At 35.7% G+C, this 72089-nt stretch overlaps 3 protein-coding genes across 12 annotated transcripts; 1 reads left to right on the top strand and 2 right to left on the bottom strand.

Annotated features, from left to right (window-relative positions):
- Positions 1-32070: 32070 nt before the first annotated feature.
- LOC116143299 (40S ribosomal protein S9-2) lies at positions 32071-34127 on the bottom strand. Its single transcript, XM_031428758.1, has 3 exons — positions 33989-34127; positions 33061-33442; positions 32071-32454 (listed from the first exon to the last, which is right to left on the bottom strand). Exons 1-3 carry the CDS (start codon positions 34014-34016, stop codon positions 32271-32273), a joined length of 594 nt encoding a protein of 197 aa, XP_031284618.1. The 5' UTR covers positions 34017-34127; the 3' UTR covers positions 32071-32270.
- Positions 34128-44355: 10228 nt separating this feature from the next.
- LOC116143301 lies at positions 44356-46188 on the top strand. Its single transcript, XM_031428760.1, has 3 exons — positions 44356-45010; positions 45424-45613; positions 45826-46188. The coding sequence occupies exons 1-3, from the start codon at positions 44502-44504 to the stop codon at positions 46027-46029; spliced, it is 903 nt and encodes a 300-aa protein (XP_031284620.1). The 5' UTR covers positions 44356-44501; the 3' UTR covers positions 46030-46188.
- Positions 46189-48912: 2724 nt separating this feature from the next.
- Positions 48913-54081, bottom strand: LOC116143300. Of its 10 annotated transcripts, XR_004130110.1 has the most exons (11): positions 53655-54076; positions 53026-53109; positions 52608-52717; positions 51924-52021; positions 51704-51813; positions 51343-51437; positions 51125-51217; positions 50963-51035; positions 50675-50780; positions 49745-49891; positions 48913-49530 (listed from the first exon to the last, which is right to left on the bottom strand). XR_004130110.1 is itself a non-coding variant. In XM_031428759.1 (6 exons), exons 1-5 carry the CDS (start codon positions 53715-53717, stop codon positions 51157-51159), a joined length of 438 nt encoding a protein of 145 aa, XP_031284619.1. In that variant the 5' UTR covers positions 53718-54080; the 3' UTR covers positions 50646-51035; positions 51125-51156. The 10 variants fall into 10 exon arrangements, 1 of the variants encoding a protein (XP_031284619.1); XR_004130109.1 differs by having other exon boundaries at positions 50675-51035; positions 53687-54077; XR_004130105.1 differs by having other exon boundaries at positions 50675-51035.
- Between the last annotated feature and the right edge of the window lie 18008 nt (positions 54082-72089).

Here is a 72089-nt window from a genome sequence, read left to right as displayed (position 1 = left end):
AGGTGTCTATGGAACAAATCCTCTAGCGAGTGGTGGTGCATGTGATCCTTAGACTTGAGATCACCGAAGCGCCTTGTGCACCGATTGGTGTAGTTTGACACTAGCCCAATGCAGTTCTATTCAAAGCTGTCAATACGGTAGTGATTGGCTTCATCGAGGAGTGTATCAAGACTATGGTGGATCGACAAAGGATTCATCACTCCTGGGTACAGGAGAAGTTATCTCAAGGCGCAATTCAGTTAATGACAATGACAATAAATCTGTGATCACAGTGGGATTGAGTTGTTGCTCAATCCAATTCATTATTCCGGCCATTGGTCCAATAACTGAATACATATATATCGAGTGTAACTGAGGTTGACATTATTTTTGTACCTCAGTCTCGATGAGATAACAGATGATGAAAGGATTAGATTGTACGGTAACCATATCATTGACAGATAGCTACTTCGCTGCATCCGAATCTATCGGGTGGCCATGATGCCTTGCTAGGGGCCAATCTTGGTCTGTGTGTAGTGAGATGATTAATTGGTGTTAATCGGGATACTACTCACTGCCGGTATGATGAGGAGCCTACAGGTCACACGCATAGAAGATGATTTAAGAACCAGTTTGTGCAAGGGGGGTTTTCGTCTTTTAGGATGAAAGAGTATTTTGGTAATCTCACAGTGCAATTAAATTGCTGAGGTTGTTGCCTATATTTAATTTGATATTAAAATTAAATATGTAAGATTATATTTAAATATATGTACACATATATTTAAATGGATTATTATTATTATTAAATGTTAATGTATTTCTATAAATACGTTAATTGAGTTTAATTGAAAATAATGATAATTATAATAAAATATCATGATTGGGAGTGTTTGGGTATAAAGGCTGTTTGGGTTGAAGCCCATGCCTATTCCTTAATGGAATAGGGTTTTATGTGCAGTATATAAGTGCAAGGTTTTGTGATTTTCATAAGACAAGGGAAGAGATTCATTCCTTCAATCTTATTCATTGAAAGAAAAGCAAACAACCATTTTCTCTTTATCTCACGCCACCTTTCTTCATTGAATCAAAGTTTCTTTGATTCTTGATTTGGAAAGTTTCTTTGATTCTTGATTTGGTTCTTGAAGGTAAAGAGGATCTAGCAAATCCATCTTTAGCTATTTGGGTTATCTTTGTGTGGATTACCGCTGGTTTGATCCTACTCTTGGAAATCCTACTCTTGGATCGGTAGTGAACCCAGTCAGAGACAAGTTTGAAGGGGCCTCCAAACGTGCGTATGAACTATAAAATTTACTCTGATTGTTCATATTACTGCAGCTTTTGATTTAACATATAAACTGTGTAATTTGTACCCTGATCTTGGCTTTAATGGGAACGATCAATGCTCTAAAAATTTTGTTTTCCGCTGCCATGAGTTAGATCGTTTCCTAACAATGGCTTCACATCAATTGACTATGCAACAACTGCATTTACAATTCCATCAATGATATTTATCTTTGCTGGTCCCAAGACATGATCTTCTATCAGTTTCAAAAGTGAGCGATTAAAGCGCTGAATTGAAATCCTAATACTACTAAAACATGAGGTGAATTCCTAATATTTTTTAATTAAAACATGAATTATAAAATAAGAAACCAAAACAATAGTTTTTATAATTATCGCTCTATTAAGTTATAACCTCCTCATAGTAATAAAATTAGTTGGTTTTACCATTATGATTATAGAGAGGTTTTACTGTATAAAAGAAATCATATTAATAAAAATTTGATCATCAATAATATTTAACAAAAAAATAAATAATATCATGTAGGCCTTATTTCAAATGAATTAAATACATATTTTTCTTAATTCATTGAAAAAAGTAAATTAAATTTAAGAAATTCCTAAGTATATATTTCTAATGACGCCTTAGACTCAAGGGGAGGCTTAAGACAATTGCCTTAGTTGTCTGGCCCTTGATCGACATTTTTTACACTTCACTTGGGGTTATTTATTTATTTTTAAACTTAAGAATGAACTGTTAACTTGAGTCATCAGACTCTTAATTTGATGACAATAAACTAATATACCTTTAAACGTTTGCTAATAACTCTTGCTCAAGTGTATATTGAGATGGCAGGAAAGTTTCCCAATGCATTCAAAAGATTATCAAGAATGGAAAAGACAGAGTTTAGATAAAAAATTTGAAAGCTTTCAAGAAAGATTAGTCTAGGTGTTATGCCTAAAAAATCAGGGCTGACGCGAGCTTATGTCAGCAAGCGCCAATCAAAGTTCAGGAAGATTTTGTGCTGTCCAAGAGCTGCCACGTCATCCAAAGACAGAAAGATTATGGTTGTCATCAACTTGGCAGACTCAGGTTTCATCTATGAGTGGATGTGAGTCACCCACCTGTCCAAACCCTACGCGATTTGAGGATATCTCCTATGTAATTAGCCAATGGGAAGCGCGGAAGGAATTGTATCACACCTGCCCACTTGCGGATTTGTAATCATTACCTTGAAATCTTCTACTGTAAATAGAGGGCTCCCCCTCTCATTTTCGGGATTCTGATAAGAAACCCGCATTCTGATTGTAACATTTTATTCTCAGAACATAGATAACCTGCGAGAAAGAGACTGACTTGATATTTTCTCTGAATAATTATTCATTTGTACCTTTGTTCGCTGTTCGCTATATGTGTAATAACTCCTTTTTACTCATATACTCATAAAATATACACAATGAAAATACACGTAAGATAACATAAATAGTTGGGCCCAATTTTTTTCTTCTATTAAATATATACATTCTTTATACAAAGTGAAGTATCTTAGACAAAAGTCATCAAAAATGTGGTGGACAGTGTAGCTATTTCTCCTCGCTTGCCGACGTCCATCCGACCGCGTCCTCACCTAGATCCTGCAAAACATAGAAAACAACAGGGTGAGCACAAAAAGGCTCAGTAAGTAAATCCTCTACTCGTCTATCCCCGTAACTCTTTCTCTTAATTCTTTCCTTACACTCTTCTCTTCTCATTCATTTTCTCTTTCTCATAGTTCTTTTCTATTAACTGTCTGATGTGTGTCACGGCCTCATCTTACCGGAGGCACGGCTGGGTACTCATCCCACTATTCGTGACTCTATTCATTCCTTCTCTTGGTTCTTTCTCATGTTTTCTCATTCTTTCTCACGTGAATGTCACGACCTCATCTCACCGGAGGCACGACCGGGTAGAGTTCACAAAGCACCAACCCACTCTTCATGACTTCTACTCATTCTCTACCGATCGGACTCGGTTATGCACGGATTCAGAACCCTTGGCCACGTGAGTGTATATTCTCTCTCTCTCTCGAGTGTCACGGCCTCATCTTACCAGAGGCACGACTGGGAGATCACATAGCACCCACTACTCGTGACGATTCTACTAATCACTCACGGGTTCCCCATCGCACAACCTACTATATTTTCTTGTTTAGCACTGCTCTCTCATTTATTCTCTAGTGCTAAACCTCTCTTTCTCTTCACTCTTAGAGTTTTTCTCATTCTCTTTACTGTTAGAGTGTTCTCATTCTTTTTACTCTTAAAGTAGCTTATTCTCAAAATTCTCTACTCTTTCTCAAGCTACTTCTCAATGCACAATTAATGCATATGGATGGTTCATGCTCATTAATGCACTCATGAGATGCCAATATGCAATGTTGCAAGAATTAAGGTTTACTACTCATGCTCATACTTCTCTTAGGCATTTCATCAAACAACTAATGTGCATACACAAACTCTAATTTATCTATAACTCTACTCCTCTTTTTCACCATCCAAAAATGGAAGGAAACTCCCTCACATAGCTATAATTCCTGTTATAAAGAACACTCCCAAGGAAATTACTCAATCTCCTCCAACTTCATCTCAAACTACATCATCATGCAATCTCAACATCATGCAATCTCAACACTTCTCAAAATTCAATTATATTCAATAACAACATAGATAAATACTCATAACATCTCAATCTGTCAACAAGCATAATACATACATGCATAAAGAAATCTCTACTCCTAAGATTTCTTGAATCCCAACTTGGTTGGATTTACTTACCTTGTGAATGAATGACTCCACTAGCATTTCTCTTTCCTTTGGTAGATGGTCTTTTCTCTACAACTTTAAACAACACACTATAAGACTTCAACACATCTATGGATAAATTTCACCTCTAAAGCAAGAAGCCTTACCTTAGGATGCTGTAAATTAATTCTCTACCAAGATCCAACTAAAAGCCCTCAAAGATTCTTGAAAGGTTGAAGGAAGAGTTGAGAGGAAATGGTGAAAGGGTATGGCGGTGGAAGAAGAATGAATGAAGGGTTTACTAAGCTTAACCCCTTTTTAGCTCAAAATATCTACATGCATTCCCATTTTGCCCTTGCTCTTTCTTAGAATTCCATCCTTATCCTTTGATTCATTACAATCACACCCCCACACTAACATATTTTCCATGAAATTTCCTTACATTTCACTCCCCACTTTTTCTGCTAATTAGGGGTAGAATGGTCATTGTGCCCTTAGGGAAAAATATCTAGAAACTTCAACAAAAATCTCAGCCGGCTCTTCGCCGCGGCAAAGCAAGTTTCTTCGCCCCAGCGAAGAAATCTAGGGCATACATCGCCACGGCGAAGACCATAACCTCAAAATTCGCCAAGTCTCAACCAATTTCAGGGCAAACACTCAACACATCACTTCAACCAAGGACCAACCAAACAATATTAACACTATAACAACTCAAATAAGGGCAAAAATAAAGAACATTCAAACAATACACCATAAATTAGCTACGTACCTCAAATGGGGCGTTACAATATGCGACCTCCTGTAACCTCATATATATAAAAGAACAATGGATGTAGGATTCGTTTTAAGCATCTGAACCACTTTAAAAATCATTTTCCATTTACTTCATTGTATTTTTCATTCATGTGTAATTTCTAAGTTAGCTTAGCAGTTTGCACGTGCGAATCGTAGGTGGCAAAATCCAGCATCAACGCCAGGTATAATTTCCTTGTATCATTTCACTTTTAAAATCATGAGTCTTGGTTAGAGTTGGTCATTCACCTGTCAAAACTCATGACCTGTTTTACATGCTTTAATGTAGTCTAAGGCATGAAAAATAGATTTTTGAAATGGGTAAAAATTTAGGGACTAAATATCCCAGCTTTTGTTCTTCATATTTTTATATGACTACATGAATTTTTTCATCTCCATATAACTTTGCTTGCTTAGTCAACGATTATACTTAATTTTTATCTGCCAACTGGAAAAGCGATTTTGAACTAAAATTGAAAAATTTCTTTTCTGATTCATTTGGGTTTTTATTTTTAAGAAATTTTTATTGAATCAAAATAAGTGGTTGTTTGTTTATTTACATTTAACTAAAATAATGTAAATGAACCAGTTGATTTGGTGGCTATTCTCGGTTCACAGAACACTTTCTATGTTGTTGTTCAATTTTAAGCTAAATTGTCACATTTCAAAGTTAAAGGGTTAAATTGTATTTTCCAAGCTTTAAATCTTTGCAATTTAACCCATCAAGTCTGCCAGATTAGCTGTCAATTTGTCTTCCGAATTGGGGTCAAAGTATTCTAAAAAAATGCTTTGGCAATCCGGTCAACTAGATTTCAAATTTGGTTGATTGGATGTAGTTAGGCTTTAAAACGATTAGTGCCACATAGATGTCATGTTAAATTTGGTCGACAAGATTAGCAAAGGGTCTTGCAATATGTTATGAGATTTTTAAGCAAAACGACTATATTTTTGAGTTCTTTTATATAAACCCAACTAAACCCATTCCAAAACAACTTTTGACACTCTTAAACTTGCATATACACCAACCAAAAGTGCTTCAATCATTTTAAAGAGCTTTCGGTTATTATTTTTCTTACTCTATATCAAACCCTTGCTACACTTAAAACTTGTATTTTTGAAGATTGTGTTTCTTTGGGCTATACACTTTCTTATCCACAGCTGAGAGGGTTTTATTGTAAAAATCATTCAATTCTCATATTTTAAAAGAGTGTGGTTCACTCTTGGGGTTTTTGCTTTCTAGTGAGAGAAAGTAAGTCCTAGTGTGTTTAAGAGGTGTAATTGCGCCTTGTAAATTAATTGTGTGTAAAAGTTCAACAGCTCCTAGAGGAAAGCTATTTGTTTTGAATTTTCTTGGTTGGGTGATCAACAAAAGGTAGTTAGTGGAATACTCTAAGGGGGGGTAGCTTGGAGGAGCGGACGTAAGTCGGGTTATGGCTGAACTATTATATATCGCTTGAGTTTGATTCTCTCATCCCCTCTCTCTTTACTTTATATATATTTAATTTATATTTGTTATATATTTGTTTATGCATATTTGCTTGAACTCACAAATTGAAATACAAGAGATCATAGGTCACAAAGAGTTCAAAGTAGCTTATGTTGTTTAAAAAGTGACCCTTGTGCCTTAAAGGCTTAATTCACCCCCCCTCTTACAGCCATTTTGATCCTTCATGAACATGACTTAATTTGTACCTTTCAATGTTTATAGTGTGTTTCTTAAGGGTCTATTTGATCTGTGATCTAAAATAATTTTCAAAAACTAAAATATGAGCCAAAATTTTTAATGTATCTTGATGTTTTATATATTTCAAAATGTGTTTGAAACAATGCTCAAAACAACATTTAATCGTTTTCTAACTTTTTGCTAGTTATAACGGTTGCACTTGAAAAGTGCTTTTGAAATCATATCAACTCATTTATACCAAACATATTTTCATAAGATTTGTTGTACACTTTGCTCTTTTTTTTTTTTAAACAAAATTAAATAGGCCCTAACTTAACTCACATTTTTCATTATTTTTGTGAATTGAAAACACTATTTTTGTGAATTAATTAAGAAAATTGAAAATCTATATTTCGATATACTTTAAATTTATATTTCTCAACTTATTAGCTCTTGCATTTTTTAAACTAATAAAAATTAACATTACTAAAAGTAATGAGTAAAAATCAATTTACCCCCCTAACGTTTGGAAAATTCTTGGTTTTCGGGCATTACAACAAATTTAATCAAGTTACTCCCAACAGTTTCATAAATCAATCAAGTTCCCCCCAAAACTGTGACGATGTTAATTGAACGTAAGGTCAAGAAGGGTAGAATTGTTAGAATGGTGAATATTCCTTAAAGCTGAATATAAGTCTTTTCTAACCTTAGTGGCGACTGGTCAAACTCAAAAAATTAAATAGCAGCCAACCCACTAAACAACATACAGCCCAGAAAAACTCTTTTGTTCTGTTGTTGCAAGAGAAGTTGTGTAAAAATGGAGTTCGTTGAATCTTTAATAGGGGCAACTAAATAATTTCGCATTTAATTTTCCACCCATTAATGTAAATACAAAACAAGTGTTAGGGTATTTCGGATATTTCACTTTAAAATAATAATATTCAAGGCCCGTTTGTTTTACTTTTTTTGCCCTATTCTATTCTTATCATACCCAAAATACATATTTGTTTCCCTATTCTCAAAATCTAATCCTATTATATTCAACTATTTTTAAACCTCCGTAGGTTTGTTAATTTAACTAAACACTCTCAATAAAAAAAGTTTATAAATTGACAAAAATACCTCCATCCACCCACATTTGCCAGATTCTAGCTACCATCGTCGGAAAGTGGCTGAAATTTGGCGTAATGGCATACTATTGACTGGATCTGGTCGGTAGTGTGTCAATCTAGCCTTTTCCGGCTAGATCCACCGTGGATCTGGCCAGATCTACAGCCAAAGATTTGGCCGTTCTTTGTAGACCTGGCAAAATGGGATCAGACTCGTGGGTCGACCCGTACCCTGGTAAAAAATATAGGGTACGGGTCTAATGCATTAGACCCATTTTTTCTGGACCTATACCCAGGTCGGCCCGTATTATTAACGGGTTATACGGCTAAACCCGCGGGTGCTCGCGAGTGCCCATTTATTATTAGAAAAAAAAAAAAAAAAGGGATTTGAAATCCCTAAATCAGTAAATCCTAATCCTAAAATATATCAGTTCAACTCTCAACTCTCAACTCTCATCCCAATTCCCACCCAGTACAGACGCAACGCATTCTCTCACCGTCGCCATCTCCTTTCTCTCATCATCGCCACTAACCATCTCCTCTCTCTCACCATCGAAACTTGCCATCTCCTCTCTCTCACTATCGCCATCTCTTCTCTCTCACAGTTGCCACTCGCCATCTCCTCTCACTCACCATCTCCTCTCTCTCACTGTCGCCATCTCCTCTCTCTCACAGTTGCCACTCGCCATCTCCTCTCTCTCACCGTTGCAGCTCTCCTCTCTCACTGTCTCATATCATCACCGTCACCGTCACCGTCGCCGTCAACATCTCCTCTCTCACACTGTCACCGTCGTCATCGCCATCTCCACTCTTCATTCCTTTTCATTTTGAGTCCATCACACCTCCACCATTGCAGATCGGTGAGTTTTTACCAAAGATTGTATTTTTATTCATTTTTGACATCTGGGTTTTGCTTATGTCGTAAATTGCTATATGGGTTTTGCTTGCTTTGTCCACACTCACTCATTGTCGATTTGTCGTCTATGTTTTCAGGATAAGAGCTTCACGGAGATTATCCAAAGAGTGAAGACCCTTCCTGCTTGAATTTAGAGTAGTTGATTTTGGGGGTGTAAATGTAAAAAATTAAAACTGTAAGAATTTTGGGGGTGTAACTGTCATAATTGAAAACTATTGGGAGTGAAACAAAAAACTAAAACTTGGAGAGAGAAAAAAGGACACCCGCAGGTCCACCTGTACTTGCATAGGGTAGGGTACGGGCCCAATATTTTGGACCCATATAACTTGATCCGTATTAGGCCCATACCCGTGGCTACCTGACCCTAACCTGGCCCACCCGGCCGTTTTGCCAAGTCTAGTTCTTTGGCCACACCTTCGTCATTGATGGCTAGATTTAGCCATAGATTTGGCCTTTTTTGGCACACAATCGGCTAGATCCAGTCTATCGTGCGCCATTATACTAGATTTCGGCCACCTTCCGGCAGTGATGGCCGAAATCTAGCAAATGTGGGGGTGTTTTTATCAATTTATAAACTTTTTATTGTTGGGGTTGTTTAGCTAAATTAACAAACCTAGGGGGTGTTTTTGTTAATTTTTAAATTCTATCTCGTAATAACAACCCAACTCTACTTTTTCAAAAATATTACTCTAAATAATAAAATAAACATAGATTTTCATCAAACTTGCAAAAAGGAAAAAAAAGGGCATTATAGAGTTTTACTACATTCTTGCCTCAATTGTTTACATAACAAAATGTAGTCAAAATTGTTGGGGCAACTTGATTGATTTATGAAACGGTTGGGGGTAACTTGATTAAATTTGTCATAATTGATTGAAAATTTGCATTTTCCAAACTTTAGGGGGATAAATGATTTTTACTCCTTTAGTAATATATTATTTAATATCAAAGGGGCTTATATGTCAAAATGATAATTTTAAGTATTTTTTTGTGAAAAAAAAAATCTTAACACTTGTAATCGGACTATAAAAGTTAAATAAACAAACATATCATTCAAATTCAACTATTCAAATTTGTTCAATTTATAATAATTCAATTTTATTCAGTTTTCAATTATAAAACAAATGCGACTTTAATGTATTTCACGTAAATTAGCTTTAAATCAAGGATTTGAATGACAAATAGTTAGAACTTTTGTACGAACAAGTGTAGCAAAAACTATCAATTGGAACCCTTAAACCCAATTACTCCATGCCCCTTACAAATTGGTTCTTACAATTAAATAAATAGGAAACTGAATTTCAGACAGAACTAGAAATTGAGACAGACTAGTTAACTATCTCGGCGCAAGAAACCAAACGAGATTAAATAGTAAGACTTAAATAATACGTTAAGTAAATTAAAAGCGGAACCAGATACATGATGCAAAATTGATCAACCGTGTGCAAGAAATAAACTCCCCCACAAAGACTGAATTCGGTTATAAAGTAGAGAAGATGAAGCTAGAGCGTGCAATGATCAACACTGGCTTAAAGACCAATCCACCATTACAAGGATGATTTTGGTGCAGAAGGGTTATGATGTTTCAACTTTCAAGCTTTAATGGTGGATTCTGGTTGAGTGCACTCTTAAGCGGTATAAGAACGACAAACAAAGGAACTATGTTTTGTCATCTTTAACGGAAAATAAATTAAATGGAAAGGCATAATCTAATTAACACAAGAGAAAGAGCTCTGGTTTTTATGTTTACTATGTGAACGAAATAGAGACAACAACAGGAACAAAATATAATAGTAAAACAAATCAAACAGTAAACAAAGAAAATAACATGCGCAATTTACCATAGTTCACCCAATGTGGGTTACGTCCAGCTGAATCAATATTATTGCAATATGCCTCACCTCTCTCGTTTACAATGAATGAATTGCCATATGATTTGCTATCACATCCATAACAAGAGAAAAGTATGTTTATATACGTACTAGGTTTAAGAGACTAAACCTAGTTTTACAAGGATTCATATTCCTAAGCCCAACCCAATAAGGAATTAGTAACTTAAAAGAAATCTTACAACGGGACCTCCGAGTGCATCTCCGTTACCCAATAATGCTGAAGTATTCGACAACTCCAACATTCTCCCACTTGGCGAATACTTCACACAATAAAGGCCTACCTCATCAACACACCATGTAAACTTTGCTAAGCTCATAGCCTTGGTAAGAAAATCTGTAGCATTAACAAGTGTATCAACCTTCTCTAACAACACCAATTTTTCCTCTACCTTTTGCCTGATGAAATGGTATTATATGTCAATGTGTTTTGATCGCGAATGAAAGGTAGGGTTCTTGGCTAAGTAAATAGTGTTGGCGAGTGCGTCTCTGTTACCCAATAATGCTGAAGTAGTCGACAACTCAAACACTATATATATTCCTCAACAATGAATAATTGCTCTTTGCAACACTTAATTTATAGGCATTGGCAAACAATAATGCTATAGACATCGAAAACTTGCACCAAAATTTTACATCAAATGACATGTTAGCTAAGTAGATGCAGCCATGTAGCATATTAACAAATATTTAGCGAATGAACGACCGTCTATTAAATATGGATCGTCGTCCATGATTATTGGATGACCATTCATTTTAAATGGACTCTCATCCATGAGAAAATAATAACGGACGGACGTTTACCTAGAATGGACGTCCATTCATAGTTTAAATTAAAAAAAATTTGAAAATGAAAATCATGGACGCCCGTCCATCCATTATGGACGGGCGTCTCTACTCAATGGACGGGCGTCCCTATTAGATGGATGCCCGTCCATTGTTTAATTTAAAAAATTTGACACACAAAAATAATGGACGGGCGTCCCTATTAGATGGATGCCTATCCATTGCCATACGAGAATTTAAAAAAAAAAAAAATAGGTCTAAACATTTTGGTCCCAAAAAATTTTTAAACAACAAAAGGACCTAATCTGCTGCTCGTCTTCTTTGTCAAAGCCATCTGTCATTTTTGTTGTAAGTTATTGAGTTAATTTGGTTTCTGTTCATCATGTTTTATTTGTTTTGATTGATGATTGAGGTTAATTGAGCTGTAAAGAACTCAATCAGATGCTAGGAAAAAGTGAAATTTAAACCGTAGATTGTTGCCATAATTCTAAACTTTCATACGAAGGAATTGATTCAATGCCAACGTCTGGATATGGTTTTTTTTTTTCTTTATCTTTACAATTAGTGATATGCCCACTTTTAATCACTGTATAACGCACGTGAACCTTCATATCTAGAAAGATGTTATAACATATAGGCAATTTTTATACTGTAGTTATCTTTGTTTGCCCTTAATTTTTTTGCTCAGTGAATGAAAGGCTTTTCTCAATATATGCTCAATTTTGTTTGTTATGATAACTGTGTTATCTTGTCTCATATCTGTGAGTCTTTTTCTTGAAGATCATTGTCCTCCACTTCATTTTTGTACTAACTTTAGCTCTAGTAAGTGATTCTCCAGCAAAACAGATTCAAGGCTCCTTTCTAGTACTGTTATCATAGATTCCTTGACTTTGTTCTCCCACATATGGAATTTTATGATCATGCAGATCAGTTTGGTACAATGTTTAAGAGCCATATTAGTCTCCACGTTAAGAGGATGCTCCACTTCATCAAGTCCTTTTCATAGTTGCCATGTTTAGATGATCAGGAATTGCAGGTAACACTAACCTCTCTACTCCTAATGCAACCAGAAGCCTTTCAAGCACATTCATTAGAGGACGACACATACCATTTTTCCGATATTTAAGCCTTGTAGCTACAATTGTATAGTAGAAGTTGGTAATTGGAGGTCTTCCTTGCTGTGGAAGTTGGGAATTTGTGTTCAAAATATCTTCCTATCAGTACGCAGGTCACATGAAAGAAAGGGGACGGTCATTTGTTTGGGCAGTCAAATTTGCATTTTGTCACGTTTATATTTAAAAGGAGAATCCATCTTTGACCAGAATGTTGAGTTTTCATGCTAATAAATGCACCTTTAAGTTCTTTTGCTACTGTGATGAGCACGGTCTACCACTGACCTGTGAGGAATTTGGGTTGTCCTGAATGATTTTTATAAAGAGTCTCACTGAAAATGATCCAAAATAAAAGTTGACTCTTATCTTTTAATGGATCACGTTAGAGACCGAATAGTTTGTAGTCCTGGTTGTTGAAGTACACTATTGTTGATCAGTAGACCCCATTAGTAAGTACCCTCACTCTAAGTGAAGCAGAAATAGGAATAGTTAAATAGGTTTTCCAGGTCAATCATAGGTTTGGTGCCATAATATTTGCGATTAATTGCCTACATGTTTTAAAGGTTATTTTAGCATTTAGCAATTTACACTTGGTGCACTGACAAAGTAACTGCCTCTCTTGTTGGAGTGGAGTAAGTTTAAAATCCTAGCTCAAGTGACTAGGCTATTATCCAATGTTGTTGCCTCATGGAGTTGCACTTTGCTGTGCTGTATTGGCAAAATTGATAGTTTAACATCACATTTTTCCTCACTTTGGTATTGAACTGTAGAATTGGTCGTCTGTGAGGTACAACCTGATTGTGACCGATGGATAATTCGAGGGAGATTTTTTGTTGAGGACTTATCTGCATTGTTCTTTATTTTCAATCGTAATTCTATAGTGCTTAATCTTTCTTTTCACCATCTATTGAAGCTAACTAATGCATAATCTTTTCTATCTTTTTTATTTTTATTTCCTTATTGTGTATACTAAAAGTTAAGCAGGGCATGTTGTCTACTAATATCTGTACTTTATTGTTTTGCTAGTTCCTAGATTGACTTGGAGGATATATATGTTCTCTTCAATTTATAAATTGTTTGTTCTTTATGTTTCACAGCTTGGATGCCATGCCTTGTCATAGGGAACTTATTTCATGAACTTCTTACATTTATTTAGATTTTATATGGGTAACATTATGTAAACACTAAAAATGGGCATTGTGATGCTTACAATTCTCCTAACCCGTCTATAGAATGTTTATAGTTTGTCCAAATTAAGTGACCAAATTTTAGTTCTATTGAGAACGTTGCTCAAGTGTTTTAGAATTTTTTATATATACAGGTTTTAGAAGAAATCAGAAAATGGTAAGAGTAAAAAATACAACAATTCCTTATGAAGGCACATCGTCATCTGGAGTCCAATTTTAAGACTTGTGACATAAAAAACAATATGAGGAGTTGTTGAAAAGAGATATTTGCCTTACAAGAAGTTTGGATTTAGGATTTATAACAAGTTTAGGTTTATTTGATGAAGTTAATGGTTGGATCCATAATTTGAAATGGGACCAGTTGGTGAGTATTAGATATGATGGATATAAGCATTTGATCTATGCATTTTTTGGTAGTTTGGAAGTTGTGGAGGCAGATACTGATGAGTTTCTAGCATATACAATGTTTTTTAGATTAAAGAATCAGAACTTTGTAATGAGACCACAAGATTTAGCAACCTGGATAGGATTTGATTTTGAAGGTTTGGATAACGTATCCAGAACGTGAGATTCTAAACAAGCTTGGATGGATGTTTATGGAATAGGGATTTACCATCCACATAGGTGTAAATCTACAAAGTTAAAGAATCCTCCTATGAGAGTATTTCACAGATATTTGACTTACACATTTAATGGTAGGAAAGAGACAAATGGAAATGTGGCAGTTAAGGATTTATTGTTTATGGAAGTACATAGCAATAGCAGGGAGACAAGTAAATTTAGCAAAGTTATTGATTAAGCAGTTGGGAGAGGTTCAAGCAGAAAAATGAGAAATATATTAGGGGATGCTTGTTACGTTAATATGTGAGAAGTTGGGTATTTAGATCACCCCTAGTGGTGAAGCAAATAAGATTAAGTTTTCTGCAAATAATTTGTTAGGGGATGTGACGTTGTGTAAAATGGGTTTGATTAAAAAGAATACGGCAGGAGAATGGTTTGTGATTAGGGATGAAATGGAGAGAGATGCAACGGTTCAAGAAGGTGTCAGTGTTCTAGAAGGGGTAAATGAAGGACAACTCTAGTGCGCAAAAGAAGAAGAACAAGTATTGAACCTGGATTATCTCAGAATGTACAAGATATATCTTCTCATACTTTAGACGAGATAGTAAGCAGATTTGAGCGAATTGAAAAGTTTCAAGAGGAGCGTTTTCACGTATTGAGAGGAAAATACAAGAACAATAGGATCAGTTGCCAAGTGATTTCAACTCGTTCGCATCAAGAATAAAGGAAGCGGTTGACATCCTTGGGGAACGCATGACAAAAATTTTCAGCATGATGAATAACTTCTCAATAGCCTCCTCTTCCTCCAATCAACCTCCACCCCCTCCACCATGATGAAGAATTTCTCAGCAGCCTCCTTCTTCTCAACATCCTTGGGGAACGCACTATGAATGTTAATTGTCAGTATGTGTGGTTCAAATACTAAGCTTTATATACGAATATTATATTTGCCTTTTGTTTATAAATATGTTAATTGTTAAAGATTGATTTCAGAAGATGTTCTTGATAAAGATTGCTTTTTGTTTATAAATATATTTGCCTTTTGTTTATACATATCTCAACTATTCTTTTGAATGCATATGTATATATAATACTAGACATACCAAAAGACATCAAAATTCAAAATTCAAATGAAATGCATATCCAAAATTTCATCTACAACCGCTTAACAAATAGTCTACAATGTGACGATAATATATACTGAAAACATTCATAATAAGTTACATTAAGGTCATTATCATGAATTCACAACCCTACAACAGAAAACCTACTCATACACAACCAACGACCAAAATAATAAAAACAAAACAACTAAATCAGCATTCAACTCAACTGCATTCGTTAGAAATTAACCAAAGTGTGAATAATTCCTACCAAATACAACTCTATATGCTTCAACCTGTCAACAACATCAAATCTCTCTCAACGAAACATGTTCATCATTTACAGACTCTTGCCCAGTACAGAAATTACTTTTTCCTGCGAGATTCTGAACCGAACTAGTGGACAACTATCAATGTTTAACAACCACAATTTAGCACACGTTATAGAAAACTTAAGTTAGTTACAATTATACAACATACATAACACATACCTGGGTAGCAACAACATCATTCGACAACACTTGAGTTTCTGGTATACTTTCAACAATGTTGACATCGGCCACAGAAGTAGATGAAAAAAACTATTCCTTTTCTCGCTCTGCTGATGATCATTTTCCTAAAAAGTAGCATAACACATTAATAATCAAGAAGATATTATTATGAACTTCAAATAAGTAAATAATGTTTCAAAAACAAATGTCATGTAAGAATAGTTGTATAACTCATACCAATTATTTGTTTTCGTAATTGTTTATTTTTAACCCTATGTACAATTTCTTCAACCTTCGATTGCTTTCTTCTGCATGGAGGACGACCTTTGCTATGAATTACCTGTAGACTAATAATTATACTATTCCCCTTTTTCGGAGGACTATCCCCATCTTTACTACTCAAACCAGTTGTGGAAGAGATGATTACTTTTCTACCAAGCCCTCCCTCACTTTCCTTCTGCTCCAACTATTTTCTCATGTCAATTATAAATTCCATCAACATATTACAATCTTCCTCACTGTTTGATGCAATATCGGCTACTGTCAGCATTATATTAGACAACTTATCAAAAAGTTGTCCTTCAACATTGGTGCTCCACCTATTATAACTTACCTTAATTTTCGTATGGCATCTATTTACATTTTTCCTCCAACGCCGTAAAATATACTTTTCTGGAACGTGTGAAACCCTTTTATGAATCAACACAATAATGGCATGTCTGCATAAAATCCCTCTAAACTCAAACAAATGACAAGTACAACGAATATCACACGACCTTTCTTCAAAGTGTACCACAAAGGGAACACGTAGATTACTATCTCCAAACCAAACGTCTTCTAAAACTTGATACTCCTCATATGATCACACTTTTTCAAAAAAAATAATTCACAATAAATCTTCCTTGCAATCTCTTCTTGAAACTCTTTAAACTTTGCAGTTGTGTATGCACTTTGAAATTGTTTCTCAACAGGGTAATTAGTTATGCATGATATCCAAGATTTGAAAGATATGAAATCAGTCTGCCTTTCTTTTTCCACTTTATCCCGTAATACATTATCATATTGTTCCATAAATTGTTTCAATGTAGTTTTGGAATTTACATATCCATAAAAAAATGCATGCATACTTTCACTATGTTGGGTAGTAGACATATTTTCCCAAAAAGTATCTTTAAGAAATGCAGGCACCCAACATACTATTTCTTTGTACAATCCACATAACCATTCATTCTCGTGAAGGTTGTGTACATCAATGAATTGGTTCCACAATTCTTTGAACTTTTCACGTGTAAAGGAATCATACACAATATTTTGTAACTTAAACTTTATAGTTTCATATTCCTTATACCCTCTTAACTTTTCAGGTAGTTTCTTCATTATATGCTATAAACACCACCTACGTCTTGTATCAAGGAAAACAATCTCAATTGCATTTTGCATGGCCTTATCTTGATCAGTGATAATTCCATTAAGAGCAAAATTCATGCATTCAAGCCAAGAACAAAATAGCCATACAAATGTCTCAGCGTCCTCATGGGAAATTAACCCACAACCTAACAATGTCGAATGTCCATGATGATCAACCCCTACAAAAGCAGCAAATGGCATATCATATTTGTTTGTCAGATACGTTGTGTCGAAGGTCACTGGTGTGCTGTCGTAGGCAACCAAGATTAAAAACCTTCCTAACCTAACTACTGAACTGTAAATAGGGTAAGCAAGGGTCGATCCCACGAAGAGTGTCTAGCCGAATTTTCGATGATATGAATAAGGCTGGGGGGTTTTGAGTAAAACAGAAAACAATCTTAGCCAAAAACAAAAACAAAAACAATTCAATTCGAAATCAATGAATATAACGAAACTCGGTCTCCGTCAACATCCACCATCGGAATCTTACAACTAATCATTGATGCAAAATTGAATCAATTCATACTTGAATATTCACCGTTGGAACTATTTTCCTATCCCTCCTTAGTTGTAATTAATTAGGAAACAAGCGATCTTAATTAACCTTACTACTAAACAACCCTAGACAAGCGCTAAAGATTTAATCTAGCGGCAGCCTTAAGAACTAGAGAGATCGATGAAGCTAAACAACACAAACTCAAGCGGTTGCATTTAATTTAATCGATTGCTCCTCTTAAGATTACTAATTCCTGACGCAGCAAATTAATAACCCTAATTGCTTCACAAGTTAGAGGGATCAAACAATTACGGATTTGATATCTAACTTAGCAGTAGATTGTAACAAATAATAACCTAGTAGGCCTCCTAGAAATTAAATGAAACAATCATTAAAATAAGCATAGAAGAACATCCAATACTCAAAGCATAAAATTGAACACTAAAAACAGATAGATCTCACAGATTTATTGATTCCGAGGCCTCCGTTTCCTTCGACCAAGTTATAAAAATTAGCCTCTCATGGCCATAAACAAAAAACTCAAAAAGAAAGAAAAATTCCAGAGAAGAGGAGAGAGGCGTGGTGTGATATGTCTTATCCCTAATCTGATCTCCCTTTAAAAATATCTCATTCGAATTCTAATTCTACTCAATCTAAATCTCCTAAAAATATTCTAAAATCCCAAGATAACCTTTATCCTAATCTGAGTAATTGAAAATAAAATAAAGTCTTAATACAAAATAGGAAAATAGTGTGTCCAGCTGTAATTTTCGTGCAATAGGTCTTCAAATCTTCCAATAAAAATCCGCCTATTTGAATTGCATGACAAGGCAGAATGTTCCAGAACGTCCAGTGCAGATGCGTCAACTTCAAGCCCGATTAAAACCTTGATTCAGCGAGTATATCTCCAAACTCAAAACATTAAAGTTGTAGATCTATTTCTTATGGTTCCACAGCATTTTGAATCATCTCAATCGGAGCTTGGATGAGAGAGTTATGCCCAGATTACGAAACAACGTCGAAACTGTCCGAATTCACTTAATTAATTCCGTTTTGCAATTAACGCCTCCATTTGCATCCTAAATCAAAATAGAATAATAATGAGTACATTTAGGCAGCAAATAAGTATAAAAGACTAGACATTAAAGGGGGTAAATATGATATTTTTCATTTTCATCAGTCACAACATCACCGAATTCTTTATATGTGGCCCTACATCTAGCATCAACCCGTAGCATTTTTTGTAATTGACTCTCTTCATCTACATCAATCATGTACTAGAAATTTGAATTCTACTTTTGCATTTTCATAAAATACTCGAGCACTGTCGAAGCATCTCCAACTCCAAGTCGTAGCCTTCTAAATTTTTTGATGTAGTTCCTACAATCTTTTTGTAGAAATGTCAAATTATCTACACCTCCTAACTCAACTGAATATGACTGAAAATTTTTACACTGTCTTATCCCAACCACATCATTAACTTCAAGCCTCCTTTTCACATAAGGTTGTATCGTTCGGTTAACCTTGAAATATCTTCTTTTCATTAGACTTGTAAGATCATGGTTATGTTCAAGTACAATTGATTTAATTTCCCATTTGCATTCACCATTCAAAGCTACACTAATCTGACTCTTACAATCCGTTTTAGCAATAGGTTGCTTTTTCAAGGTATTTCTGGATTTACATCTCTCTTTCCCAAAACAAGAACACACCATTGTCACGTATCTCATCTCCCCATCATCTCATTTCTTTGACGTACGTATCATTGCTTCAAAACCCATTTTGTTACCATACCTTTTGTAATACTTCACTAGACTATAAACTGAATCAAACACCATTCTAATATGACGCTCCACTTCTTCCTCTGCACATCCCATATCTTCTAATTCACCACATCATAAGAAATAATACAATACAACAAATTTAAAATCATGTTAACGAAAAAGTTAAGATTTCGAACACAATTTACCTCAACATCATTGAAATGAGGCAAACTGAACTCTTCCATATTCCGTAATTTCATGCAAAACCAATACTAGTTTTTGTGTTCACGAATTTAGTTCACAACAGTCGCCAGCAAATATTGTCTATCAGTTATTTTCTATTGTAACATATATTCAATCCAAAATAGAATACAAAACTAAATAAATGCATAAATTAAATAATAAACTCTTAAATACCTCAACAAATCTTTCTAATCTCAAAAAAGTTTGATCTCTCTAACTCCCTTTCCACCCTAAACGATTCTTTCATAAAAAATTGGTGGCTTTCTTTCTTGTCACGGTAGCTGCTTGCTATAGCTGTTGAGGAAGAAATCGGTTGCGACTGTTGAGGAAGAAATCGGCAAACTCTGTAGAAGGCTAACTAGAACAGGCAGACGAGAAGGAACAATGAAGCGAAAGGTATTAGAAGTTCTTTATATATATATATATATATATATATATATATATATATATATATAATATATATATTTCGTCTAAAAATTTTGGCGCTATTTTGAAGAAGCGTATTAGACAAGCTAATCTTTTTTACAAATCGGAAAAATTATGTAAATTACAAAAAAAATTATTTGCATATGGACAGTCGTCCATATATATTGACGATCGTCCATTTAATATGGATGCCCGTCCGTATAATATGGTGGGCGTCATTATTACATTACAAAATTTAAATCCTCGTATGGCAATGGACGGGTGTCCATCAAATAGGGACACCTCTCCATTAAATATAGATGCCCGTCCATAATATATGGACGGGCATCCATGATTTTTGTGTAAAATTTTTTAATTTAAACAATGGACGGGCATCCATCTAATAGAGATGCCTATCCATTCAGTAGGGATGTTCGTCCATATAATATATGGACGAGCGTCCATAATTTTTGTTTCCAATTTTTTTTTTTTAATTTAAACTATGGACTTGTCCATTTTAAATGAACAGCAGTCCAATAATCATGGACGACCATCTATATTTGATGGACGGTCGTTCATTCGCATAATATTTATTAATATGCTACGTGGCCGCATCTACTCAGCTGATGCGTCATTTGGTGCAAAATTTCGGTGCAAGTCTTCGGTGTCAATAGCATTATTGATTGGCAAAACAACTATTTTCAAACCTAGATCACTTAATGACAACAACTCAACAAGCCTCCACAGATATGGGAAACGGGACCTTAACCCCATTGTACTAAACTCTATTACTATAAACCCATTGGATTGCGAAATCACATTGTTGCCCTTGTCAAACCTATTGAAAATCACAAACACCCCTAACAAAAAATTTTAGAACCCCCTACTTCTCAAAAGTTGTTTTCGGCACCTCCAAGAGCATTGCGGCAAGTTGGAGGCCATCAAGGCCTCGCAACAGCCACCAAAGCTATTAAGGATTTATGGCGGTAGTGATTGAGGTTGATAAGGCCTCTCGGTTACCAGCTAAGGTAAGATGATTCGGCCTTTACCAACATCGTAAAGGCTAGATCTAGCCTTTCAACACTGTAAAGACCATATTTGACTTCTATGCAGTCGATAGATATCAGATCTGGTCTAAGGGCACACCCTTGAGGTGGTTAACGATGTTGAGGAGGAAGGAAGAAGAGGGGCAAAAGAGAAAAAAGAAAGAGGAAATGGGAAAGAGTGAAAGAAAAAAAAACATAAGGGGAAAATGAAGAAAATTAATCTAGGGTTTAGTTAAATGTCAAAATTCCCCTTTTAGAAAAATGAAAATATCAAGTTTACCTAATCTTTAATTAATTTTAACAGCCAATATTAAAGGAATGGGGGTTGAGCTTGCATTTTCCATATGTGCGGGAATTTCTTGTCATCAAGCAATCCACACGAGGGGTTTTTAATAATTACAAAAAAATGTGCTTTTTGCATCTAGGTCAATAGTCGATGAAAGTTCTGATTGAGTTTTTGATTACATTTAGCGTCTATTATAAAGTAGTCGCATGTTTGTTGCAAAAACACTGTGGAAAAGATACGACAAGTAATTTGAAGTCGTTGTTGAACATTGCTTTTAGCAACTAAAATTTTAGTTACTAATTATAATTAAAATAGTTGCTACTTATCCTAAACAATTGGACACAAATAAACGCAAATGAATGCAATATGCAACTTGAATAATTAGAAGCAAATGAACGCAGTTAGCAACTATAATAATTAGATGCATATGAATGAAATTAGAAACTAAAATAATTAGACGAAAATGAACAAAATTAGCAACTTAAATAATTAGAAGCAAATGAACGCAATTAGCAATTATAAAATTAGATGCATATGAACACAATTAGCAACTAGAAACTAGAATAGTTAGACACAAATGAACGCAATTAGCAACTAAAACATTAGACACAAATGAACACATCTATGTGTTTGCTGGTGATAAGCCACGACGATCGGAGAGGGGCCATAAGCCAAATCCCAAATATTTGGGATGAGTTGGGACGTGCAGGACCATTGCATGAGCATGCATGCATGCATGCATGCAACGTAGAAAAGGGATGGACTGGGTCATGGCAGTTAATTTGCAAAAGGAAATGGTCTTCCGTAGTTGCAGGTTTTACGCAGTGCAGTAACGTACAGAAGGACATGGTCTTCAGTAGTTGCAAGTTTAACACAAGGCATCCATAGTTGCGAGTTTTACGTCATCTTAATTCCGTTTGTTATTGCTCTGTTTTATGCTCCATTTTACGTTTGTGAATTTCACTTGTTAGTTGTTAACTTTCCTCGTATTATGGTCTGTGTCTATGTGGCTTTGCTTATTTAAGTAGCCAATGTTTTCGTTAATAAGCTATCAAGTATTTGCACTCAAATTGCGGTACGTTTCTCACCCGAAGAGAAAACAAACTTTTCGTAGCATTTTTAAACTCTGCGTTTGGGACTTATCATTGTTATCAGAGCGAGGTTACTAATGGGGACTAACAAGGAGCGTATTGAGCACTTGGAGTCTGAACTTGGTGTAATTCAAGAAGGACTGCAGCGAATGGAGGAAACTCTCAATTGACTTTCGAGTGTGTTGATCACAAATCAGGAGAATCCCAACCATGGCAACCATCACCGAGAAGGCAACGATGGGGGTTGGTAGATCATCTTGGCCAAAACGGCGAAGTTGGAATTCCCACGATTTTCGGGGGATGACCCAACCAAATGGTTCAACCGTGTGCACCAATTCTTCGAATACCAGGGCATGACAGAAGCCCAGAAGGTGTCCATGGCACGGCAGAAGCCCAGAAGGTTTCCATGGCAACATACCATTTGGAAGGAGAGGCTAACCAATGGTGGCAATGGATTCGTAGAACATTTCGGGACGAAGGACAAGTGATTTCATGGGAGAAATTTGAGGAGGAACTCTAGGCTCGCATCGGGCCATCATAGCGTGAAGACTTTGACGAGGCTCTCTCCCGAGTCAAGCAACTAGGGACCTTGCGGGATTATCAGCGCGAGTTTGAGAAGCTCGGCAACAGGGTTCAAGGATGGACTCATAAAGCATTGGTGGGAACATTCATGGGAGGCTTAAAGGCTAAAATAGCGGATGGAATTCGAATGTTTAAGCCACAGTCGCTCAAAGAGGCCATTAACTTGGCACGGATAAGGGATGATCAACTCTCACGACAAAGAAGGTTCATGCGGTTACCACCTGCGAGAGCTCCATTAGCCCTTCCACAAGCTACTCATGTAGCTCCTACTGCACCTGCAAGACCCATTAAATGTTTGTCTTGGGAGGAAATGCAAAGGAAGAGAGCACAAGGTCTGTGTTTCAATTGCAATGAACGTTTTACAGAAGGCCATAGATGTCAAAAACCGCAGGTATTACTCTTGGGAGGGGCATGTGGGTAACGTGATATATGAGAACATTACTGATCAACAAATGTTGGAACATGACCACGGGGGAGATGTAGCAGAGGTGCAAGAACCTGAACTTGGACCAGAGATCAGCTTGCACGCATTAACGGGATGGACAACACCAAAAACCATGCGTGTAACAGCAAAAATGGGTCCCCACAAAGTAATGGTTTTGATTGACATCGGATCGACACACAACTTCATCAGCAACCGTTTAGCAAGCATGCTCAGGCTGCCAGTCATACCAACGGAGACATTTCCTGTCCGGGTGGCCAACGGAGAAAGATTAACTTGTCAGGGGCATTACGATAAGGTAAGGGTAGAATTACAAGGCATCGAATTTTACCTCACCCTTTTCTCTTTGCCCTTATCAGGTCTTGATCTTGTCTTGGGCGTTCAATGGCTTGAAATGCTGGGATCCGTGGTTTGTAACTGGAAACAGTTGACCATGGATTTTATTTGGGAAAATCAAGACCGTAAGCTGCAAGGAGTGGACGTGCAAACCATTCAAGCAATTTCATCAAAGGAAATATCAAAGGAGTTTCGCCGTGGACATGCGATATTTGTTGTGTGTTTCCAACCAACCATGGGGACCGTACCACCTGATGCACTAACTTAAGATAAAAAGCAGAATATGCAATGGTTGTTGAAAGAGTATGAGGACGTGTTCCAAGAGCCCTCAAGTTTACCACTTGCACGTGAAGTGGATCATTTTATTACACTAAAGGAAGGAACTGAGCCAGTTAACGTACGGCTGTACAGGTATGCCTACTTCCAGAAAGCTAAAATCGAGAAACAGGTCCAAGAAATGTTAGATTCAAGACTCATCCGTCCTAGCACCAGTCCCTTCTCGTCGCTGGTTGCCGGTGCTACTAGTGAAGAAGAAATATGGCAGTTGGCGATTCGACAGTTGACGATATGTTGGAAGAATTATATGACGCTGCTTACTTCACCAAATTGGATCTGAGAGCCGGCTATCATCAAGTAAGAGTAAATCATTTCGATGTTATTAAAACCGCTTTCCGTACTCATAACGGCCATTACGAATATCTTGTAGTGCCTTTTGGCCTTTGCAATGCACCCTTGACATTCCAGGCTATCATGAACTCAATATTTCAGCCTTACCTTCAAAAGTTCGTTTTGGTTTTTTTTTTAATGATATTTTGGTATATAGTCCCACTTGGAATGAGCATGTGGTACATGTTAGACAAACGTTGGAGATTTTTCGGCAACACCAATTCTTTACCAAGGCAAGCAAATGCGTGTTTGGCCAACAAGAATTGGAATACGTGGGGCACATTGTCACATATCAGGGAGTGAAGGTTGATAACAGTAAAATTGTAGTCATGGTCGCATGGCCACCCCCCACTAATATTTCTAAGTTACGTGGTTTTTTAGGCTTAACAGGATATTACAGGAAGTTTGTTCAAAACTACGGCATCATAGCACGACCCCTGACTAATCTGCTTAAGAAGGGAAAGTTCGGTTGGGATGAAGAAGCCGACGCAGCCTTTCTGGCTCTCAAACAAGCAATGACAACTACTTTGACATTAGCTATGCCTAATTTCAATGACTCCTTTACCATTGAAACCGATGCATCTGGGGACGGAATTGGCGCAGTTTTGTCACAGCAAGGCAAGCCTATAGCGTTCATGAGTCGAGCATTAGGGGTTACAACAAAATCTTGGTCCACTTATGCCAAGGAGATGCTTTCCATTATGGAGGCCATACGTTTATGGCGTCCTTATCTCCTGGTAAAAAAATTCTTCATTCTCACCGACCAGTGTAGCTTGAAATATTTCTTAGAGCAGCGTATGGCTACATCAGAACAGCATAAATGGGTAGTCAAGCTAATGGGCTACGATTACGAGATTATTTATCACCCAGACCGTGAAAATTCAGCAGCGAACGCCCTTTCACGCAAGTCTGGTAGTCCAGTTCTTCACCATTTGCATGTGCCAGAAGTGACCATATGGGATGAAATTAAAAAAGCTTACGAAGGAGACTCTTGTGTCCAATCTCTAGCTCGCATGGCTAAGACTCAATGAGAAGGACCGTATGCATGGCGTAACGGATTGCTGTTCTTTAAAAGGAGAGTTGTCATTCCTTCTCAGGCAGCATTACGGGCAAAACTACTTCATGAGATGCATGATACAAAAATTGGAGGACACTCTGGGGTCTTGCGGACGTTCAAGAAATTAGCCCAACAATTCTTTTGGCAAAAAATGTACCAGGCTGTGCAGGAGTATATACAAAAATGTGAAACTTGCTAGAAGGTGAAATCTGAAACAATGTCTCCCACTGGGCTCCTGCAACCGTTACCGGTTTCATGTCAAGTATGGGACGACATCACCTTAGACTTTATTGAAGGACTACCGACATCCCATGGCAAGGACACGATCTTAGTAGTTGTCGACCGTTTGAGTAAGTCTGCTCATTTCCTATCCTTAACTCATCCTTTTACTGCTAAAATCGTGGCTGAAATGTTTGTAGAAGGCATTATTAAATTGCATGGCTTACCCAAGTCCATCATCAACGATCGGGACCCCATCTTTATTAGCAAATTTTGGCAGGAGTTCTTTCACATGTCAGGAACCAAGCTACAACTCAGTTCTGCCTATCACCCACAGACGGACGGGCAAATAGAAGTTGTTAATCGCTGTGTTGAGCAATACCTCCGGAGTATGGTTCATCAATGGCCGCGCAAATGGAGCAACTACCTTCCATGGGCTGAGCTCTAGTACAATACAACTTATCATGCGTCCACGGGAATGACCCCTTTTCAGGCATTATATGGACGCTTACCTCCTTCAATTCCTATTTACCATAATGGGTTTTCTTTAGTACATGAAGTAGACCAAAGTCTAGAGGCTCGAGACAAGCTACTGCGTCAACTCAAACATAATCTGGAGACTTCCATTAATCGCATGAAGCAAATTGCGGATAAAAAATGTCGGGATGTTTCATTCGACATTGGTGATTTGGTGTTTCTTAAGCTGCACCCCTACAGACAACAGACCGCCTTCAAACGAGCCCACCAAAAGCTAGCTAGTCGCTTTTATGGCCCATATCCCTTGATACAAAAAATTGGGGTCGTCACATACAAACTTCAATTGCCGGAAGGAGCCCGCATTCATCCTATCTTCCACGTATCGCTCTTAAAATCTTGTGTAGGTGAGCTTGCGACGCCTTCAAAGGAGCTGGCGCCCGTAACTGATGACGGGGCTGTTACACTCGAACCGCAACATATACTGGACACTCGTTGGGTCAAATGGGGAAATAAATTTGAAGAAGAAACTCTGGTCCAGTGGAAGCATCTCCCAATCGAGGACGCCACATGGGAGACTAACCAATCTTTGCTTGAGCGATTTCCTTCTATGGACCTTGGGGACAAGTGTCCACTTAATGTGGGGGTGGGGTGGGGGGGTGGGGTGTGGTATTGATAAGCCACGACGATCGAAGAGGGGCCATAAGCCAAATCCCAAATATTTGGGATGAGCTGGGACGTGCAAGACCATTGCATGAGCATGCATGCATGCAACGTAGACAAGGGATGGACTGGGTCGTGGCAGTTAATTTGCAAAAGGAAATGGTCTTCCATAGTTGCAAGTTTTGCGCAACGCAGTAACGTGCAGAAGGAAATGGTCTTCAGTAGTTGCAAGTTTAACGCAACGCATCCGTAGTTGGAGTTTTACGTCATCTTAATTCCGTTTGTTATTGCTCTGTTTTATGCTCCATTTTATGTATGTGAATTTCACTTGTTAGTTGTTAACTTTCCTTGTATTACGGTCTGTATGTATGTGGCTTTGCTTATTTAAGCAGCCAATGTTTTCATTAATAGGCTATCAAGTATTTCAAATTGCGGTACGTTTCTCACCCGAAGAGAAAACAAACTTTTTGTAGCATTTTTACACTCTGCGTTTGGGACCTATCAGTTGGTATTTGGTTTTAACATTAATCCTTTTGTTTATTTCTTGTTTTTATATGTACTACAAAAAAATGATACAATGTCACAAAATTTTAAATAATATCATAATACCAAATTATGTAACAATTGTTCGGAAAATATATATTTTCATTGCTAAACAACTATATTTACACATGTCCATTACTATAGAACCAACACTTTCATCTGTGCATAACCAAAGAACCAAAACGCTCTCCCACATATTCAACCTAAGATATCTATACAACTCATATATTTCCAAAAAGAATATGTGTTCATAGCTTCTAACTAGACAACAAAAAGTTAATGTATTTATAGCTAGGCAACCAAAACCGCAAATGTAAGTGAAAGTTTTAAAAGCTAGAAATTCAAGTTCCATAAAGACCTCAATTAGAAGGAGAGTGATGAGGTTGAGATGGCGGTGCTACACCTGGTGTCAAGTTTTTCAACAAATCCATCATTTTGGTTTGTCGTTCTTCAAATTCTTTGATTTTTTGCTTTTGTTCTTGAAGTACTTTTTGCTGCCCCTCTAATTCTTTAATTTTCTCTTCTTGCTCTTCAACTTTACGTCTTAACTGTGTTGTTTCTCCTGGTAAAGCATGGGAAGCATGATGTTGAGATGGACAAAATGCAAAATTCTGGTTAAATCTTGAAGCTTTCCCAAGAACTTCCTCACAAATTTCTTCTTCACTTCTTGCAACTTCCCTAGCCATAGATTCTTTTCGCAACTCAAGCATTTTTTCCTAACATAAGAATATGCATAACCAATAGTCATCTCTTTCAATAACATATAAAACTTAAACTTAGATGTACAATTGACTATTTTGTTATATCTTTATATTCGTTTAAATATATCATTATATCATCATATCATATGGTTTCATAATGAGTTTATTATTCAACAAAAAAGTTAAATAAAAAACATAACTTACTTATAGCACTATAGCTTGATCATTAACCCACCTTTTATTGGTACTTTAATGAGTGTCATGAAACAATTGGATTGTTCCAATAGTTTGTCCAATTTACATAGCCTAATTGAAAGGAATCAGTTAAAGATGTTAGAAATGATAATATTATATGGGAAACCAAAATTATAAAGTTTATATGTGTATGGTTAATGGTTATAAATACCTTTTCCTTTTTATGTTGAACAAAGTTTTTAGATCCACCGTAATGGTTTTATCTTAACTTCATACGATTATCATAATACTTTTGTGATCGTTTCTAACACCACAAAATTGAAAAGTATATTACAATACATAACAGAAAAAAAAAAAAAAAAAAAAATCCATACCTTAAACTTTTCACTACCAAAAATATCACAAAGATATATTCAATTCAATCCTCTTTTATGTTATGGATCTCTTTATCCATGTTGAGACTGAATTTTATTTTATGTTACAGTTAATATATGAATTTGAAACTAATATTAATATAACAAGAATTTTGTAAATATTATATCGATAAGATCTTATCTAATGAATGTTCTTACGTAATTTATGTATTTATTAATTTAGAATAAAATAAATAAAGATATTTAAATTCATAGTTTAGACACTTGATTAGATTATAGGTCCTTCTTAAGTATCACATAATTTTATATATTACGTGTTTTAAACAATTTTTAATAATCTAAACTATGAAAATCAAAACAAAAAAAGGTATGTAAATTAAAATTTACGTTATTATATTGTCTGATGTAATATTTTAAAAAAATTATAAAAAATTAAAAGAAGCCGAAAAATATATAATGCACAAAAGTTTTGTTAAAATTGGAATTATATAAATTTGATAGGGCACTGTTGACAAAAAAAAATATTATTGATTAAGTTGTTTTTATATATTAGATAAAAGCTAAATATTTTAGCTTTTTTATTATTCGATATATAGATAGCAGCTAAAAACAAAATAAACCTCATCTTAATTTATTATTAATTACATTCAGATTAAAAAAAAAAAAAATCGGTCCTTATTAAATAATTTTTTTAGTTTTTAATTAATTAATTATTTTTTGTAAGTATAGATATGGTCTAGTCAAATGAAGACAAATATTATACAAAACACAAAAGGGCACTATACTTAGTCCTGAGAGATTATTAATTCAAAAGTAATGTTATTTGAGCCCATAATTTTCGTTTTTGAAGCCCCGTTAATAAATTTTTAGAATTAATATGTACATATTTTAAACTGAAAAAACCAAAAAGAAGTCAAAGACATTATGGAAGTTTGTTTAGAACTTTGTTTGCAAACAAGGATTGGTTTGATATTCTAAAAATCTTTAAAAAAATAAATTTAAATGGGCACTTGAGATAAAATTACTAGAACTTAGCGGGGTATTATTATTATCAGACTATTATTATTGCAGATTGTTGTGGTCACCAGATTCTCAAAAGTTGTTAATTTATTTACTTCTCTGAGCAAACCTATTGAAATTACAATTGTTAACTTGTTTTGTTTCCCAAATTATTTCCTTTATGATATACAACTTTATTTTCATAATCTGTGTAGTGACGGTAGCATTCTAGGTGCAAGAAGAGATCATCTATTAAAATAATATGTTACGAAGAAAAGTACAACCTGTTAATATAAATGAATTCGAAGAGGGACATTTAGGAATCATAATTAGTATAAAAAAAAAAAGGGCTTACAAAAAGTTCACCCTTAATTGTTCAGTATAATTCTTGATCTCTAACACTCTTATGGGCCAAGGCACAGACCCATAAACTCTGGATTAAGTTGGGCCACATCTGATGGGATTGTGCCAACACAAATCCTAAGCTCAATAGTACACACAAATCAAATTCATATACATGTGGAATAATCATCTCTATGTAAGCGTGCCTTCAGCATTATAATCAATAAAATAGATTGACTAACACTTCTATTGTATATGATAGACCCATTGCGAGTTAACACGTTGTATTTATAAAAAAAAATTAATAAAAAAAGTTTGTAAATATAATATTATTGGATTGTAATAGATTGGTAAACCGGCAACATGACCCACTAATCACCAGACCAGAGGCTTGTTATAAGTATAAAGGGGTCAAATTTAGATCTTCTATAATGTCAAACAGATAAAATGTATATCAAAAACGCCCAAGTTATGATAATAATGCCGTAGAAGTATTTTATTGCAACTCCATAATCCCTTACAACATCAGCTCAATAGAACAGATACTCGCAAAAATAAGTCAGAAAAGACGACAAGTAATCACAAAAATGTTAATTTCCACGGCTTATTGAATTGAAGCAAGTTTGTGAATTGTACACGCAGGTGCTTTGGATTTTTAAGTGATTTTAGATCAAACAGCAAAAGGGTCAAGTNAGTTATAAAAATTGTAAAACCAATTACATACACATAAGTTGATGAAACAACATTCTCTAAATTATTGATTAGTTACTACATACGAACCCAAATCCTTAACCATACAGGAACAATTCAATGTAATGGTTACCCCTGCATCATCCGTATTGAAATAAATTAATTCGACAATGTCGGCATGATGACCATAAATCATGTATTATTCAAAAACAGTTCCAACAAAATGATTTCGAAGGCATATACATCAACTTTCTTTATTATGAGTCCAAAATGGGTATATTTTGGAACTAAATCAAGTAAATGATTGCTGAAAATTCTCAACCAAAAATGTTTTGCTTAAGGTCTATTTCTTCATTTATGTTCAAAAACCAAAGAATTGTATCATATCTCAAATTAAATAGGCCCTAGAGCTATATTAGTAAGATTGAGGGAATTTGTATACCCAAATGCGCCTCTTCTACCAACTGTCCATTTGCCAGCAACCTTGCCAAACTGAAATTTCCCACCTGTTTCTGAGAGTGATGATACATAATAATCAATATTGGTATACGTATTCAATGTATTTCTTGGAAATTTTCAATTAATCAAAATTAAAGAAAAAATATGAATTGCAGAAAATATGGAGCTGACCTTTGGTCTAAAGTCATGGGTGAGGAGGATGTTATTAGGTCTAAAATCTCTATGAACAATGAAACATTTTAGATTTCACAGCAAAGGTCCCGAAGATTACAACTCACCTTGAATCAAATTGGATTGTCAAGACATGCATGCTAATCAACCTTCATGCGTCGATTTCCGACGAGAGAGGACTGCGTCGTTGTGATTTCAAAGACTGGAGTTGCGATCGATTTTAGCAACAAATGGTTGCGATTTCAACAAAGGATGGCTGCGATTTCAACAAGATCGAGTTTTTATTTGTGATCTTTTTCAGATTTTCGCGATTTTATTAAAAAAATTTCAAAGTTTTTGCACGTAGAGGAACTGAGGAAGAAGAGACTGCGTAGCACAACAGGAGAAAGGGAGAAATTAGGGTTTTTTTAATTTTTTAGTTAGATCGATTTTTCTTGCGGTCCGATCAGACCGACAGTCCAACACTGTTCACACGATCCATTACGGGTTAAAGCGATCTATTGCTTAATAGCGAGTTTAGGGTTGACTCGAACCAGACACATGACAAGTTCATGATCCAACCGATTGGATCGGCCAGTCCGATCCGACTTTTAAAACAGTGATTGCAACTCCATAATCCCTTACAACATCAGCTCAATAGAACAGATACTCGCAAAAACAAGTCAGAAAAGATGAGAAGTAATCACAAAAATGTTAATTTCCACGGCTTATTAAATTGAAGCAAGTTTGTGAATTGTATACGCAGGTGCTTTGGATTTTTAAGTGATTTTAGATCAAACAGCAAAAGGGTCAAGCAAGTAGATTTCACCATATATCCCATTGACAAACAAAAATACTCTGAAAAACAGTCAAGAACATACACCAAGCAAAACTTTCTATGATTGAATGTCCCCAAAGAAAAACTCCAGAAGGAGGAAAAGTCAACATGCAAAACTCGGCCCTAATTCCTAATAACAATCACTCACTATTGTGCTCATTCTTCATCCTCTTCGACTCCATCTCCACCAGCAGCCTTCTTGGCAGCAGCCTTCTGGTTCCTTCTCTTCACTCTACCTGGGCGACCACCACCAAATGGACTTGTGATTGAGAAGTCAATGTGCTTCTGTGAGTCCATTCTCACCATGAATGACGGGATATTGACAACCTGCCTCCCAACTCTGATAACCGAGATATAAATTAACATATATACAAAATAGCCATGCTCAAAACCAAAAATTAACATTACAACCCCTAAAAAGTGAAACCATATCATAAACTTGATACAACAAGCAAATTATCAGACACACCACTCATGTTAATGAGAAATACAAATAGTAGTAATGGAATGTATCTCAAACGTACATAATGAATTCCATAGGAAGGCATAACCTCTAAACCAATATCAGCTTATCAGTCTGTTTGATCAGTACAACCATCAATCTAAGAATGCACAAGGCAAAACTTCTAGAGGCTATCTTTCAATTAATTGGACAAAATTATTTTTCCTGGTAGCTAAACAACTGGAAAATATTAGATTATTCAATTCCCACAGCTATTCAACAAAAAATGATACTAATGAATTACGTTAAAAATCTTAGCCTGGCATATTCTACACCAAACAAAATCCATTATTAGTGCAGGCCAAATCCATATTTCACTCGTATTTAAAAATGAGAGCATACTAGTTACACAAATCCTAAGTAGGCAACAGTTCTTACATAACAGAATAAAATATTGAAAAATGGTATGTAACGTTATTCTGAAGAGAACAGAATGCACCATACCTAATATGCCTCTGCCTGATGAGAACTCGTGCATGGTGAATCGACTTAGCCATTCCATTCTTGAACACAAGAGTTTGGAGACGGCGCTCAAGGAAGTTCTCCACAGTAAGGGCCAACACATAATCCAGCTTATTCTGACTCTCATCAAGAAGCCCATACCTGTTCATCCTCCTGAGAAGGGCCTCACCCTCAAAAATACGACGAGGGTTCTTCTCATCAAGGGTTAGAAGCTCCCTTGCTGCATTTCGAATGCGGCTCAGTGCATACTGCACCCTCCAGAGTTCCCTCTTGCAGCGAAGGCCATATTCTCCCACAAGCCTCAGTTCAGCATCCAAACGCTCCTTCTCATAGGGACGTCTTGGCTTCTTAAAAGTTTTTCCATCTATTCCATATGTGAATTTTAATTATTCAAGCTCAAGTTCATCCATTAAACATAAAACATTAACTATCAACACATATACAAACATATCCACCATTTTGATCGAACACTGAAAATGTGAATTCATACTTCTCATCAACTTATAAAAATTACAGCTTTTTTGCATAAAACACAATCCCAGCTGCCAAAACTCTACTTTGTTTGGTCAGAAACAATAGATTTTGTAGAAAAGAAAACGTAAATCTAGCAGCTCACAAAATCTTTAAGTTTGGAACTCGAGATCAAAATAATCTTAATTAATCTAAATGACTACAAGCGAACAAACTAAAACACAAAAGAAACTTCGAATTACTTATCTATTCCGACATTTTATTAGCAGCTAAACAGTGTAGTAACTATAAACATAAATGATAATGTCAACAGAGCACTAACAAACGAAACAAGCACAATCTCAAAGTAAAACAAACAAACAAAACTAAAAACAAGAGAAAGTGAAATGACATGAAACAGATATTGTGAATACGGCGTAGTAATACAAGTAACACTCACAGTTGCGGTAAAACGAAACGTGAACCATGCTTGTGAGACGCTGGTGCTCGCTTCGCCGCTCTGACGAAAATGTAGAAGACGAGTACTCAAAAGTGGAGAGACAAAGAGTGGTTTATATGGCTCTTCATATATGTTTTCCCAAAACCCTAACCCTAACCCTAACCCTAATTTTAATTGCTTGTGGGCTTCAAGTTGTTGGGCTTTAAGAGAAGTGCCCAAATTTTACTTAAATTCATAAAATTGTAATGTTTCAAGTTTACACCCAAAACTTTCTCCAGATATTAAACCACTATTTCAAAATTGAGAAATTAAATTTGTATTCACAATTTTTTTTTTTTTTCATAATTCTGAAATAAATACATATAATTAATGTATTTAGCAGATTAACGTTTGATTGAATTAAGAAAAACTATGATAATAAAAATTGTGTCACTAGATCACTTATGGGTAGGCTTGGTAAAACGGGTGGGTGGATCGGGTCTTTACGAATACGGGTTTAATACGGGTCAAAATATACGGTTCTAAAATATTAGACTCGTACCCTGCCCTATATAAGTATGGGTGAACCCGCGGATGGACCCGTTTTTCGTCTCTCCAGGTTTAGTTTCTGCAGTTTCACCTTTTTGAGGAAACTAAACTCCTTAAACTGGTTTTCAGATACCCACACAATTCATTGGCTTCTCTCACTTATTCTCTCTCTTCCTCTGAGATTGTATAATCAAAATCAGATGACCTAGAAGACACAAAATCTGAATCTGAAGGTACAACATACATTTGCCTTTGCCGACTTGATTTTGTCTTGCTCTTTTCTCTCACAACTAGAGTATCATCAAGAAAATCACAATCTTCATCTTCATCATCATCACATATTTCTTTACTCCTCAACCCACGGGTTCTTCTTCCTTTCTTTCCTAAAGGCTTTGCTGATTCTATACGTTTTCTCTTTTTTCGACCTCTAACAGAAGCCAACTTAATTGCCATTTACAGTGACAACCTGAAAATCAATTTAGAATAATGGAAGAATTGCATCTATAGGCAGTGATGGAGTTGTACTATGTGACTGAACATAATTAACACATTGAAACTTAAACCCATGTGTTGACTTGTACCCATCTTTAGAAAATTAATTTCCTAATACAGAACCCTTTTTTCTCAGACTTTTCTACCCAACTTCTTATTCTTCCTACTGTTGTTTTTCTTCTTCGTGACCACCAATTCCTCTTCATCATCCAAACAATCATCTTCATCAAGGGTAAACTCCTCATCCTCCTCCTCTCCTTCATAATCCTCATCTTCTTCATCTCCATACAAAACCCTTTTCCTCTTTCGTGATGTTTTAGCTCCATTTCCTAAATTACTCTTTCCCGCTTTCGATCCAATAACCTTCCTCACCTCCTTCTCTTCTTCGACTTCCTCTTCCTTCTCCTCCTCTTCCACAAAACCACCGAAACTCTCTTCCGATGCACATCCAGTTGACTGATAAGAGATTGAGAGGTGGGAGAGAATGTTATGTTGAAGATTGAGAGACAAGAGAGATGAGAGGCAGGATAGAGTTGAGCTGCTGAGTTAGGGTTGGGGGTTAGGGATTTGCAAAAACGGGTATATGCGGGTTCACTCATATAACCCGTTAGTTATACGGGTCGGTCCGGGTACAGGTCAAAAAAAGGGGTTTAATATATTGGACTCATACCTTATATTTTTTATCCGGGTATGGACCGACCCGCAGGTCTAAACCCGTTTTACCAGGTCTGCTTATGGGGGGGATACTTTCTATAAATGAGTTTATTGTCAACTTTTAATAATCTTTTTGATGGTATTTTATAAATAGTTCAAGTATTAAAATTATAAATAGGCTTTTAAAAAAGCTTATAATGTGTGTAATTAGAAGGTTTATGAAGAGTAAATTTAAGGTATGTCAAATTGTAATAACACTAGACAAGTCAATGCTAAAAAAACCAGTTAGCTGATAATCATACTTATTTGTAAATTCTTTAACAGATTTTATTTAGATAATTTGGTAAGCTATGGTTTCAGTTAAAAATTTAATTAAGTGTTTAGATGGTATACTAGTTGTATGATTAATTGGTAATATAAAATGTAGATAAATTTTATAAATTAACATTATAGCATAGAATTAGAAATAAAACTTAATACAATGATAAAAAAAAAAAAAAAAAAGTTTTTGCTAAATTTTGGAGAATAAATTAAAGTTTATATTGTATACAAGTTTTAAATTGATAGCTTGACTAACTTTACCGTTTGGGTCTATTAATCAAAGAGATATAACAAAGAGAAGTAGTCGAATAATTCACAACAAAGACTGTGTCAGTTATCAACCCTACAGGCCCTATAATACAAACACGGGCATAAATCGGGTAAACACAATACCATTGTTACATATCAAACTACTTTCTCCTTAAAAGACTTTGGAGCAAAAGGTGACTAGGTCAGGTGGTCGGTTTCTAGTCTGGGCGGTCCAACCATGAGTCAGACAGGTGATATCTTCAAATATATATATATATTTCTCACATGTCAGCTCATCTTCTCTTTCTTCTTAACTTCTTCCATATTTTCTTCTGTTTTCTCACCTCCTCTTGTCTTTCTTCTTCTTCGTCTTATTTTTTTTTCTCTCTTTCTCTCCGTTCTCTTCTCTTTCTTCTTCTGCTTCTTTAGATCTTCTCTTTCTTCTTCTTTTTCTTTCATTTTCTAAGCTCGAATTGAATCAAAGATGAATAAAGGTGAAAGGGAAGATCAATGAAGTTGGATTGGAAGCCAGAGAAAGACGAAGAAAAAAAATGAAGATTAAAGAAACGAAGGCTGAAGCAAAAAAGCCATAGATTTTGCCTTTTAAAACGTCACATTTGTTGGACCGGATTTTCATCTGATCCGGTTGGACCGACGGTCTGACACTAGTTTGCCAGTCCAAAAGTAGTTAGAAACAATTTAAATACAAATACCGGGTTTCAATTCTCAATGAACCGGAGTTATTGACAAAACCCGGTCAAACCAGTTGTACCGACAGGTCTGGTCCGGGTTTCAAAACATCACTTTGGAGAAGCAGCATATATCCTAGGAATTCGCATCTATAAAGATAGAGCGAAAAGTTTAATAAGCTTATCCCAAAGAATGTATATAGAAATGATGTTGAAACTGTTTGGCATAAAAGACTCCAAAAAGGGCTTTTTGCCCTGCAATCATGAAATTCATCATTATGAAGATATGAGTCCCAAGATTAATCAGGACCACAAGCGGATGCGTGGGGTACATTATGCTTTTGTTGTGGTTAGTCTCATGTACACTATGTTGTATACTAGGCCAGATATAGCTTATGATGTAAGTGTTACAAGCGGATATCAGTCCGACCTAAGGGAGAAGCATTGGTTTGTTGTGAAAACAATCCTTAAATACTTGAGAAGAACTAAGGATTTATTACTGAGTTTATAAAGGTTCAGAATTAAAGATTCAGGGATACTTGGACTTTGATTATTAATTAGATGTGGATGACAGAAAGTCTACATCCAAATTCATTTTCACCTGTAATGGAGGAGTAGTTAGTTAAAAGAGTTCCAAACAGTCGACAATTGTCGATTCTACTACAAAAGCTAAATATATTGCCGCTTCAAAAGCAGCAAAGGAAATTGTTTGGATGCGCAAGTTCATGACTGAACTTGGTGTGGTTCCAAACATGGTTTATCCAATAACCTTGTACTGTGACAATAGTGCTGTTATTGCACATGCAAAGGAACCAAGGGTGTACCAGAAATCCAAACATATTCAACATAAATATCATATTTTGAGAGAATTCGTTGGAGCTTGAGATTTTGGTGCAGAAAACATCTTCAGCAGAAAATTTAGTTGACCCACTAACTAAAGCGATGATACAGAAGCAGTTGAACTATCATCTTCAGAAGATGGGTACAAGATACCATAATGATGGGCTCTAGTGCAAGTGAGAGTTTTGTTAGTGTATGGCCTAGGAACCAATCGTAGTATCGGTTCTTGGATATTATATCGTGTAAATATTTTATTAATAAAATGAAGTGTTCTTATTTCAAATGTTTGTTTACTGCTTCATTTATATTTTATATATGCTAAACATGTGAAATGTCCAGATGATATGGATTTTCAGAAGATCAAATCATCAAAGCATCCCCTATGTAATTAATGTTGATTGGGCAATAACATTGCATAGTATGCATGTTGAATGCCTCCATTAAATATCATGTGATGGTAATGAGTGGGTGATTATAAAATTTATATCACTAGGGCATTAGCATGGATAAACAGTTAGTGAACTATTTATCGAATATGACCGATTACAATGAATCACATAGACATTCAAAATATGGTCAATGATACATCGTAGAATCGTATAGTGTACCACTAATCTTTAGACATGAGACATCACGGTTGGATTCGACATAGGATACATATGGTTCATATGATGTATAAGCACGAGACTAATCATGTCTAATGCAAGAAGCTGATTTAGTCATATGTTATTCATGTGCAAGGACTAGTGATGGTTAAGATGGGATCCGTTGACTCGAAATAGTTTGATGTTCCCAGTCGAATGTTAATAAACATTAGAAAAGAAAATCTCTGGCCAGAGTACAAAATAGTCATATGAAAAGTAGTTTCATGACGATACATTCCATTGTATTGATTGATGATTCGATTAAAGATTAAATTATGAGTTTTGACATACCATAAACCTATTTTTAATCGGGATTGGACGACAGAAGAATTTTACTATACGGTACATACGATCAGAAAAAGGTTCATTGAAGTTTAACTTCATTGTGGCTTAGGGTGCATTTGGTTAGGGGATTGGGAAGATTACTCTTGTAATCTATCTTTTATTACGGGCATTATGTTGTTTGGTTGTCAAGTAATAAAAGATTGCGGTAATTTTTCATTGCCAATAGTTGTTACTGTTGGTAATATAGGGGGTAATCAGATTACCTTCTCAACATGTGTTATTAAAAGATTACTAATCCACTGTTCATACCAATTTTATCTTGAATTAAAAAACACTTCGGACACAAATGCCCTCATATTTCTACCAAATAACAATTAGCCTAACTGTGCAAAATGACTTCTATAACCTCATAAATTAAATTTGTGGACATAAATGCTCCTCACTATTTATATGAATACCACCTAAAATTATTTAGCCACTACAGACGACTGCCGGCCACCACTGCTTACTGTTTCTTATAGTCGCTAGACGATGCACGACCGTCCAAATTTGGCTAGCCATGCGTCGATATGGTTGTTTCTGACTTGATCGAGGGCGATAAATGACTAAATCTATTTTGGCCATTTTCTACCAGATCCACGGCCATCTGGCCGTTTTCAACCTTCGATTTGGCCAGCAACGGCCATATCGATGTACGATCGGCTAGATCAGCGACTGTCGATAGCGGTTGACATTCGTCTGTAGTAGCTTGGGGTATTTTGTTAAAATTTAAACTTTTGTTGTTGGGGGGTTTTAGCTAAATTCTCAAATGTAGGGGGTTAAAAGTAATATATGTAAATAATAATAATAATTATATTATATTATTCAAAAGGAAGGGAAATCCAGTAAAAGCCTTTGCCGATAATATTTTATTCCTCTCAACCAAACATTTTAATTACTTATACCTACTAATCTAACCAAACATATTGATATAACATTCCCCCATAATCTTCAACGTAATCTATTTCACTGGTAATCCTACATGTTCAATAATAAAACATTCCCCGAACTAAACGCACCCTTAGGGTTATGGAGAATTGCTAGATGCCTACCATGATTGGTGAGAGAGAGAGAGAGAGAGAGAGATGTCTCATTCTTTGTTATGTGGTTGTAGTTTTAAATTGAAAAAGAGTATAAACATTTATCATTATTTTCATTTTTTTATAGAAAAAAAAAAAAAAAAAAAAAAAACTGGAAAGCAGATCATGCCTAAAGTTGAGGTGTGGATTGAAGCTCACAAGAAAAAAGAATGGTGAGCCAATCAACACTAAGTTTGCATAAGCAATTGTAAGTAATTTGTTATAGCTCTCTCTCTCTCTACACACACACACACACACACACACACAGAGTAGAACCCCTCTATAGTAATACTCTATATAGGAATAACCTCTATGTAGTCATAAAAACTTCTAGTCCCAACTTGGGCCAGTTATAAATAAGAATAAATTTCACATTGTAATATATTATAATTTTTCTAGGTACTGTCTTAAGGAACTTGCCTCTATATAGTAATAATTATATGCATATTGCAAAAAATATATACTATGTTACATTAAAGGTTTAATATGAAATAAAATATTTATTTAAAGTTGTTTGGGACAATGATTTATGCTTTAGAGTTGTTACCATATCTTTTATCTTGCAGGTACATAATAAGTCATCAGCATGGACACGTTCTTGTTGAAGCCAAAATATTTCTAGCTCTCAAGCATGTTTAGAGCTTCTTGGCATGAAATTTTTGGTATTTCCATACTATCATCCTTAAGATTATCTCCTTCCTCTTCTTGTCTAATTCCAGTAATGATTTCTTTTTCAGTTAAAACATACATGACTAGTTGCTCATTTGGATTATTGAGTAAGACATTAATATCCATTTGATTAGTGTAGTGAAGTTGTCGAATCTGATCACTCAATTTTACAGTGATTCTTCGATATCCATTTCTATGCTATTCTAATGCTACTAAAACAGTGAACTGAAATCCTAATACTACTAAAACATAAATTGTAATTCTTGATGCCTCTTGATGCCATGTGTCTCACAAAAATTTGCAAAATAATGTGAGTTATATTCTCCATCCCGATCTGTGCGAAAAAATTTTATTGGGTTGCCAACCTTTTTCTCAACAAGCGCTTTAGAGCTTTTAAAGGCTACGAATGCTTCAATGTTTTCCTGCAAAAAATAGACCCAAATTTTTCGACTATAATCATCAATAAAGGTAATTATGTATCTTTTACCTCTATTGGAAGATGGTTTATTGGCCCACAAATGTCAGAAAGAACAAGCTCCAGTGCCTTCTTTGCTTTTCATAATTTTCCTTATGGAAATTGATTGCGATATTGTTTGCTAAAAATACATTCTTCACAAACTTTAGAGGGGGCTATAATTTGAGGAAGACCAATCACCATATTTTTCTATTGTAGAGTCTTCAATCCACAAAAGTTTAGGTGACCATAGCGAAAGTGCCATAGCCATGCTGCATCCTTCAATTTTTGTTGAGAAACATGAATGAGTGGTGTTATGGAGATAAAGCAGAAACATCTGATTTGCCGTCACATCTTGAATTTGACATACTCCATCTTTGATAGAAATCTCATATCCCTTCTCTTGAAGCTGACCAAAACTCAACAAGTTTGTTTTCAAATCTGGAACGAACAAGACATTAAAAATAGTTTGAATAGCACCTCCCTTGGTTTGGATTGTTTTCTTTCCTTTTCCCATTACAAAAACTTTAGAATTGTTTCCAAATTTCACATCATCTCGAAAAGATTTATCCAAAGCAAAGAATGCAGATTTGTCTTCACACATATGGTTGCTGTAGCCCATGTCTAAATACCACAAGTTCTTGTTTGTCTCCTCCTTTGCATGGCAAACCCTCAACAAAGATACCTCTTCTTCTGTTTCTACAAAATTAGATTTCTCCCCATTTCCTTTAGACAAATTAGTTTAACATTATGACTTATAATGGCCATATTCGTGGCATTTGTAACACTCAACATTGGACTTGTTTATTGACTCTGGTCGATAAGTAGTTAAGTGGTGACCTTCTCGTCTTCTGCCTCTTCCTCTTCCTTCAGAATCATGAAATTTATTATCTTGGTGTTGTAGTGGTTCAAAAGTTGCATGATCCTTATTTCCTCTGCCTCTACCTCTTCCTTTATTTGGTGCTAGAGAATGGTTGTTAGTTGAGACCTTCAATGCTTGCTCTTCTTTCTTCTGTTGGTTAATTTCCTACTCATGAACTTGCAATGAACCTTGTAATTTATCAATTGAAAGCTCTTCAACATCATTGGATTCTTCTATAACATAGACAACAAAATTGAATTTTGGTATCATGGATCAAAAAATCTTCTCAACAACGGTGACATCCTCCATCTTATCACCATGGATTCACATCTTATTGACGATTGCCATTGTCCTTGAAAAATAATTTGTCACAAATTCTCTAGATTTCATTCAAAGCATTTCGAACGAAGTGCTTGAAGTTGTTGCCTCTTTGCCCTTACTGATCCTTGGTACTTATTCTTCATGGAATCCCAAATCTGCTTGGAGATGTCCTTGCAAAGAATTTGTTTCCAAGATTGAGCGATCAATAGCTTGAAAAAGATAATTCTTTACCTTCAAATCCTCTATCCTCTCCGTCAACGTCATGCCGACTGTTGATTTTGCTACTCTAGAATCAACCATATACCAATATTGTTTGGACCTCAAGAAATTATCCATCAGCATGCTCCAATGGTTATAGTGGCCATCGAAGCATGGAATGGCTGGTTGCACAAAAGTTTTAGACGTCATCATTTTTCTCTATGACTGCTGCAAAAAAGAAACAGGTGAAATAGAAAACAGACTGCTAGTATATCACTCTATTTGACGAACTTTGTTTTTGATTGGCACTCTCAAGTCTCAACTTTATTTTTTTTCTCACACTCTCTTTTTTACCTTGCTTTGATACCAATATTGCAAAGGATAAAATATTTATAGGTGAGAAATGAAGAAGACAAAAACGAAGAAGAACTTTACTTTTATTGCTCTACTTGCATATGAAAGATTAAACTGATACTCTTTATAGAGTTAAAAACAACTGCTAATAGCTAAAAATTAGGAATCATCTAGTAAAAGCTAAAGACTAGGTAAGCAATAAACTAATCAACCAATTCCTATAGACTAGGAAACAACCAGCCACTTACAGTAACAATGAAATAATTCTTATTTGACTAATTCAGCAAATTTGAAGTTTATTTTGTGTTTTAGTTGGTTTACTTGTGGTCCTTTAATTGAGATTATTTTGATCTCGAGTGCCAAACACAAAGATTTTGTGGGATGCTAGTTTTGCGTTTTCTTTTCTACACTAACTACTGTTTGTGACCTGACAAAGATCAGACTTTTGGCAGCTGCCATAGTGTTTTATGCAACAATAATGCTATGCTTACTCACGAGCTTACTAACTGCCTTACTACCTTTGTTAAAGTTACATATGGTACCTGTACTATGCGTATAGTACCTATACTATGCGTTATATTTACAAAGGATAATAAGATGGTTAGTAAGATCGTGAGTAAGCATAGCATTACTCTTTATGCAAATATGAGATTTTTACAAATAGGAGAACGACATATTTCCACCCAAGGTTTGGCAAAATGACACTTTCCCACCCATCAAGTTTCAAAATGACACTTTCCCACTTTTCGTTAGGTTCTGTTACTGTTTTCTGTTAATATTTGACTACAAAGACGAAAATACCCTTAAATAGTTTATTTCTTAATTAGTTTTTTATAAATTAAAATTTAGTTAAGTCAAAGTCTTTAGTACTCAATTATTTATTAGTTCAAGTGTAAAAATATCTTTTTTCCTTTGTTTATTTAATTAATTAGGAATATTGATTTTCTATATTAGTTAGTAAAAATGAAAAACATTATACATTTAGTAGATTATTAAAAAATAATGATGGGATATTGATAACATTATAAATAAATAAATAAATATTAAAGGTCATTTAACTTTAAATAATTTCATAGCATTGCTCCTAACTTTTTGGATAGGGCTAACTATTTTTTCTTTTTAATATTTGACTTTTTGGCTAATTAAAAAACAATAAAAAATTTATAAAGTCAAAGGGTATTTTTATATTTTTAATAAAATATTAACGGAAAACATAACAGAATCTAACAAAAGGTGAGAACGTGTCATTTTAGAACTTGAAGAGTGGGAAATGTCGTTCTCCCTTCACAAATTGATGAGAAGTATGAATTCTACATTTATTTGTTGGATCAGAATGGTGGTTATGTTCGTATTTGGGTTGATAGTTAATGTTTTATGTTTAATGGATGAGCTTTAGCTTGAATAAAATATATTTCGGCTTAATTTAATCAATATCCCTCAATTATAGGGGTTGGTGGGTTACAGCATTAGTAATTTAGTATAAAAAAGAAGTGGGTCTAATTGTTGCTTTCGACAAACCTTAGGATATAAATTTGAGTGATGCTATGGGTATTAATGGATGGGTATTAATCTGTGTACTAACTAAAATATAATACGGATACTATACATATAATATGAATATTATACATATAATTAGTACACAGATTAGTACCCATTCATTAGTACCCAAAGTATTATTCTATAAATTTCTATCAATATTGCGCGTAGGCGGCATAGCTACTCACTTCTCTCTGTGCAGCGTGAATAGGGTTTAAGCCGACCGTGGAACTTTTCGCTTGTTATTCGACATCTACACACAGAGATTTTGATTAAACTGCGATCAATCCAGTTGAAATATGCAAAGACTTCAACGCATAGTATTAACATCAATAACAAAGACAAAACCCCTTTTGAGCCCAACTACTTTTATCAAAACCCTCTCCTTCAAAACCCCCAAAAATGGTGACGAAGAGTGGAACGACGCGTGGGAAACAGCTTGGCTCCCAGAAGACCTATCTCCGAAAAACAGAGCTCCATGGGAAACAGATGTCAACTTTGGCTCTAACGATTCCAACACCAAAAACATTGTTTTAGGTTCAGATGTTGATGCAGAGACCAAGGCCTTTGTGGAGGACATGAATGAGAATTGGGACGAGAGGCGGAGCAAGACTAAACTAAAGGAGAGTAAAGCTGATGGGAATGGAAATGATAAACTTTACAGTTTGGAGAGTATGAAGAAGGATTACAGATTGAAGAAGCAGAGGATTCATGGTGGTTTGTGGTTGAAGGAGATTGAGAAGCAAGAGGAGGCTAAGTTGGGTGGTGGTGCAGATGATATTGATAGATTGCTTGATACCTACTCCGAGTATGTTTGATTTATTTGAGTTTTTTTTTTTCCCTTTATTGTTATTATTCATTTTGCTTAGTTTAGTTTAGGTAGCAAATGATCTGGATTTTGTTTAGGTATTGATTTTTGTATAATTTGAGTACTATGCTTGGTCTAAGGGGAAGTTCAGATTTAACTCAGATTGCGCAACAGAGTTTAGGATTGAATGTAAAATCCAGCAATTATTTTCATAATTTGGGTTCCAGCTTTTCAGTTATTTATTTATTACTCATTGAAAATTATTTTGATAGGTGCATAATCACACAGAGAAGAAAGATTTTCATTCTTCAGATGATGAGAAATTAGTTGATTGCATTTTGTTCATAGCATTTCATAGAGACTTTGGGTAGGCTATTGTTGGACTTGTCTGTCTCATGGTTCAATAAATGCAGGATTTTTGACACTGCCAATGATGAATTGGATAATGCAAAGATCCCAAACACTTCTGAGTTCAAAAACAAGCCTGATGGTTGGGAAACAACCGCGAAGGAACATGATGGAAATGTGTGGGAGATGTCACAAAGAGAAGAAGATATTCTCCTCCAAGAATTTGACCGCCGAATAGCATTTTGCAAATTCCAGGTAAGATGAGCTGGAATTTTCTTTATATACTAATCATATTGTTTTGTTAATTGTCTTTTCATGACGCTCAACATCCCTGCAGACTTAATTTGCACATGTTGAAATGTAATTATAGTATTACTAACTTTTTTTTCCTGTCATACAAGTTCTTTATCTTCGATTTTGCCACTGGTTCTCTTTCTTATGCTTGGTTATTGAATTTGGTGGTGCAGATAGCTAGTTTTATTAAGACTCACATATTTAGTCGGAGGAGACCGATAGATGGGTGGAAATACATGATAGAGGAGATAGGACCGAATGCCAGGAAAGGAAAGGGTAGTGTTTCGAGGTTACCAAGTCTATCTGATCCATCAACTCAACCATTCAAGGAGGAGAAGCTAATTAACAACAGACTTACTCCCTTGAGAGGAAGATAGTTCATTTCCCGCATACTCAGATTTGTTATTATTATTATTTTAGTTTTCCGTTTAGTTATTATATTGCTGTATAGACGTTGATAGCTACATCATCTGGCAAAAGCATGGAATCAAGCTTTATCTATGTATAATGCACCTTTTTGTAAACAATAAAAATTTGAATAACTTGAAGACTAGAAGATGTGTGTGAATTCTCTCTGAAAGACCGGACTATAAACTGCGTATTATTTTCTCACTGTTTTATAACTTAAAACCAAATTAATGCTTCAGTTGATAGTGAGAGTAGTTATCGAATTCAATTTCTGTTATAAGTTGGTAGCTAGCTGGGTATTATTTTTCCTGGGTGCCTTTTCATGAAGAAGTGTGTGTTTGTGTTGCCTTTACTGTATACTCATTATCTCGTTAGAATTCAACAAGGGAATGGCGTTTTTCTCCTTCCTATGGAGAGAAGAGAAGCACGTAAGTTTTTTTATAGCCATTCATTTCCTCGTATCTTTCTCAAACTTTCTCAAACTATAAAAGTATTCGAGTACTAAATTTCATGCAATTTAAACTATATATGCTTTGCCAGTTCAAATTATACTTTATGGCTTCTGGATTTTGGTACAATTAAATATGAAGAAAATATACATAATTAATTGGATGTATTATCTGGATAAGTAATAAAATCATGTTAAATGGGTTCATTTGAATATAATTATTTGCTAAACTAGATGGAAAGCCGCCCCTTGTATGGGTATGTTTATTAGATATTTTTGAAATAGTTTGTAAACAAAATAATTATATTCAATCATAAGAATTGTTAAGCATATTTTTTTCATAGGTAATATTATGGGTTTACATTCGATGAATGTGAATGGACTAACACCAATTTTTATTTCTTTATATAATTGTTATTTATTTCAGTGAATGTGAAATGACTAACATAAATCTTTATATTTTTTTTATTTAAATCTTTGGAATGATAATGCAATGTTACTATATAATTTTTATTAATATATGCCATTAATACTTATGAATATCAAACACCAATTAAAATCCTACACATTAAAATTATCTAAATTTTATTTATTAATGAAATTACCTACAAAACTTAATAATATTATTTACTCTTGGTTTACATAAACTCTATTTCATTTGTTTTTTAACAAATCATCGCTACAATGAAGTTGGTTTATCCCTAAACAAAGAGGAAGTATTTAATTTGGCTTTAAAGTGTGAAAATGATTAAACAGAGGTCTAATAGAAACAAATATAAGGTTTGGTATGTTAATATCAATCTTAGAAATTATTTTATTCACCTCTTATATTTAAAAAAAAAAAATGAATGGGCAGTATAGAGGGGGAAAGTAAAAATGTTCATAGTGAAGTTCCATCATCCTCATCAAATTTACAATACAAGAATGCTAGGGACACCGGGATTTTTACACCGAAATGTTGTATCGGCTTACGTGTCTCTCGATTTACACTAGCAAACCAGACACGTTTTGCATTATTTTTAATTTTTTCTAGTGAACGACTGTTCATCAAATATGGACGGCCGTTCACTTACACGGACTCCCGTCCATATTATATGGACGAGGGTCCATTTACTACGGACGTGCGTCACTATTTAAAGGATGCCCGTCCATAAATAAATTTTTTTTATAAAAATTAGGGACAACCGTTCATAGGTTATGGACGGTTGTCCCTAAATATTGGACAGACGTTCATATTTTAATAGACGTCCGTCCATTAACAACTTTTTTTAAAACATTAAAAAAATTTAGGGACGGCCATTCATCAATTATGGATGGCCGTCCTTTTATTTTGGATGAATGTTCACAAATGAGGAACGCTCGTCCATTATGTTTGGAAGGGCGTCCATACAGTCCCTTATTCTGGTTTAAAAAATAAAATAAAAAATTTGGGTTTTGTGTTGTTCAAATGGGCTTTGTCTTCTTGTTGCAGTTGGTGGAACATTAAATGGAAGAATGGGTTTTGTCTTCTAATTTATCAGTACTTTCTAAATCTATCAGATTCTTCAGAGTCATCAATCTCAAGTTTTTACGAGCTCTTCTCCTCGCAATAAGATTCTCCAGACGTTGGTTCCTTTCAAGCTCTGAAGTCCCCAAATCCATGAGATTCTTCTGATCAACCTCCGTCTATTTAATTACAGATTTACTTTCATCCTCATTTTCCTCCTTTGCCGCTTCTTCTTTCTCCTCCTCCTCCTCCTCATCATCATTATCATCCTCACCTTCTCCTTCTCCTTCTCCGTCATTATCACTTTCCTTAGACTCAACGCTTTCAATATCACTCTTATGGGACATCCGCGAACCAGCATCTGATTCATCGTTAGATATATGGACAGCTAGGGGAGCTTCCAAGTCTAGAAGCGGGTGGAATTCATCAAGCATTGGGAGAATGTCAGCCATCGAAGCATCTGGTGAGGAACTTTCTGCAGTATCAAAAAACACACAAAACCCACAAGGAGTGGATGATTACAAACTGATCTATAGCAACTTCTTATTGAAAAAGCCATAACTTTCCTGATTTGAACCCCAATTTTCATTGCATCAACTCCCATTTCACTCTCCGGATAATCTTTACAAGAAGAAAATTTTTAAAAAAGCACATTATGGACGGGCGTCCATTCCTTACGGACCCCCGTCCACAAGTTAGGGACGCCCGTCCAGAAGGAATAGACGGGCGTCCAAAGTTTTTTTTTTTTAAATTTTATACTTAGATTATGGACGGACGTCCCTTATTTGTGGGCGCCTGTCCAAAATTAAGAGACGGCCGTCTATAACTGATGAACGCACGTCCCTAACTTGTGAACAGACAGACGTTCTTTAAATGAGAACACCCGTCCGTAGTAAATGAACCCCCGTGCATATAATATAGATGGAAGTCTATGTAAGTGAACAGTCGTCCATATTTGATGGACGACTGTTCACTAGAAAAATATTTAATAACGCGTCTGATTGTTGGTGTGAGTCAAGGGAAACATAGGCTCGTACATATTTTCGGTGCAAAAATGTTGATGTCCATAGCTTTATTGTTTACAATAAATTCCCATTTCATAAACTTGTAAAACAGTATTACACCAGTACAAACTTTCTGCGTCCTCTGAATCTTGACCTCTTGAATCTTGAAAACTTCAAATTTTCATTGCCAATTTCTGAATCGTAGAGTTAGTTACATCCTTTGTTGCGTTGGAATCATCCATCGTGGGGTGAATTTTACAGATGGTGTCCTTGAAATCTACACCAAGTACCAAACATAAAGAATTTAAATTGCTGAGGAGGTCCGCTACCTCTCTTCAAACAGTTTCTCTGACAATAGGAGATCGACTGCTTCTGTTGGAGTTGGGAGGGGGGTCTTGTTTATTTAGCATTACCTCTTTAGGCTTTCCACTAATTCTCTTTGCCAAGCTTCACTAATACTCATTCTTTGTATTACACTTCATCAGACCTAGCTATTTCATTGACTGTCTCCCAGAGCCTTCCTGCAAGCATACTGAACAAAGACATATAAAAAGTTTTAGTAAGGAGTCTTCCATAGAATCTGTTGTCATAAGTAACGCGAATCTATGTTGCTAAGTTCAGAATAGACACGTGCATACACATGCGAAAAGTTCACATAGAATTTTATGAGTTTGTAGTTTGTTTTTTGCCATAACAACAATAACCTATGGAAAAAGCAAAAAGAATAAGCGACTAATCAATCTTACCTTGATTTTTCTGCCAAAGTTCCTCTTTGTCTTTTTATTTCTGTATCTGGACAGCTTTTCCCTGAGGTCCTTAGTAGGGCAGGTGGTGATCATCACAGGCAGTTCGTGAGGAGAGTGGATGAAGCTCATATTGCCATTACCAAGAGTCTGTCATAAAAACTCAGTATCAATGACCCGGCCCCATCCTGTGGAATTGACCAGAAACATCTAAACATTTTTCAGTCCGTAGACTACTACGCAAAGCCAATACTTGGTGGGTCATGCCACACATATGAGCAAGGAGAATACGGAGATGCTAACAAATGAGCCACGTTGCCCACAGCAAGACCTCTAATAAGGAGTAAATGTTGTCAATAAGTGGTCTAGAATTTATAGAGGAAAAAGATTTAACCCGACTCTGTCCATGGGCCGAAAGATTAAAAAACCTATTAAACAGAAAGGTCTATCCTGTGGTAGTTTCATCTTCTTATGATACACGGTAACACCACAATCATGGACTACAGGATCTATTCAGCATTGGCTTTCAAGTAATTCATTGGCAGAGGCTTTAAATTGCTGATGTCTAACTGGATCAGTTGTTACCTTGGAGACATGATTAATATACTACAATGTTTATAGAAAAATACGCCGTCAACCATTGTTCACTCAAAGAACTAAGTGTACAACCTTGATATCAATCGTTTGAAAAGTATGTCTCGCAAAAAGACCCTCCCCAGCTTACCCATCTAAGGTGATTTAAAGAATTGTAAAAAAATAAATCCAAAAAATGCAAATGCTTTAGGAAACCCACTGCCCGAACATGTAGAGTAAATTATAGAAGCACATACAGGAAAGAGAAAAGGTTAAAAACATTGCAAAAATTAAGTCTGAACTTTATGTCTCCTTCACTGAATGCTCTCTCCATGCCATAAACAGATCCAAAATCCATACCCGGAGTCTCCAGAAAACTTGGTTTCATCATAGTAGCAAGAGAAAAGTGAGTAAGCTTTCCCACAATGTATCAAGCTACCAGCACCCAAGAAAAGACCAAAAATTGCTGCACTCCCAAAGGTAGTTTGACCAAACGAAGTATAAGAAGAGTCCCATAAATCCAAGCAGATACACCATGAAGTTATTAAATACACAAAATAAACTAAATATTAAAAATCAAGCTTGACCTTATTTTCTTTGAATCAAGAAACCCAGCTTTAATCAAAGTTTAATAGTAAATGAACTTACTCAGAGCTTTAATCAAAGTTTAACAGTAAAGGAACTCATTTGCTGATTCAGCCAGTGCTAGGGCTGCCGTAACCTATAAAACATCATAGGCACTTTTGTTAAGAAGCAGATCAAAGATTCGCAGATGAACCAAAAATATCAATAAAATAAATCTCTATTTACCTGAACTAACAGACTCCGTGCTTCATCAAAATTCAGGAGCACAAAGCTTTCAAGATCCTTACCTCCATGTTGTAAAACAAACACAACATAGCACTGAATGCAAAGTGATGACATAGAGTTAATAAAATAATAATAATAATAATAATAATAAAGGGCTTAAAATGTAAACTAAACAGGAAACATAATATTTTCTTTTGATCAATGATATCTAAAGCAACCTGATTTTTTGGAAATGCTCTAGGATGATCATTTTCAGAAACATGTTGATCATCCCAATGTTCCCAGGCTTTGATCAAAACTGGATCATAGGGACCTTAGCAAAAAGCAAGAAAAAAATAAACTAAATATTAAAAATCAAACTTGACCTTATTTTCTTTGAATCAAGAAACCTAAAAAGCTGTGCTGCAACTGGATCAGATTTCACTATCCAGATTGCAATTATTGTAATTCATTCTGATTTAGCATGGAGGGACCAACCACAACAATTAGGTCAAATCATGAAAAACCAGAGACATGCAAGAGAGTGAAATTTCTGGAAGTTAAGCCCAAAGAGAGTGAAATTTCTGGATCAGATTTCACCTCAATGTAGGATGCAGCAGCGGCAGAGTGCTTCTCATTTGCTCTAGCAATAAATATATCCCAAAAGACTGATCACCATTTAAATAAAAAGCCATCGGGTGCATCAATAGCTGGAGGACATGCAAACAGAAACACAATATCAATTAAGTTGCAAAAAGATGAATGAGACATGAATAGATAAAAATCTATCCTCCTTTGCATTTCTTTTCAGTAATCCTACCTACAGGATCTGTAGATACTTTCCCTTCAGCTTGAAATGCCTTTGCAGAAGCATGCAATTTTCTCTTCATAAGGTTATCATATATATACACATCCAACCTATTGACCAAAAGAACAAAAAATACCACCAGTAAAAAATTCAGTCTTAAAATTTTACAAAATAACTGAAAGTATAAATGCTTCATATGGTATATAATGTATGATGTAAAATCTTAAGTTGACAGAAGCCCGCTGTTCAGATGAGGAAATGCAGAGTTTAAAAAAGAGAGAGATTTTGTTATCAAAAACCTGGAGATATAAGCTGCATAAAACTACAGCCAATGCAATTGTTCAATTCAGTTCAGAGAAAACTTTTCCATATTATGGAACCAAACAACACACTACATTATATTAGAGATTTTATATGCCTATATTCCAATCAGTTTGCTCCACATTAATTAAATATAAAGTGCTAAATACCATTAGTTGGAGGTAGGCACTGAATCCTGAGTTTTCTTTTATAGAAATAGAATCAAATTCCACTTTCCAGATTGCCATTATTGTAATTCATTCTGATTTAGCCCGGAGGGACCAACCACAACAATTAGGTCAAATCATGAAACCAAAGACAGGCAGGAGAGGGATATTTCTGGAAGTTAAGCCCAAAGAAAGGAGAAAAACTCAACCCAAAATCTCAGAAACCCACCTCAATGTAGGATGCAGCAGCGTCAGAGTGCTTCTCATTTGTTCTAGCAATAAATATATCCCAAAAGACTGACCACCATTCAAATAAAAAGCCAACGGGTGCATCAATAGCTGGAGGTCATGCAAACAGAAAACACAACATCAATTAAGTTGCAAAAAGATGAATGAGACCTGAATAGATAAAAATTTATTCTCCTTTGCATTTCTTTTCAGTAATCCTACCTCTAGGATCTGTAAATAATTTCCCTTCAGCTTGAAATGCCTTCATAAGGTAATCATATACATATATATATATACACATCCAACCTATTGACCAAAAGAACAAAAAATACCACAAGTCAATTAAGTTGCAAAAAGATGAATGAGACCTGAATAGATAAAAATTTATTCTCCTTTGCATTTCTTTTCAGTAATCCTACCTCTAGGATCTGTAAATAATTTCCCTTCAGCTTGAAATGCCTTCATAAGGTAATCATATACATATATATATATACACATCCAACCTATTGACCAAAAGAACAAAAAATACCACAAGTCAATTAAGTTGCAAAAAGATGAAGTGCTTCTCCAACATGATCCAAGAAAACGCTTGAATTCAAAATGGGTGCTTCACAATCACCTAATTCATTTTCTACGATATTATCGTCGTCTCCGTTTCTCTCCATCGACAAAAAAATGACTTAAATAAACATAAAATTTTCGCATAATTAAATTAAAAAAAAAAAAAACAACTTTTAAGAAAGAAGCATCTGCTTGAATTCAAGATTAATGATGCTGCGATTTATTTCAACTTTACCCAATTTAAATTTCAATTGGGTTTTCGTCAAAAATAAAGTTTGAGAACTTATTTCATCTGTGGAGAAATAAAAATCTTCTGAATCATTGAAATGAGGAAATATCTCTTCTAAGCTATTAAAAAAAAAAAAAAATCCCGGGAAAAGAGAAGAAAATATGATACAACCAAAACACAAACATCTCGTCTTTTATAGAGCTATGAATTTAAATGTCTACAAAACTAAACTTAGTCATAAAGTTTACAATTTTATACCGCTTTGTGACAAATTTCGGATATAGCTTTACCAAGGCAAGCCGGAGAGATTACGATAAGCATCAAGCACCGAAATCAGAGTTCGAACAGAATGAATCGACTCTTCACCGGCGCCAATCACTCTGTCGCCGAAGTTAACGACGGCCGGTGGCATCGGCACCGAGTAAGCGATGGATACGTTTGGGTGAAGCAGTGGATACGTTTAATCGACTCTTGTTAATGAAGCAGTGGATACGTGTTTAATCGATTGGGTGAGTTTAATTTGATAGATGAGACAGAGAATCGCTTAATCAAGAAAAACTTTTGGAATGGCAATGCATTAATATCTTACATCGGGTTTGTTTAATTTGATAGATGAGACAGAGAATGGCTTAATCAAGAAACGTTTTGGTTGAAACTTTTGGAATGACAATGCAATGCGTTAATATATCTTATTAAACCAAATAGGCCAAACCAATAACCTGCAAACATGTACACTAGATTGTTTAGTGACATACAGACACTTGTAAGAATTGTTGAGAGATCTTATTGAAATCCTACGTGTAATTTAAGAGATCTGATTAGAAATCTTACATGGAGTCGGCGCTTAGATCTCTAATAATATTCTTTATTTTAAAAAACATTTTTTATATAAATAAAAAATATCTTTATTAATTTTTAAATATAAATAACAAAATTTTTATTCAATTCTAATATATTATTTAAATTTTAGGAGACAAAATATGTTTTTTCAAGAATGAAACTTAATAGGAGAGTGTAGATGCGAAAATCTACCTTTATGAAAATAGGGACTGATCCCGTGAGATTGAATCCACTAGCAATCTGATATACCTACACACGTAAGAAAACAAGTGTGAAGCAGACAGAAAACACCGGGGTAGTGTTCGTCGTAGGCACTCCGACGCTCAGGTCAGTAAGACTGAGTGAGACTAATTTAGTGAGGGTTAGAGAGAGAAAATATTACCAATAGTCTAGTCGGAGACGTCGGAGACTATGATTGTAAACCCCCGTGTAATCGTTCCGATGCTATGAGGTATATAATTCTACCCTTAAAAGGATTTTTATCAATAAAAGGGTAAAATTATCATTTTGCATGCATTATGAGACGTGAATGTTATAAAGTGTTAGGAATTGATGATACTGATAAGAAATATGGTTAAAGGGTCATGAAGGAAGTTAGTAGGGTTAAACGGCATAAACAGTTCCCAAAGGGTATAATGATCTTTTCACAATAATTTATAGGAATCAAGTATCCTTAAAAGTGTATTATGGGTAAATTAGTTAATTATCTTATGGATTTATTTGGTCACCAAGTAGAAAAGAGAAGTCAAATGACATTAAAGGAGTGTAATAATTATGTTGTAGTAGAAATGACCAAAATACCCTTATATGCAAAATTTATACCAAATGACCCATATCTTTAATTTTTGATGGCCAATCCCATTTGGGAATTAAAAAAAATGAAATATTTATAAGATATTTTCTTGGTTAAGTCGGCGAATACTTTTAGAACATCAAACTCTCTTCTTCAAGTCTTATTATCCTTCATTAAAGGCTTAAATTCAAGCTTTCTCTCTCTCAAAATTTTCATAGGATTTTAAGTTGAATTTCAAAGGAGATCACCATCTACACTTAAAGAACTTCAATTTCAGGATTTAAGGTGAGTTTTAAAACCCTAGTTTGTTGTGATTTTTAGTTAAAAGAGAAATTCATAAGTGGTTATGTATGTAAGGTAGAAAGGGTGAACTTTTGGAGCTAAGGAGGAGTGTCTTTGTGCTTTGCATACTAAGGTAAGGAAAAAATCTCCCTTATGACTACAATTGATAACACCTAGGGTTGAAGAAACTTACATCTATTTATGTTAATTTGAGTGTGATGCTATGTTTTGGTTATGGATTGTTTAAATGGGTGTGTTGATTGGTGTATGTGTGCATATGGAGGATGTTTATGCCAATTAAGAGATTTGTAGTTGGACGATGTTTTGTCACTTTTTGGTTTTTTAAAAAGGGAGGTTTTTATGGCCTTTTATACTTAGAATGATATGGCAAATTTTATGAATGTGCAAATGAATGTGACATGGTTAAAAATGAATAGAATTCGAATTTGGCTTTTTAAGACTTATACTGTACATGTTTCACTGAATCGGTCATAACTGAAGTTATAGAAGTCTGATTGAGTTGATTCTTGAAGTATTAAAAATTTGATAAATAGACCTAAAACTTTTATGTTTTAGCCAAAAATAAATTCGAATTGGAAGATGAGGAAAAAATTGCTTGAATAGTGACAAACTGTATGGCATCCACCTCCTTAAATAAAATTCCCATCTTTTTTATAATGTCTAATAAACCACTGAATAATCTTACTGTTGAAATTTCTTGTGTTATATAAGAAATCAAATGAATTAAGTTAATGAATTTAATAGGAAAATATTCATGTCATGGAGTTTTTCTAAATTGATTGATGAATTGTGCAATTGGCTAAGGGTACATGTTAAATGAATGATTAGTATGATTGCGCATGGGAGATGCTATCCCATATGTTTGCATTCATAATGGTAATGCATATAGCTTATTTAGTTGACTTATAAAAACATTTATGAAATGTTAAAGAATGAATTCCATGAGTCTCTTGAGGTATAAACCAAGATCAGAGGAATGAAATCTTTGTGGAAACCATGAGTCCTTTGAGGTGACAACCAAGAACAAGGTAATGATTCAAATGAATCCGATCGGATAATAAAGACTAATGAAAACATCAAGTACAAAGACAAAAGAAATAGGCATGCCATGTTTATGAATATTGCATAAGTCATATCTGTTTTATGTTATATTATGTATGGTTATGTTATGACTTATGTTTATGACGAAAGTCCAAAGCGTATGACATGTTTTATGAACTTGATAATGTCAATGAATGAAGGTCATGTCTTGTAGGTAGGTAAAGGTCATGTCTTGTAGGTAGGTAAAGGTAAGGTCCTGAGTAATATGCTTGTATAATGAACCTTAACGGTTTATGAAAGGCCATATTCCCTTACTAAGCGATTAGCGCTCACCCCACAAAATTTTTTAAAATGTTTTGTAGGTAAGGATTGAAGCCTGAAGTTGGGAAAGGCTATTGGGGAATGACATGCGTGTAGCGCCCACATGGAGGTATATAATTTAAATTATGTTTTATAGCCCTTAGTTGATTTTTGTTAGAATTATTTTAAGAGAATATGAAGAAATTGCCTTAAACTCGCAGTAAGGGTAAAATAGTCTTTTAACTCAAAATTAGTTGAATTTGTGGGGAGTGCAAAGAGATAGAATTTCATAGAGAATACAATAAAAATGAGGGCATTATGGTAATTGACTAAGGGACAAAGATGGAATTTCCAAGAACGAGTAAGGGCAAAATGGGAAAGTGTGGTTATAAAATAAAATGTTAAGGGTTTGAAACCCTTATTTCTCTCATTCCACCACCACTCTCCTTCTCCAGTTTCCCTCAATTTTTCACTCAATTCTCCAAGGATTTTGAGGGCTTTTGAGTGGATTTTAATAGGGTTTTGATCTTGGCAACAAGAGGTAAGAATTATTGCTCTTTATCTATGATTTATTTGTATAAAAGTTGAGTTCTTTTGAAGTTTATGCTTAGGGTTAAGAGAAGGTTTGAATCCAACAAGAGTAGAGAGCTTAGTAGAGATTACTCAAGTATAAGGTAAGTAAATTCCACTCAAAATCCAACTTAAATTAAAGTTTAAGAAATCAAGTGAGTAGATATTTCTTTTAAGCATGCATATGTTAAGATTATTGAGAAATTGAGATGAGATTGATGATTAGTTATGCTTGTTGTTGGATATATTTGAGTATGAGAAGTGTATGTGATGGTATGATGATGGGTTGAAATTGGAAGAATTGGAGAAAACTTTTGGGAGTGTTTTTGCCGTGTAGGTATGGTGATGATACAAGAGAGTTTTTCTCTCAATTTGGATGGTTTAAGAAACAAATAGAATGATAATTAAATTAGGGTTTGTATATGCACATTTATTGTTTGATGAAATGCCTAAGAGAAGTATGAGTATGAGTAGAAACTTTAATTTGATGCAACATTGCATATTTGCATTTCATGAGTGCATTTAAGTAAGAATTTTAAGCATGAGTCATCCATATGCATATATCTGTATATGTGTAATAATTTAAGAAAGAATGAAGAATTTTTAGAATAAAACACTTTAAGAGTAAAGAGAAAGAAAGAATAAGCATTAACGAAGTAAAGAAAAAAAAAAATGGTAAAGAAGAGAAAATAATAGGTTGGTGTGATGGGGAACCGTGAGTGTTAAGAAGAAAGTCCTACATACATGCCACCTTAATTGAGTGGCATAACAAGAAGAAGAATTGTACGACCTATAAGAGTGTATGTGGATGAGGGTTGTACCAAGAAGGATTTCCTACATGCACGCCACCTCAATTGAGTGGCCTAATAAGAAAGAAGAATTTGTACGGTTCGTAAGAGCACATGTAGATTAGGACTGTATTGACTCACACGGCCAAGGTTCCAAATCCATGCATCGACCGTGGCCGATCGGCAAAGAATAAGAAAAGAAAGAATGAGAAAAGAAAGAATAGAAAGAAGAGAAAGAATGAAAAGAATAGAAAGAAAGAAGAAGAGAGTTAAGTAAGGAAAGAACCAAAGAAAGAGAAGAGTTAAGGGATTTACTTACTGAGCATTTTTATGCTCACCCCGTTGTTTTTCCATGTTTTTGCAGGAAATAGGTGAGCAGCGATCGGAAGGGAGTCGTCAAGCGGAGAGAATTGGAATTACTGTCCACCATTACTAGACCTGGTAAAACGGGTCTGGACCCGCGGGTCGACCCGTACCATGGTAAAAAATATAGGGTACGGGTCCAATACATTAAACCCATTTTTTGAGACCCATACCCGTACCCGGTCCAATATCTCACGGTTTATATGGGTGAACCCGCGGGCACCCGTATTTGCTGGTCACTATTCACTATTCAGTTCACTAATGAATTTGAATCCCTAAGTTTTTATCATGCATTCACGCTCACGCCTCTCACAGTCTCACTCTCATCTCATCTCTGATCTCTCAGTCTCATATCGCGGTTGCATCTCATCTCTCAGACTCTCAGTAACTCAAATCTCTCCTGCCTCTCAATCTCTCATTAATCATCAGTCTTCTTCGTGCCTAAAGTTCAACTCCCTGTCTTGGTGTCTCCCTCTTCGTCAGTTCGTCACTTCGTCAGTTCGTCACTCGTCCGTCATTCCCATTCCTAGTTCGGCAGTACCACAGTCGCCGGTCGCCATCACTCATCCTCGTCGGCTGGTAATGAATCCCTAACCCCTAATTTTCTGTGTTTGTTTTTGTTTTTTTGATAGATTTTGTGTGAGCTTTCCTTGTACGTCGATTTGTGTCGTTGAGTGTGTTTGTGTTGGGTTCCCCTGGTTGATGGGTTTTGCAAGTGGGGTTTACTTAAATGTATAAGGGATGTATACTGGAATCAATTATTATCGGTTATGTGTATTTGCTAGTCACTGAAATTTATATTACCAAAACTGTTTTTCCTTAAAAATGTTGACTGATGTCTTTGCACAAATTTTTTAAATGATTAGCTTTGAAAGATATGAAATACTTTCACTTATTTGACTCAGTTTTAATCTAGTTTGAGTTGTTTGGATGGAGACAAAATGAGAGGTAGTGAAGAACAACCAAATGAGCATGAATGGCTAATAAGAATTAAGAGATAGCAGGAAGAAAAGTGAACGCCCCAAATCCGGTTTGAAAAACTTTTAATGATATGAAATACTTTCAATAATTGTACTTACTTTTGATATATATTTGAGTTGTTTAGACTGAGAGAAAATGAGAAAGTGATAGCAAATTATAATTTCTACTTTAGTTTTATTGTTTGACTTGTTTGGATGGAAAGAAACGTGAGAAAATGAGAATTTTATTTATTCTTAATCTGTTTGAGTTATTTTGACGGAGAGAAAATTTGAGAAAGTGGAAGAAAATAAGAATTTTACTTGGTTTTAATCTTCTTTGAGTTGTTTGGGTAGAGAAAATTGGGTAGAAAGAAAATGTGAGAAAGTGAGAGAAAATTGGAATTTAATTTAGTTCTAATCTAGTTTGAGTTGTTTGGACAGAGAGCAAATGTGAAAAAGTGAGAAAATTATAATTGTACTTAGTTTTAATCTGGTTTTAGTTGTTGGGAGAGGAAATGTGAAAACGTGAGAATAAATTAGATACAATTTGGTTTGAGTTGTTTGGGCAGAGAGGAAATTTACGAAATTGCAAGAAATCTGAGAGTTCAGGGAATTGAGAGAATCAGAAACTTTTCTAGTGGCTTCCATTTAATTTATTTGTTTGGAATGAATTGAATCGTCAATTACATGAGTATTTTTTATGCTCAAGTATTTGGGAAGAAGCTTTTGTATTGGCTACCATTTGAGGTGGCATTCCTAAATTATTGTTCTTACAAGTTTATTTGGATTAGTTAAAATTGTGAAATTTCTTGATTTCATTTATTGCAGCGGATATTGTGTTCGATTATCGGCAGAAGGTGACGAGGTCGTTTGATTATCTTCAAGGAGATTATTACATAGCTCCATTGTTCATGGTAAGTTTTTCTACTGTCTTTAGTGTAGTTGCTAATGATGGTTTACGTGGATTTTTTTATTTATTTTTCTCAAAATGAGCCATGAATGCCATGCTACCCTAGAATTTAACTATTTTGTCTTGCTGATTTTTTGAATTGATTATGTTAGCTGGGTTCATGTTTTTCGTTGTTTTTTTATTTCTATTGGTGTGTTTTTTAGTATGTTTTTAACAGTCTTTTCGATAAATAGTTTATATGCTTTCTTTTCTTTTTGGTTGAAGACCGAGTGAAGAATTTGGCATGAATTGTTGTCTCTAAATTTTTTATGTTTGGCTAATTTATTTAACCTCTAATTTTCCACCTTTATCAGGGCTTTCTAAGCTGAAGGAGTTACAAATTTCTAACTCATTACATATTGAAGTCATTACAGATTTAATTGCTGCAGGACTCCAATTAGGCTGAACACTCACTCCTGGAACTGTGATATCAAGCTGACCATATGTACAAATCTAATTATTATGCCATTCAGATGGCTCAAGATCTATGTTTAAGGAAACTGAGTTGCCAATTATACCTTAAGTATCTCTGGGGTTACTTTATTGGGTCCCTTTGATGAAAAAGCTACCATGAAGGGAGCTGGCTTTGTTCCAAGTTTTGTGGTTGCACGAGTAATGTAACCAACAGGATTCTTGTTAGGGAAAAAAATTATCAAGTTTGTTAAATGTAGTACTGATTGCAAATGCTACGGCTAGGTATGCTTGTTTTCTTACTTGGTTGAATTGATGTAACGATATATAGACACACCATTATTGGTTGTATTATATGTTATTGTTTGTTTATGTGTTATTTGTTTATTTTGGTTCCTATTTGTTTATATTCTTAATTGAATTGAATTTAGAGTAGTTGATTTAGGGGTGTAAATGTAAAAAATTAAAACTGTTGGAATTTTGGGGGTGTAATTATCATAATTGAAAACTATTAGGGTGAAACGTAAAAACTAAAATCTGGAGAGAGAAAAAACGGGTCCAGTCGCGGGTCCACCCGTACCCGTATAGGGTAAGGCACGGGTCCAAAATATTGGACCCATATATATCGACCCGTATAAGGGCCCGTACCCGTTTGACCCGTATAAGGGCCCGTACCCGTTTGACCCGGCCCGTACCTGGCCCACCCACCTGTTTTGCTAGGTCTAACCATTACTAAGTTTTTGTACTTGTTGTTTTAGTATATGTAAAGACTTATATGTTATAAGTAAAGAAAAAATTTAGGCCCAACTATTTTCATATGTTAATTATGTATGTTTTCATTATATATGTGATAAAGTATACTAGTAGAAAGAAGTCATTACAATGCTCATGAAGGAATGCTTTTGCTATGTTTTGCATTTTTGTTGTATAATAACATCAAATGGTTTTTGGTTTATGGATGTTGAAGTAAATATGTTTTAATAAACCTAGTATGACCATTTCCTTGTCAAATGAATGAAAAAGGTTAAATGATATTATATACTTATGATAATAACTCCGTAGGAAGCTAAATTCCTTGAATCATTTTATGGATATGGGATGTTTAATATCATGCTTTAAAAAAAAAAAAAAAAAAAAAACAGACAAAAGTATAGGTTTTAAAACAAACTCATTTCCTAGCGTGTCTTTTCTAGGTTCTCAATGACCAAGTGATACTTAGGAAATACCCGGCTAGGGAGGGGTTTTACAGTAATTACAGTTGTAATGCGAAGTTCTCAAGAGTGGGAACTACGAGGTCTAAAGGTGTAATGTCTATCCCTTGTGAGAGAGTTGACCTTTGTTTAAATAGCGATTACGGGATCTTCAAATCTTGGTAGGACTGAGAGTCCTTGGAGTTGAGGTTTTGTAAAAAAGGAGAACCTTTGGCTCCCCTACCTCAGTAGGAAAGAGAGTCCCAACGTGTCTAAGACACATATCTTAGACAAATTAGTAGTGATGGACCTCTTTAGTAGAGTTCGGATAGTACCCAGGTACGTAGGTGACCTTGTGCTCCAAGTGGATCCTAAGTCCAGAAGGAAGTCTAAGATCAGAGGGCTTGGGCCCAGATAACCTGGCGGTGAGGCCTAAGCGAATTGGGCCTCTGCTGATTGCATATAGATGGTGGGCAGCTAGGTAGGTGAGCTGAATGAACCTGATATGTAAACTTTGTTACGGGCCTAGTCGGAATTGGGCTTTAGCTTCCAGCTTTGTTGAAGGTGTCTTCATCTTTGGGCATATTTGGGCCGAGGATATTTTTTGGCCCTAATAGTTTGCCCCCTACTCTCTAAGTTAAGGAGTGCTTAGCTTAGAGAGTAGACATTGCGTGGAGGTGTACCTAGTTGACCTTCGTGACCGACCGGTTGAGCATGTATCCGTGCTACTATTCTATTCGTGGGAACGAATAATATAACGCTTGTTGTAGGTGATTCACTTAGTACACCGGGCCGAGAAGGTGGAGGCGAAGCGCCACCATACTTTCAGTTGACGTGTCTTAAACGAGTGAGAGTAGAGACGACCATGGAGAGCTCGTCCAATGCGTAGGACTAAGTGAGGGATGTGAGGCACATCCTGTGAAGGTGTTTTCACTCGGTGTGTCGCACCGAGTGGGAGGATGTGAAGTACCATTTAAAGTTGCCCGACCTCGGTGCGTTGAACCGAGCGAGAAAAGTCATGAGTGCTTGTATCACTCGGCGCGTCGCGCCATTTGATATGTTGCGAACTGGTTGTTTGGGGCTTCCTATTCGGCCGAATAGGCTGGGCAAATGGACACGATGTATCAAAAGGTGTCTGGACTGGTTAGTAATGGGATGAATCATTTGGGCTTATTAGAGATGCAGTCGCCTAGTCGGGTGGGACGAATGATGATGCTATGGCAGACGCAACCCTCATACTTCTAGGTATATGCATTCTAGGACTCAGTGACACATGTAGGGTCAGGATTTCAACCTGTTTTGGGCGAAAATTTGAAAAGTCGAGTCGCTTAGGGCAAAACGAGTTTTGCCACATGGAACTGTCGAAGGGACAATCATTAAATACAGTCCGTGAGCACCTTTGGGGTATCTCGTCTTTCTCACCAAAAACTGGAGAGTTTCTTCGCAGTATTTCGCAGGGGTCAGAATTTTAGGGATTTTTTGGTGTTTTTTCACGGTAACTGCTTATTTTGGGTCTTCTTTTTCCGATATCCGAGTTTACTACTATTTTTGGTTGGTTTCTAGGATAGTTTTTTGTGCTGTTTTAAGGTGGTTTTGAGTGTATAGAGAAAAGAAGAAAAAAGGTTTTCAGGTTTTTCTTGGGTTTGTTTGTGAAGGGAGTGTTTTAATTTAGAAGTTTTATTGTGGTTTGCGTTTCTGGTGAAGTGGAGTTGTGTTTGTATTTGGATTTCTTGAGAGATTTGGAGTGATTTGAGTGGGTTTTGCTTTGTTTTTGGTGGGCATGGAGTATGTTAGATTGATTTTTGGTGTGTTTGGGTTTTTGACAAAGGTAGAAGACAAACCCAAGTTATAGGGTGTTTTGGTTCAGCTCGTCTTGGTTTGCTTGACCGAGTCAAGTGAAGTGGCCTGTGTGAAGTTTGGTTGTCAACAAGGGTTTGGTTAAATAGGTCACTCGGTCCTCCAAACAGAGTGGTGAAATAACTGCACGATTGGTTCTAAGTAAATAGGCATTCGACTGCCCAGACTGACCCGAAGGTCACCTAGAGGTTGGAGAGCTACTGTTTGAGAACTAGTCGGTTGGTAGTTCTGGGCGAGTGGGGCTTCCAGAACAAGGTTCAAGTTTGAATTGAAAGCCAGTCGGTCGCTGTGGTCGAGTGGACTAAGTCTTTCAATGTCGTAGTTAGAGTCAAGCGACTCGAGTGTGGCGGAGATGGAAGTTAGGAACGAGTATGATAATGTCCCAACAATGGTGATGATGCCCGAAGGTGGGGGCATTCCGGTTGGTATACCAAAGAGGGTGAATGTGGCCACCACTGGGCTGAGTGACGCCACCCCGAGTGACGGTGAGTCGGACAGGCAAGGGAGGAGTGGGGAAGACTCCGATAAAGTTGATGATTATGAGAGTTCGCCTTCCACCAATAGTGGCTCCGAGGACGAGCTGAGTCAGCCTGATAGCGGAATATTAAGTAGGGATTACTCGCTTTTGTTGAAGGAGAGTGATGTGTGGCAGATCCAGACGATGTATCACATCCCATAGTCTATTGAAATCAGGATGCTGAGGTCGTATGAGCGGGTTGACTGGGAGGCAAAAGGTTGGGTGAGCGCCTATGGGAAATAGTTTCATGACGGGCTAAGGCTTCCCATCCCTCCTCTTGTTTGGGAGGTCTTGAACCATTTCATGATTGCACTGACCTAGATTATGCCGAACGGGTGAAGGTTGTTGATGGCTCTGGAGGACCTCTGTGTCTGGAATCAGATGATGTTTGGGCTACACGAGCTGTTATACTCGTATTTCCTAAAGGAAAATGACAAGGATCAAGGCAGATACCTGATCAACCGTAGGCATGATCGGGCTCACCTCGTGATCGACCTCTGGTCAAGTGATAAAAATTGGAAGGAGTGGTTCTTCTTCATGAGGGGTGAAGCGGTCTTCGGGGAGAGAGGTCAGGGCGAGATCCTGTACACCTGGCGAGTGACTGGTGAGAAACTTTGTTTTTACCCACGTTTTGATTACTAAAATCTTATTGTGTTTCCTCTTTGCAGATCTTGAATCCAATCGTGCCAGACAGAGTGGGGATGTAAACCCCGCGTTGTTATTCCGATGCCTTAAGGTATGAAATTTACCTTTTCAATTAATTTTCTTTTTTTGAATGGAAGGGTAGAATGGTCAATTTACATGTATTTCGAGATGTGGTCATTATAAAGTGTAAGGGGTGATGTCATTGAAGAGAAATGAGGGTAGAATGGTCATAGAGTTGATTGATATGGTTAAATGGCGTAAACGGTAACCAAGGGTATAATGGTCTTTTCATACAAATCCATATGAATTAAGTATCCATAAGGTAAATTAGTCATTTACCTCATGGGATTGCTTAATTGCTAAGTGTTTTAAAGAAGTCAAATGACATTAAATAAGTGTTAATCATTATGTTGTAGTAGAAATGACCAAAATGCCCTTATATGCAAAATTTATACCAAATGACCCATATCTCTGACTTTGATGGCCAATCCCATTTGGGAATTAAAAAAAATGAAATATTTATAAGATATTTTCTTGGTTAATTCAGCCAACACTCTTAGAACATCAAACTCTCTTCTTCAAGTCTCATTCTCCTCCATTAAAAGCTTAAATTCAAGCTCTCTCTCTCAAATTTTCAGAGGATTTCAAGTTGAATTTCAAAGGAGATCACCATCCACATTTAAAGAACTTCAATTTCAGGGTTTAATGTGAGTTTCAAAACCCTAGTTTGTTGTAATTTTTAGTTAAAAGAGAAATTCATAAGTGGTTATGCGTGTAAGGTAGAAAGGGTGAACATTTGAAGCTAAAGAGGAGTGTCTTTGTACTTTGAATACTAAGGTAAGGAAAAAATCTCCCTTATGACTACAATTGATAACACCTAGGGTTTATGAAACTTACATTTATTTATGTTAATATGAGTGTGATGCTATGTTTTGGTTATGGATTGTTTAAATGGGTGTGTTGATTGGTGTATGTGTGCATATGGAGGATGATTATGCCAATTAAGAGATTTGTAGTTGGACGATATTTTGTCACTTTTTGGTTCTGTAAAAAGGGAGGTTTTTATGGCCTTTTATACTTAGAATGATATGGTAAATGATATGAATGTGCAAATGAAGGTGACATGGTTAAAATGAATAGAATTCGGATTTGGCTTTTTAAGAGTTATGCTATACATGTTTCAGTGAATCAGTCATAACTGAAGTTATAGAAGTCTGATTGAGTTGATTCTTGAATTATTAAAAATTTTAGAAATAGACCTAAAACTTTTATGTTTTAGCCAAAAATTAATTCGAATTGGAAGATGAGGGAAAAGTTTCTTGAAAAGTGACGAACTATATGGCATCCACCTTCTTAATGGAAATTCCCATTTTTTTTTTTAATTCTAATAAACCCTTGAATAATCTTACTATTGAAATTCCTTGTGTTATATAAGAAATCAAATGAATTAAGTTAAGGAATTTAGTAGGAGAATATTCATGTCATAGAGTTTTGCTAAATTGATTGATGAGTTGTGCAATTGGCTAAGGGTACATGTTAAATGAATGAATAGTATGATTGAGCATGGGTGATGTTATTCCATATGTTTGCATTCATAATGGTAATGCATATAGTTTATTTAGTTGACTTATGAAAAAATTTATGAAATGTTAAAGAATGAATTCCATGAGTCTCTTGAGGTATAAACTAAGATAAGAGGAATGAAATTCTTACGGAAACCATGAGTCCTTTGAGGTGATGACCAAGAACAAGGTAATGGTTCAAATGAATCCGATCGGATAATAAATACTAATGAAAACATCAAGTACAAAGACAAAAGAAATGGGCATGCCATGATTATGAATATTGCATAAGTCATATATGTTCTATGTTATTTTATGTATGGTTATGTTATGACTTATGTTTATGAGAAAAGTCCAAAGTGTATGACATGTTTTATGAACTTGTTAATGTCAATGAATGAAGGTCATATCTTGTAGGTAGGTAAGGTCCTAAGTAATATACTTGTATAATGAACCTTAATAGTTTATAAATAGCCATATTCCCTTACTGAGCAATTAACGCTCACCCCACGAAATGTTTTAAAATGTTTTGCAGGTAAGGATTAAGGCATGAAGTTGGGAGAGGATTCCAAGGGACACTATGACCATGAAGGGATGTTTTAATTATGACTATTAAATGGTTTTGCTAGTATTTAGTGTAGTAATTATGTTTATATCTCATAATGTAGTAAATATGTGCATGTTATAATGGAGTATATATGTTTGTGTTAATAAAGGAAATCAAATTGTAAGAAAAAAAATTGTAAAAGTTTGTATGTTCTAGTAAGTATTACTATGGATTTCATAATTTACTCTAAGAAAGGAAACTATATTATTTGACTTGTACAATGAACTTGTTATAGTTAAAAAAAAAAAAAAATTATATGTTTTTAAACTACAAGTTTATTCTTTAAATAGGATTTTAAAATAAACTTCTTTCCTAGGCGTGCGTTTTCTAGGTTTTCAATGGCCAAGAGATACTAAGGAAATACCCGGCTAGGGAAGGGTTTTACAGGGGACGACTTGGACATGCAGACCCCAAAGCTTCTCGCTATTCCAAAAGCGTAGAAGGATTAGCGGGTTGTGTTGGAGGAGGCGAACCTGAGGACGAGTCACCTTTGGGACAGAGTGGGTGCGATCCAATGAGGTATCCCCTTCCCTTCGCTGAAGCAAACTTGGAGTGTACTGCTCATCTGCAACTGCAATCATATTTTTTCTAGTAAGTCGAGGCTGAACCCAATAACTGTTGAAGAGTTTACGATTGCAGAGAAGCTTATAAAGAAGTTGACTGTCTTAAGCGCAAGTGAGTCTATCGGGAGACGTCGTGAGAAGCGGAAGTGAGACTTTTCAGCCAAAGAGGAGAGATGGGTGGAGGATGTGGTTGTGACTCCACTAGGTCGGGCACTTGCATCGGGGCTGGGTCATCCAAGACTATGGTCTTGGATGAGGAGACTGAGATGCTTCCTTTTAGCATCCCAGCTTCCGCATTGACCTATTCGGATGCGGCATCCATGAGCAAGTTGGCTAACTTATTCCTGTTCCTAACAGACAAGAGTTGTTTGAACCAGATGGGTCGCGGACGCTAACTAGGGGGTTTCATGCGCTTTCCATGTATGAGCCTGATTTTTTCCTTACTGTGTTTACAGTGATTGTATACTGATCAAGTCGTTTTGTCATGTAGGCTTTCACCAGCAGCCTGCACCTTAGGAAATCCATAATGTCGCGGGAGAAGAGGATACATGATGTATCCAAATCCAATGCCAATCTGTAACACAAAGAGGTGGTGGCCTAGAAAGCCGAGCGAGAGAGCCAACAGTGATTGAGGGAGGTCGAGGCCAAGCTGGATTGATTGAGGAGGGAGCTAGCAAAGAAGTATGCAGAGGTCGAGTCCCTGAGGGAGCAGTGCCTCAGTATTGCCGCTGAAGTACAAGGTCGGGAACACTTCCTACTAGAAATTGGATGAGGACATCCAGCTCTTACTAGAGATGGAGGAGGAGGAGACTACTGGTCACGCAAATTATGTGGAGGAGCGGGTCGATGATCAGATATTTAACCTTGCTAGCCACCTGGGGCGATCAGTTACAGAGGATGCTAGCAACTAGGCTGTAGGGGCGACCGTTGGGGTCAGTGATAGGGTGACTAAATCGGAGATGGGTGAGACGACTCGCAAGATGTGGGCCATGATGCCCTTTAGGTTTATTTTTCTTTCCTCATGTATTTTTGGGGCTTGCGATGTCCTTTCATGGCGTGTGTGCCTTTCTTGTACTCGATACTTAGCTGCCTGAGGCTCTTTTGTTTATCTTATATTTAGCCGTTAAGGGCTTTGTGTTTCTGCTTGTGTTTCCATTTTACTGCTTTTTTTGTGGATGGATGAGTTGATTGCTTGATTTCTTGTAAATGTATGGGGGTTGAACCGACTACTTGTGTTGTGATGTAGATGAGGCCAAGTGGCTGAGTCGCCAGTGTTGTGGCGGTGTGTTGGTATAGTCGGTCGGATGAGTAAGCCATTGAGTTGCTAGGTCAGTTTGGGCTGTCCAGTGGTGTAAGTCGATAAATCGGTCTGGGCTGATTGAAGGTGTAAGTCTATGAATCGGTGGCGGCCGATTGAAGGTGTAAGCTACTCTATCGTTGAATAGTTCTTTTATTGAATTCAAGCCATGAGGCCGATTGACGGTGAAGGATGTGGACAGGCCCATTCATCATTTAAAAAAAAAACAAAAACAAGAAAACAGAAATGTCGATGAGAAAGTCTGACTAAAAATAGTAACGTTTGAGATGGATATGTATTGTCCACACGGAGGTATGTAATTTAATTTATGTTTTTATAGCCCTTAGTTAATTTTTGCTAAAGTTATTTTGAGAAAATGTGAAGAAAATGCCTTAAACTTGCATTAAGGGTAAAATGGCCTTTTCACTCAAAATTTGTTGAAAAGGTGGGGAGTGAAAAGAGAAAGAATTTCATGTAAAATGCAATAAAAATGAGGGCATTATGGTAATTGACTAAGGGACATAGATGGAATTTCTAAGAAAGTGTAAGGACAAAATGGGAAAGTATGTTTATAAAATAAGATATTAAGGGTTTGAAACCCTTATTTCTCTCCTTCCACTGCCACTCTCCTTCTCAATTTTCTCTCAAATTTTCACTCAATTTTCCAAGGATTTTGAGGGCTTTTGAGTGGAACTTAATAAGGTTTTGATCCTAAGCAACAAGAGGTAAAAATTCTTGCTTTATATATATGATTTATTTGTGTAGAAGGTGAATTCTTATTAAGTTTATGCTTAGGGTTAAGAGAAGGTTTGAATCCAACAAGAGTAGAAAGCTTTAATGGAGACTACTCGAGAGCTTTAGTGGAGACTACTCAAGTATAAGGTAAGTAAATTCCACTGAAACTCCAACTCAAGTTAAGGTTTTAAGAAATCAATTGAGTAGAGATTTCTTTAAGCATGTATATGTTATGATTGTTGAGAAATTGAGATGAAATTGATAATTATTTATGCTTGTTGTTGGATATATTTGAGTATGAGAAGTGTTTTTGATTGTATGATGATGGGTTGAAATTCGGTTGAAATTGGAAGAGTTTAAGAAAATTTTTGGTAGTGTTTTGCCGTGTAGGGATTGTGATGATACATGGGAGTTTTCTCTCATTTTGGATGGTTTAAGAAACAAATAGAATGATATTTAAAGTAGAATTTGTATATGCACATTTATTGTTTGATGAAATGTCTAAGAGAAGTATGAGTATGAGTAGAAACCTTAATTTTATGCAACATTGCATAATTGCATGTCATGAGTGCATTTAAGTAAGAATTCTAAGCATGAGTCATCCATATGCATATATTTGTATATGTGTAATAACTTAAGAAAGATAAAGAAGTTTAAGAATAAAGAGAAAGAAAGAATAAACACTAAAGAATTAAAGAAAGAAAAGCATTAAAGAAGAGAAAAGAATAAGTTGTGCGATGGGGAACCGTGAGTGCTAAGAAGAAATTCCCACATACACGCCACCTTAATTGAGTGGCATAAGAAGAAAAAGAATTGTACGACTGTAAGAGTGTATGTGGATGAGAGTTGTACCAAGAAGAATTCCTACATGCACGCCACCTTAATTGAGTGGTCTAAGAAGAAAGAAAGAATTTGTTGTTAGAGTAGATGCCCTAGAGCCAATCAATTATTGTAGAATTGACTCTTTGAAATAATGTTCATTAATCAATAAAAGGCATTTTATTCTATATCGCGTAAATCATTATTATTGCAATATGTATTGATATATGTCCTTAGAATGGTAGAGCCGTGACGAGGGTATCAAGTGTTTCAAATCTTGATAGTGAGAACCCTATGAGCACATATGGTGGCCATTCTAGAAACGTCCGTAGCCCCAGTATTATTCTGAACTAAGGGCACAGATAATACGGTAAGGCTATCATAGTGTTGAATGACCCTGTCGAAAGGCAGTGACTGATCTCACTTGTCAAGGTTGTTTGGTGACAACCTGGTGCAACACCTGGTTGTTTTGTTATAGGCGATTACACCACGCAAGATTCACTGGCCTGACCCACCAGAGGATTCCATATGGATGGTAACCCCAGTGTCTATGAACAAATCCTCTAACGAATGGTGGTGCATGTGATCCTTAGACTTGAGATCACCGGAGCGCCTTGTGCACCGATTGTGTAGTTTGACACTAGCCTAACGCAGTTCTTTTCAGAGCTGTCAATACGGTGGTGTTGGCTGCATCAAGAGTTGTATCAAGACATGGTGGATTGACAGAGGATTCATCACTCCCGGGTACGGGAGAAAGTTATCTCACGGCGCAATTCAGTATTGGAATGACACTAAAACTGTGGCCACAGTGGTTGAGTTGTTGCTCTATCCAGTTTTAATACGGTCATTTCCAGAAACTGAATAAATAATCGAGAGTAACCGAAGGTTGACACTATTTCTATGCCTTCGTCGTCGAGATAACGTATGATGAAAGGATCGAATTGCACGGTAACCATACGTTGACAGGTAGCTACTTTCTGAATCCGAATCTATCGGGTGGCCATGATGCCTTGCTAGGGGCCAATCTTGGTCTGTGTATTAGTGAGACGATTAATTGGTGTTAATCGCAATACTGTACACTGCCGATATGATGAGGAGCCTAAGGGTCACACACATAGAAGACAATTTAAGATGTAAGAAGAAAGAAGGGCGTTTTCTTCTTTTAAGCAAAGGGTATTTTGGTAATTTCACAGTGCAATTAAATTTGCTGAGGTCGTACCCTTTTTAATTTGTTAGAAAAATTAATAAGTGAATTACGTTAAATATGTGTTCACACATATTAAATTTACTATCATTATTGTTAATGTTATATATATATATATATATATTATATATATATAATAATATATATATATATATATATATATTATATATATATATATATATATATATATATATATATTATTGATTTTAATGAGATAATGTGAGAAATTAAAATAAATCAAATTGGGAGTGTTTGGCAACATGGGGCGTTTGGGTTGGAGCCCAGCCTTCCGTATGGGATTAGGCAAATTGTTTTTAAGTATAAAAGGAAAAGTGTGTGATTTTTTAATTAAGGGTTTTTCTCTTTTGAAAACAAAACAC

This window comes from Pistacia vera, unplaced genomic scaffold (assembly GCF_008641045.1).
Source record: "Pistacia vera cultivar Batoury unplaced genomic scaffold, PisVer_v2 Contig428, whole genome shotgun sequence".
Lineage (NCBI taxonomy): Eukaryota > Viridiplantae > Streptophyta > Magnoliopsida > Sapindales > Anacardiaceae > Pistacia > Pistacia vera.
Note: the sequence above shows the minus strand (reverse complement) of the source record. Positions and strands in the feature narration are given on the sequence as shown.

What these genes read in the sequence shown, in the direction of transcription:
- LOC116143301 (XM_031428760.1), top strand. Translation starts at nt 44,502, where the DNA reads ATGCAAAGACTTCAACGCATAGTATTAACATCAATAACAAAGACAAAA. An exon ending in TTGCTTGATACCTACTCCGA is followed by an intron (nt 45,011 to 45,423) that starts GTATGTTTGATT and finishes CAATAAATGCAG; the next exon opens with GATTTTTGACACTGCCAATG. An exon ending in TAGCATTTTGCAAATTCCAG is followed by an intron (nt 45,614 to 45,825) that starts GTAAGATGAGCT and finishes TTGGTGGTGCAG; the next exon opens with ATAGCTAGTTTTATTAAGAC.
- LOC116143299 (XM_031428758.1), bottom strand. Translation starts at nt 34,016, where the DNA reads ATGGTTCACGTTTCGTTTTACCGCAACT. An exon ending in CGTTTCGTTTTACCGCAACT is followed by an intron (nt 33,443 to 33,988) that starts GTGAGTGTTACT and finishes CATATGGAATAG; the next exon opens with ATGGAAAAACTTTTAAGAAG. An exon ending in ATCAGGCAGAGGCATATTAG is followed by an intron (nt 32,455 to 33,060) that starts GTATGGTGCATT and finishes CTCGGTTATCAG; the next exon opens with AGTTGGGAGGCAGGTTGTCA.
- LOC116143300 (XM_031428759.1), bottom strand. Translation starts at nt 53,717, where the DNA reads ATGCTTATCGTAATCTCTCCGGCTTGCCTTGGTAAAGCTATATCCGAA. An exon ending in GGAAAGTATCTACAGATCCT is followed by an intron (nt 51,814 to 51,927) that starts GTAGGTAGGATT and finishes CATGTCCTCCAG; the next exon opens with CTATTGATGCACCCGATGGC. An exon ending in CTGCTGCATCCTACATTGAG is followed by an intron (nt 51,218 to 51,703) that starts GTGAAATCTGAT and finishes CTTTGCATTCAG; the next exon opens with TGCTATGTTGTGTTTGTTTT.